Source organism: Eulemur rufifrons, chromosome 18, assembly GCF_041146395.1.
Source record: "Eulemur rufifrons isolate Redbay chromosome 18, OSU_ERuf_1, whole genome shotgun sequence".
NCBI lineage: Eukaryota > Metazoa > Chordata > Mammalia > Primates > Lemuridae > Eulemur > Eulemur rufifrons.
In genome coordinates, this window is record NC_091000.1 from 5710418 (window position 1) to 5771365 (window position 60948).

General features: G+C 37.3%; 1 protein-coding gene and 1 pseudogene across 4 annotated transcripts; both read right to left on the reverse strand.

Annotated features, from left to right (window-relative positions):
• Positions 1–25402: 25402 nt before the first annotated feature.
• On the reverse strand, positions 25403–54147 carry HPGD (15-hydroxyprostaglandin dehydrogenase). 4 transcript variants are annotated; one of them, XM_069492895.1, is made up of 7 exons: positions 53859–54147; positions 53447–53570; positions 50295–50401; positions 42896–42992; positions 31313–31389; positions 28361–28524; positions 25403–27126 (listed from the first exon to the last, which is right to left on the reverse strand). In XM_069492895.1, exons 1-7 carry the CDS (start codon positions 53949–53951, stop codon positions 26988–26990), a joined length of 801 nt encoding a protein of 266 aa, XP_069348996.1. In that variant the 5' UTR covers positions 53952–54147; the 3' UTR covers positions 25403–26987. The 4 variants fall into 4 exon arrangements, with proteins under 4 accessions (XP_069348996.1, XP_069348997.1, XP_069348998.1 ...); XM_069492897.1 differs by lacking the exon at positions 28361–28524 and having other exon boundaries at positions 27028–27126; XM_069492896.1 differs by lacking the exons at positions 42896–42992; positions 50295–50401.
• Positions 54148–59213: 5066 nt separating this feature from the next.
• Positions 59214–60256, reverse strand: LOC138398891 (periphilin-1 pseudogene; annotated as a pseudogene).
• Between the last annotated feature and the right edge of the window lie 692 nt (positions 60257–60948).

Below are 60948 nucleotides of genomic sequence, written 5' to 3' on the forward strand. Positions count from 1 at the left end.
TTATGATATACTTTAGTATTTTTAAAGACTATTTATTCCTTATTTCCTAAAAGATGTCTATTGTTTCTTCACCTGGCTTTTGGAGCCCTATTCCTTTACTTTTCCCCCTTTTACTTTTTTTAGAAAAGTTTCCCCCAAGTTGGGGAAAAGGGGAACTCCCTGGGCCTGCGTGGCTTATCGGGTGATGAAAGATTGAGTTGACCTTAGGGACCTTAGGGGGAAGGACAGAATTCTGGTTGTTCCATGGGAGGAAAAACCCTTGAGCCACTAGCTTTAGAGTGAGATGTCTGTTCCTCCAGGTCTAAAGATCTTATGTGCCCCTCCTGTGGGAGGGAAGCAATTTGGCCACCTTTTTCATAATCAATGATTATGGTATGTATTACTATTTGTGAAGAATTTGCCATTTAAAAGATGGCAACTTAACATTCCATCCTACCACTTAAGCAAGAGTCGAAGACTGGTCAAAAACTAAGCACTTAAATTGCCATTGCTCTTTCAAAATCCAGGCTATGTCATTGAATGCATGACTGTTAGGAAAGTATGTTGACCAAGTTCCATTCAGGATGTACACTGTTTGCCAGATTCTGACATCAGGGGAAATGCATGGCAGCAATGCTGGGCAAGGTGGCCACAGGCAAGAGAAGGAGGTTTGAGTTCAAGGAAGTGTGTTTCTATCATGATTGAGTAATTGGTCCTGATCTTGCCACCCTGCTGGCAAAATATATTAAACAATATCGGATGATAGGCAGCACAGGGCAGAGATTCTTGAGAGAAAGAGAACAGATAAGGTATACGATCCTCTTAGCTTTCCACCTTGCTTCACGGGAAGGGGAATTCAAGCAGGGGTGAGGCTTTCAGAGAGTGCACTGAGGAGCCAGATTCTGCATTCATGAGGTGCGAGGGGCTTCGATTTATGTGGCAAAGCACCAGCGAGGAAGTAGCTATGCAGACAAAAAAGAGCTACAGGAATTTGCATAATGCTCTCTTTAAGTCTGTGGCCGAATTCTAAGCTGCAGACTGGTAGGGTGAAACTACGTGGCCAGGGTAAGAACTACCAGGGGGCTGATGAATTTCCAGAACTCACACAAGGCTGAGAGGCTTTCAAGTTCCAAATGCCCAGAATAGAAAGACCTCATTAAAAAGATCAATAAAAAAAGAGAAAAGACACAAATTGCCAATATCTGAAATAAAAGAGAAGTCATCACTCTAGATCCTGTCAGTGTTTAAAGAATAGTAAAGGAATATGAACGACGCGATGCTAATACGTTTGGTAGCTTTGATTAATGGACAAATTCCTTGCATAACACAAACTACTAAAACTGACACAAGATGGATTAGAAAATCTGAAGAGTAGTCTGTGAAGTTGCCTCATCTTGAGGCAGTACTTCAGGCTCCGCCATCCTTCCTGCTTTGGCTAAGATAGCAGGGTTGCTTTCCCCAGCAAAGCTCAATGTAAAGGCCACAGCAGCTTATGCAGAGGAAGGGCATGAAACAGAGAGAGTGTTTAGATGTGAAGGCACCAAAGTAGAGAAGGTAAGAAGATAATAATGCGAGCGAACATCCCTGAGAAATTCCTCCTCGAAGAGGCAAAATGATAAAGCGAGACTTGTGAGAGAGATTGAGGAATACCATTCAGAGAGAACAAAGCTTGGAATCAAGCCATTAGGGAGGGATTCACTTGAGCGTCAGGAGATAATTCACAAAATACGGATGCAGGGGAGACAGGTAAAGTTAGGTTTCTTAGGACAGGTGAAAGGGTTGATTTTGAAAGAAGTGGATAGGAGGAAATAAGATAAACTTTTTGGATTAGAAAAGAAGGAAATCAACAAAGCTTACAGTTAATGGTTTAAATCTTTTCAACAACATCGCCTCTGAGTTTCGGTGTAGGAAACAATTAGGGATTTGAAGACTGTGGAAAGTATATGAACTAGTGTCTAGGGGATGTGATGGAAAAGATTGCCAAGTAGTTCCAAGCTGGTTGATTTCCCCACACGCACTTCGAGTAGGTGCCGTCAGCAGCGGTGGGTGTGGGAATGGTGGAGATGGTAGGCTTTAACCACGGTGGAGGCTCGCCGTTGCCCATATGACAAAATGTTAGGGGAACCAGAAACTCTAAGTTGGTTGTTTTTGGACATCACTGAAATGATTTACCATGAACTCTAGTCTGGGACAATAAAATTGTGGCTGAGATACCAAAAATCACGACAAGAGTCAAGAGGATGTTCTCTGAGATGTAGCACCCTCTCCCTCGGAGTGAGACGTTCTCGTTTGTCTTCTTGTGCTACCATTTAATGTATACTCCAAATATGTAACCTTATTTATTAATTAAAAATTCATATTCTTTTCTTTAAAATATTTTTTTGGTACATGTTCATGTATGCTAAAACTTCCACAAATGGTAGTCAATTGCAGTGAATAACGTCTCTCATGCTCAGAGAGAGATTCTTCATTGTAAACGCGCGTATTTTCTCTTCAAGGTTAAGCCCAGTTTTTTACTGAATATCCTCAAGAGAGAGGCCTGCCAGTTGTTCAATCACTAATCAGCTTTCCCTTTACCAAGATTAATTATATGGCTATAGTCACATTTTGTTTTTTAATACTCAACAATCCATTAGGTTGAACCATATGAAACTGTCATTTTTGTTTTTTCATGTTGGGTAAAAATGCCAGTTTGAGTTAAGCTGTATTTCATTGATAATCTTGCAAGATTAGCTTAGCTAACACATAGTCCCTTTCGAAAATGAAGATGTAAGTTAAATACTCCAGTTATAAAATTAATAGGGCTTACTAGTTTAACAAAATTTTACCTTATTTGCTTTTGCATTGATTGATAAAAAAGACATTATGTTAATTGTCCAATTTTCCATTTTTGTAGGTCATAAATGGTCATATATTCACAGTTTCATGTGGTTCAACCTAATACCTCAAATTTCATTTCTCTAAGTGTGAAGATATTAGAACTAGACCTAGAGTTGGTTGTTATTGAGTGAAGAATTACAGTTTACATATGCCACAAATTATTTTAAATACAAAACTTTTTTTTTTTTTTTTTCTGTAAGACAGAGTTGCTCTGTTGCCAGGCTAGAGTGCAGTGACATCATCATAGCTCACTGAAACCTCAAATTCCCCGGCTCAAGTGATTCTCCTGCCTCAGCCTCCCGAGTAGCTGGGACTACAGGTGTGCACCACCACATCCAGCTAATTTTTCTAATATTGTAGAGACAGGATCTCTCTCTTGCACAGTCTGGTCTCAAACTCCTGGCCTGAAGCCATCCTCCCAGCTTGTTCCCAGAGTGCTAGGATTACAGGCATGAGCCCCAGGCCTGGCCTAATTATCAAACTTTTAATAACAGTATAATGGAAGCAATACTGCCTTTGGAAGAATGTAGCACCACTGATCTTTCATGACTGTCAAAATGTAGTTCACTCTCAGGTCCTTCCAAGTCATGTTCACTCATAGCCTATTTCCTGTCTTTTATTTGTATTGTGTTTTTTCTTCTTAGCTCTGTTATGCAGCTCTTACTCCATTTTATTTCTTCCCCACCAACTTCAGTTTAATATTTGAAACACCAATTCAGCTTGCAAACTTCATGAAAATGTGTCAGTATTTTATTATCTATATAGATAAAACATTGTAAAGCCTCAGAGGCAGACGTTGACATACAAGGAGCCTCTGTAGCCCATGTTTGTGCATTGATGAGATGTTTTAATGAACAGTTAACTCCCCTGGGAATTAATGGAATAGAATGAACTAGAACCCCATTTAGCACAGTTGTATAGGTCAACAGTCTGATGTGGTGTAGGGAAGAAAATCTTTTCCTTTACTCTCTTAGGTTTTCTGGCTCAGCCTGAGAATTAAGCTGACATAAAATAGATTAACAGGAAAATACATGCTCACCTTCACAGGAAAAAAATGAAGAACCAAAGAGGTGGTTAGGATTGAGAACTTATTATGTACCTTTTTCAAACAAAGACTGATAAATTTGTGGAGAAGAGACAAGACAAAGAAAAAAGGGTTTAAACTTGGACGGGTGCTAAATTGTGGGAAAGTGACTATGAAGTATATGGGGGAAACTGATGGAAGATAAGGGTTATTTTAGTAGTTTTTGGGGGCACAGTTCCATTTTAGGGTCAACTCCCAATCTCTAGTGATAAAAATGTTCTTCCTTTCCTGTGTGGTCATCTTTCTCATGGGAAATTTTATGACATATTTTTAGGTAGAAACAGGGAGTTCAGAGACCCCTTCTTGTATCAGCGGTGTCTCAAGGACCCTCAGCTCAAAATGATCAATATGCCAAAGTGACATATTTTGGGCGGCATGTTCTGAACCCATTCAATGGTATGACTGTGTTCTCTGTTCAGGGTATCACACGACTAAAATCAAAATGTAGGCTGGGCTGATTTGTTGTCTGGGGATTCTGGGGGAAAATCCATTTACAAGTTCATTTTTTTTTTTTTTTTTTTGGGCAGAATTCAGTTCCTTATGGTTGTAGGACAGAGGTCTCTGATTCCTGGCTGTCCACCAGTCAAAGACCACTGTCAGCAACTCAAGGCTGCTCACATTCTTTGACATATGGCCCTTATATTGTCAAGCCAGAAACAGAACATCAAATTCTTCTCATGCTTCTAATCTCCAACTACTGCTGCCTACAGCCTTCTTTTTTAATATATGCAAAGTTTAATATGTTAATATTAACATATTAATATATAAATATAAACATATATATTAATACATGGGGCTGAAAGTCCTATAATATATTTCAAAGTCCAAAGTAAGTCATTTGAGATTATGTGTGCCCCTGCTTGCCCTGTTAACGTGTAAATTTGTAGCACCTATTCCAATGTGATGTTGTGGAAAGATTTAAGAAGAAAATCCTCTAAACTGGTGTCTTCTAAAGAAATAGATGATGTACATTCTCTAGAGTAACCTTTGGACAACTAAGATCAAATTCTTTGAAAAATTTGAACAACCATTTTCTTCCTTTTATCATAATGTATGTTTCTCTAACATCTATCACAGTAAGTCCTAGGTACATTATAGAATAAATACTGGTCTGTTTTATACTAACAATCACATGTGTTTTGACTTTGTACTTATGACTCATACTTTCAGGCAACATTTATGCCAACTATGTCAAGGAGCATTTGGATTTCTGTTTGCTTATTTGCTATCTACTGTTGACTTCTGAGTACACAATTGTATGTCCCCATTTCTGTTGACTTTTTAAAATGTGTTTCTTCAGAACAAAATTGTTTCACGTTGGGTAAAAATGCCAGTTTGAGTTAAGTTGGATTTCATTGATAATCTTGTGAGTGATTAGCTAATATATACTGTCCCTTTCTAAAATAAAGATGTAAGTTAAAAGCACCAATTATAAAATTAATAAGGCTTACTAACTTAACAACATTTTACCTTCCTCACTTTTGCATTGATTGATAAAAAAGTTGTGTTAATTTTCTGATTTTCCATTCTAATTTTAAAAAACAGATGAATTTCTAATTTTTAACTAAGAATGCCCCATAATTATATACTTTTAAGAATTTAATTTGTATAACTAATATTTTTCACTTTGACTTGCCATTGATTTGATCTGGTTCAATTATCTAGATATTGTGCAGATAGCTCCAAAACTTGGTGACAAAGCATTATTTTCCATATCCAGCATGTTAGCCAAGTCCTTGAATTAGTCTTGTTTAGAAATATCTGTCCTCCTGAAATGACTCTGACTAACATGAAATGTTTTCTGGTGAAAAACTCTGCAAGCTTGAAGGCATCTCTGCACTCTGTTTAGTTCCTCACCGTAATTCAAAGGATTTGGAATGAGAGAAATAATTGTAAAACCTCAAAATCATGTACTAAAACTTTTTTCAAGCAGCCACATTAATGGTAGTAGCTCTGCAAGTGAACATTTAGTTTATCCTGCCTGCCAGTTATATAAATGTTTATTTCTTTGAAAATGGAAGACTGTGTAGGTTAAATAAATTAAAAAATGTTATTTATCTTGTAGTATCACTGACCCAGCATTGGGAAGGGGTTTCTCTTCCAGGTAAAAGCTGTTCTTGTGCTATCTCTCATTACTTCATCGCTTAGCAGAATATCAATTTCTGCTCTTTCCTGGGCTTCCATTTTTCTGCACCATGACCTGGGTCATCTCACATCTCAGCTTCTTAGGGAGGTGGGATGTGTGTGGGTGTGGGGATATAGAGGGATATAGAGTTTAAAGCTCCAGAAGCAACCTCATTTTGCAAAATGTATGCAATGATCACATATATTAGGGTAAACATCTCTGAAATCTGTGACAAGTTTCTTTTTTTTTTGAGACAAAGTCTCGCTCTTTTGCCCTGGCTAGAGTGCCGTGGCATCAGCCTAGCTCACAGCAACCTCAAACTCCTGGGCTTAAGCAATCCTCCTGCCTCAGCCTCCTGAGAAGCTGGGACTACAGGCATGTGCCACCATGCCCAACTAATTTTTTTCTATATATATTTTTAGCTGTCCAGATCATTTCTTTCTATTTTTAGTGGAGACGGGGTCTTGCTCTTGCTCAGGCTGGTCTCGAATTCCTGACCTCGAGTGATCCTCCTGCCTCGGCCTCCCAGAGTGCTAGGATTACAGGTGTGAGCCACCATGCCCGGCCTGTGACAAGTTTCAATGTCCTAGGAAGCAAATTGATTTTATTCTACTGATTTTCTTAGGAAACAATTAACTCATCATCATTTTAGGTTATCATTCCCTGGAAAATCTTGCTTTCATTTTCTTGTTAAGAAACAAGAAACACTCTGCTCCACCGAAGTCAGATAATCATTGGAGAAGTGGAAATGACCATCTCCAGGAGGGAAGGGGGTGACCAGGAGAAGCTGAGCAGATCGCGAGCTATAATGACTCTCCAGCTTCTCTGAGTCACGTCTACTTTTACTGCCTCATCTGAACTACAAATTCCCAGAATGCCAGACACACCCATATTCCAATGTAAGTATAAAAACAAAATTGAAAGCCAACCACAGTTGAGTTTTTTATTGCATACCCCTTTGATTGATCTTGCCCCCTCTCCCATCCATCCTTCTTACCCCAAATACTTTGAATAATCAGAAGCTCTCTCTGTTTACTGGGAAAAACACAAGTGGTAAGGAGGTAATTTACACAAGGGGCTTTCCTATGTAGATAGGTATCCAATTGGCCAGAACCCCACCACCCACTTCTTCTTGCTAAATGCTCTGAACCCTACCAGGTATTACTGATGTGTTATTTCTCAGTGGTACAGCTGACCTTTACTGAGAGAAGAAAATGCAGAGACGGACTCTCATATGCAGCCCTTGCTGCTGTTGGGCCTGTTTTCTTTTCTCACACAAGATTAAAGGTAGGCTTACTTGAGATCCTATGTTCTGGCAAGCCTTGTTGCTGAACTTGGCAGGAACATTCAAATATCTTTATTAGAAGCCATGAATCAAGTTCCATTGCAGAATTCATAAGCTTCCAAATCTGACTGGCTTCTTTTGTCAACTTCACAAAAAGGTGTGGCTTAAAATAAAGTTTGTTTTGAAGTGCAAAGATCCTGTTGTAATCTTGTTCCATAGCATACGTAGGAAGTCTTCATTTAAATTAAAACAATCAATCCGTGATTTAAAAATCTGTCGACAAAAGTTCCAAACGTAATCCAGAGGATTTTGCCAAAGAAAAGAGTTGGGCTACAAAGGAACTGTAACAGATTTTGAAAATGCCAATATTTTCGTTGAGCCTGATGAAAATCCGTTGGCTTTTGTTCTTTAAAGATGCACATTGGGATAGTTTTAATGGGAAATTCTGTTTGTACTTTCTTAGAGCAAAGGTTTGAAATTGCCTTCAATTCTAGAAATCTAGCCCGAGGGAATCTAAAATCTCAGAGATCTACAAGACTTAGCCTGCCATTTAGGCATGAGCCCAGCCATCAAGAAAAGCTATAGACAATGAGAGAATGTTGTAAATACTGATGAGAAAAAGTTTAGCGTGTGTGCCGTGTAGACTCTGCTGAACCTTGAGGCCCCTTGCATGTGAAAGGTGACATTCAACAGACAAATCCGGAAGCCAGTTTCTCGATCAAGGTGAAAAGAGGGCAAATATTAACATTCTGTACAGGTGACAGAGGATAGACCAGAATAAAAATTCTGGTCCACCTCTGAGAATCATAAAATTGTCCAGATAAACCAGATTTAATGGCATTTTTAGAAGATCTGTAGGTAGTCAAATCATTGTCTAGGTATTGTGCATGTGAATGCATTATAGACCCATTGCTTTGCACAAAGCAAAACTATTCTGTGCACTGTTTCTGAAAATACATTTGGTGAGTTGAGGGCATTAGCTTTATATCAGAAATGCTGTGTTTTGGTGTTGTACATGATTATTTCATAGAAAATAATTCCACATTAGAATAAAGAAGGAAAGGCACTAGCTATTTCAGCTCCTATTTCTGTTTCTGTGAAACTTTGATAATTGACCTGTGGATTTAGTGGACTAAATGATGAACGTATATTATGTCACTTTAAGTCTCAGATTACCCAGGAATGCATTTTTTTTTTTCAGTTGTGTAATAGCAGCTGACTGAAAACACAGGTTTCCTATCACCTTCATAGTGTCTGTCTATTGCTCTTAATTGTTCAGGGGCACTGTGCCAGGGTACAACCCTGTTATTTTCAGAGGGTAAATTAGGAAATGGAACACCCTAGCTATATGTGAGTGCACTTACCACTCCGCCTATGTGCTCATGGCCACTGTGTGCTGGAAACACTCTGTTTATTAAGTTTTACAGCACAAACTTGACTGAGTTGCTGAGAAAACAACCCAACAACCCGCCATTGTTTTTCTCCAGTTGTCGTCCATTAAGAACATTTTGACTTGGAAGTTTATCCTCCCCTTCCTTTACATCTAAAGCCTCTGTCAAAAATCAAATGAGTTTGAGCTATCTTTTAAAGGTTTAGGAGGTATGTGATTACTTTATACTGAAACTCTGGCTTCTTGTGTTTTGTTTTTGTTTTTGTTTTTTGGTAATTGCCATGCACTTCCCCTCTGGTACAGACTCCCCTTCACAGAAATCCCCATAAACTAAACTTCTTTCCATGAGGCGGAGAGATAAAGAAGGAACACCTCTGTTTCAGTTTCCTCCATAGAATAAGCATATTTGTTTCATATCATGAGAGGCTGACAGGTTGGGGCTCTGCTTCCAGTTGGCCAGTTGGTTTAATAAAAAGAGGAAAATACATGACATATTTTCTTTTTCTGATCCAGAAAGGAACAGCTTCATGTCAAGTCAACTTGTAAGTAATAAGTTGAAGGAAACTGCTATGTAAATAAAAAAGACTGATAAAACAGAAGAAAACAGGGCAGGGAGAGGCACCCTGCCCAGAAAAAAAAAGGCATATAGTAAAAAATGACTTCTTTTAAACAAAGACTGAAATGTTTATGTGACTTACCGCAGTCTGAGTTTATATGTAGATGTAGCCCCTGAGGTGATCTTACATCCAATATTTTTGTGCAAACAGCTAGTGTTCTAAGGTCTTCACTATAATACATTAAAAAGACCATGTTGTGAGTTAAGACTGAAAGAAAAAAAGGAACAGTATGAATAAGCAAGTTAAGACTACAAAGGCTTACCCAAGGACAGATGTTCACCAACATTCAGACACACAATTTAGAGCAAATTTGATTTATACTTATTCAAAACTCCTTGACCCCTAAAAATTAAAACTTTCCTTGCTAATATAAAGTTCAGTACAGTACTTTTAGAGCCTCTTGATTTTATCTTTTAACATATATATATATATGTGTGTGTGTGTGTGTGTGTGTGTATTTTGTCCTTTTATTCTACATTATCCACCTTAAACAAGAGAGACTGAAAGAGTCCTTAGTTGAGGATTTTGCAATTTCATCTTGGTTATATCAACAATTTAACAATAACAAACTAGTTTTTTGAGAGAAAAAATGGAATGGAAAAATATTAAAAATATTAAAAATAGGAATGTTAGATGGAGACTTGAAATGTTCAGTAACACTGTATGTGAAAATGTATTTAAAACTAAAATATTGAAAGGAAATCCATTTAACTTGTGAAGAAATGCCTTTCCTTTTAATGCTAAATCTTTTATATATAGTAATGGAAGCACATTTATTACATTATTATTGCACATTCTCAGTACTTGATCTAATGCATGAAGATTCTCTTCACATTTTTCATCATATATTCACATCGTCTTTAAACATGAGGGTATATTCTGACAATTGAATTGAAAAGTTCATGAATGATTTTTATAACTTTTTACATCTATTTATATTAAGGAATAGCCAGCCTATTAAAATAATTTCACTTTGGGCAAATTTGCTGGTACAATCAGAGCAATTCCATTGAATTTCCCTGGCCCTGTTTCGGGAGGGGTCGGGTGGCGGCAGAGCCTGGCGGGCTGCGCTGGGGACCTGACTTGGGCTCATTGCCAGCTGGTGTTTCTGGGCTCAGCATTGGATCTGTTGGGTTAATTGCTAACAAGGTACAGATAAAAATAAAATAATACAAATAAAAAATAAGAATAAAATAAAATTGCTTGAGTACTCAACTCAGACATTATTCTAAATGCATTATATATTTTTTTCTCTTTAAAACACACAGTGATCCTATAGTAGTTACTATTTTTATTATCCCAATTCTCTTTTCTTTTTTAAAAAATTGAACCCATATGAATAATTGTTTTGCTGTGAAATTAAGAATACTCAATCAGAGTTTCCAAATTCTGGAGGGATCAGGCAGGAAGAAAAATATATCATTTGCAAGTGTTCGTGTTAGTTTACAAAAATGTCTACTAAATTGTTATGAGTTATAGATAGCTTAAGAGAAAGGTGCTCTTTATATATCCATATATCCAGAAAATAGAACACCAAAACATCAACATTATTTCAAGCAAAACCTACAACCTCCCCCTATCAGTTCATTCAGTCCTATGCAATTAATTCTTGTTCTGCCCAATCTTGGGTTAGCAGTCTCATGAATCTATCTGATCCTCGACCGGAATTCTGCAAATCCTGAATCAGTCCAATCTATTGTCTATATTTTAAAAGTGGAGGTAAAAAGAAGTTATTACTTATAGTAAACAGAACTCCAACTATTCATTGCCTACCAGGCGTGGCTTCCTCACCTGCGTTTTGGTAAGGCCCTCTTTCTTATCTTCATAACGAGAAGTAGATGAAGACTTGGCAGGCTCAAAGGCCATGTATGCAAGTGACTAGACCTAAAGGAAGACCCACAGGCAACAGCTCAGATAGTTTTCCTCGGGTAACAATTATGTAGAGCAAAGCAAGGAGCCAATTTTTAAAAATCAAAATTGGTTCTATCACAAAGAAACAGGGTTCACACCCAGAGGGGAAGTTTCTGTAACTGGTGTGACTTCTGCTTTTATTTAGAGGCCTTTGCACTCTGTCATTGAGGTGCGTACCTTATGAACTGGCCAATATATAACCTACTGGAATGAACTTTAGACTTATCTGTGGGAAGCTTAGGTCCTAGTCGTGGCTTTACTGGTGAGTCAAGTGGCTTAAAGTATGTCATGGGAACATTGGGTACTCTATTAACAATAAACCAAAAACGATATATTGAAATACTTTGAAAGAAAGACATTTTAAACTCAAGATACTGTCAGTATTATTGCTAGAATAAGAAAATAAAACCCATTGCTACGGTACGAAAATGTTTTCTCTGGAACCTAATTTTCCCAATGTTCAAAGAATTTGGTCCATTTCCTTGAAAGTGTGTAGGAGAGGCAGAGGGGAAGTGGAAGAATGTAGGCCCATGGGTCATCTAAGAGGAACTTCACAGCTACAAAGTAGAAAATGATAGATGTATATATTTCATGCCTCTTACATTTTGTACTCAAAATCTGGTGCTTGACATTGAGCTACATATACTATTTATATATATATATATTTTCATTTAGAAGTGGTCTGCTAAAGTTTGAGAGCTGGAAAGGTAAAATAATAAAATATGGTGTATCTTTCAGTATTAAAAAAGTTGATTTAAAAACGTAAATACATTCAGTATTTTTTCCATATACAACTTCATGGTATCTGTAGTTCTTTTTATTTTTTGCCCTCTTTGAAATATGCCAGGCCAGGCTCAGTGGCTCACACCTGTAATCCTAGCACTTTGTGAGGCAAAGGCAGGAGGATTGCTCGAGGTTAGGAGTTGGAGACCAGCCTGAGCAAGAGCGAGACCCCGTCTCTACTAAAAATAGGAAGAAATGATCTGGACAGCTAAAAATATATATAGAAAAAAATTAGTTGGGTATGGTGGCACGTGCCTGTAGTCCCAGCTACTCAGGAGGCTGAGGCAAAGTATTGCTTAAGCCCTGGAGTTTGAGGTTGCTGTGAGCTAGGCTGATGCCACGACACTCTAGCCAGGGCAACAGAGCAAGACTCTGTCTAAAAAAAAAAAAAAAAAAAAAGAAATATGCCAGTATACTGAAGGTCAGAAGTTATAATGAGGAATTTGTGCCTTTAAGATTTTAGCAAATGCCATACTCTAAGGCTGCCACTTAGACAATCATAGCTTCTGTCTTTGAAGTAGAGATTTTCAGAGGGAAGTAAAAAATAAGATCTGGACTTTGCCTCATGCCCTTTTTTAAAGTTCTCTCTGATAACTATTTCATATATTTTCTAGAAATTGGACTCAGATTCCTTGGCTGTAAGAATGGAATGTAATTATCAATTGGTCAGGGAACCATAGTGAGAACTGTGGCTTGTGTGTGTGTATAAGCTGACTTTCTAAATTTTAGCTTTTTAGCATGATACCGACGAATGTTTTGTTAGAGATCCATTAACAAATTTGAATTGGTCTTTCTTCTGAGTCTGTGATTCTCTGCTACACTCTGTTTGACTTAGTAACTCCAAGTTTCTTTTCTGGATTGTATTACCAATTTTAAGGGTGGGAGTAGGGATGTGGGATAGGGAGTAAGGAGGAAAATTTAGACTTTGTAGTTCCTGTGGCTTGATAAACTTTGATTTTCTACCAGGCTTCGTCAATTTCTGCCAGAACCCCAATGGGGAAAGACAGGCTGCGGGCAAATGAACTGATTTGAAACCTCGAAGCCTGAACAGTGTAATTTTAAATATTTGCCGATTAAACAGAATAAAAGTAAAAGGTCAGAATTCCAAACATAGGAGGATTTAACATTAATCTACTGGTAAATTGGTACCATGGTTCAAATGAAGCTTGAATGGTGTCCATTATTTTTCCTGAAATCAAACCATAAGGTAGAAACACAGAGCAGGATTTTTCATTTCTAAGAACTTTACATAGCATTTCTTTTTCTTAATATTGTAATTTTATACACCAAAGTGTTTTCTTAATATTATGTTTTTAAAATAAAATATTAGGCCAATACCAACTGGTAGTTTTACACCTTAATACTTTCTCTCTCTCTCTCTCTCAGAAAGAAATTAAAACATATTTTAAGACCTTTATTCTGTAGGGGAAAAATATCTTTCCCAAAGTGATTTTATAAAGATTTTCTTTCAAGCTACTCCATAAATATTTGGAATCATCCCCCACATCAAATAATCTTTATTTGATGTGTTAGAAAAAATGCAGCCAAAGACGTAGTAGATAGATAGCAGAATGGAAGGAAAAAGAAGGGCCCCATTGCTTTTGAAAAAGCAAAGTTTATTAAATAAGAGCTGAGCCAGCTTCAGTTATGTCTGGATGCAATTCTAGTACTTAATCATCGCTTTTTTTTTTCCCAGTGAGACAAGTACAAGTTTTTCACAAAGCTGGTTCATTTCCAGTTGGGATGGAAAGTGTGGCAGAGAAATCATGCACATATTTTGTAAGGACAGATTGCTGAGCAGATCACTGGCAGGGTGGGGTGGAGTGGGGGGCAGGGTGGAGGACGGGATGGGAGTGGCCAGGCAAGCTGTGAGGTTTGAAATGTGGCATTCATTCAGATTGTTTGTAGCAAGTTCCTGGCCAGATCCCTCTTCCAGTGCTAGGACATGTTCTGATTACTTTGCCAATTGTTGGTGTCAGGGTTCATACTCGCCTAAGTATGTGGTCCAAGCACTGGGATGGGATTTGTCAACATTCTCCATACCGCACTGGCACTGAGGGGGATTACAGTAAGTGAGGTTAGTTTGGGGGTCATTTTGTCACTCCCCTGTTCTTTGCTCACCTCTACCTGTCCTTAAGATCCGACCCCTGCTCCGACCTCCTTCTTCAACATGCTGTCCTGGGCAAGAACGCTTTCTTCCATGCTCTTCCTCCACTTGATAACATTTGGATTCCACTGCCTTGGGGTTCTTAGCTCTTTTGTGGCTAATCTGATAAACTAAGGACTGCTGAGCTGTTTAATAACGAATAATAACTTCTACATTGGTCATCTAATATTATAATTTTGAGTATTAAGATTTTTCAAAGCCTTATATCAAAAAATGACTAAGTTTGGGTATTTTATGTAAGAGAGCAGCTGGTTAGTACAAAGAAAATTTTAGACCAAGCAACCTCCACATGGCTCACTTCCCTTTCTGGGCATATTTTTCTAACAGGACTTTCAAAGTGGAAATCAAACACTCATAAAAGCATTTGGATTGACTACTATATATATACAATATCAAAAGAGTGCTTGGTCCTCATTAAATCTCAGTTTTTCCATCTGATTTTTAAAAATTTAAGTTATTTAATTGACCAATATAAGTTGTATATGTTAAAAGGATACGATGTGATGATTTAAAATACCTATACATTGTATAATGATTACCATAATCAATTCAATTAACACACCCATCACCACTCATTAGTTACCATTTGTGTGTGTGTTGAAGATGCTTAAAATCTGTTCTCTTACCAAATTTTAAGTAAATGATATGGTATCATTAACCATAGTGATCATGCTCTTCATTAGATTCCTAGAACTCATTCATGGTATACCTGAGAGTTTGTACTCTTTGATGAATATCTCTCCACTTCCCCACACCTCAGCCCGTGGCAACCACCATTCCACTCACTGCTTTTACAAGTTCAACTTTTTTGGATTCCACACATAAGTGAGATCATTCAGTATTTTCAGTATTTGCCTTTCTGTGCCTGGCTTATTTCACTTAGCATAATGTCCTCCCAGGTTCATTCATGTCTTCACAAATGGCAGGATTTCCTTCTTTTTTATAGTTGAATAATATTCCATTGTGTGTGTGTGTGTGTGTGTGTGTGTGTGTGTTTTGTTTCCATATCTTGGCTATTGTGAATAATCCTGCAATGAACATGGGGGTACTGATATGTCTTCAAGATACTGATTTCATTTCCTTTGGATGTATACCCAGAAGTAGGATTGCTGGATCATACAGTAGTTTTATTTTTAATTTTTTGAGGAACTTCTATATTGTTTTCTCTAGTGGCTGTACCAACTTACATTCCTATCCACAATATGCAAGGGCTGCCTTTCTTCATGCTCTTGCCAATACTTACCTCTTGCCTTTTTGATAATAGTTATCCTAACAGGTGTGAGGTGATATTTCACTGGGGTTTTGATTTATATTTCCCTGATGATTAGTGATGGTGAGTATGGTGAGTCCCTGTTCATATACCTGTTGGCCATTTGTATGTATGTCTTATTTGGAAAAATGTCTATTTGGGTCTTTGCCCATTTTTAATCACGTTAATCTTCTTTCTTGTTGTGTGAACTCCTTATACATTTTGGATATTAATCCCTTCCCGGATATATGGCTTATAAATATTTTCTCCCACTCTGGAGATTGCCTTTTTATTTTTTTTTTTTGATTGTTCCCTTTGTTGTGCAGAAGCTTTTTAGTTTGATGGGCTCCCACCTGTTTATTTTTGCTTTTGTTGCCTGCACTCTTACTATCATTTCCAAAATATCATTGCCAAGAACAACGTCAAGAAGGTTTCCCTCTTATATTTTCTTCTAGGAGTTTTATGGTTTTGGCTCTTACATTTAAAGCTTTAATTCATTTTGAGTTAATTTTTGTATATGTTATAAGACAAGGGTCCAACTTCATTCTTTCACATGTAGATATCCAATTTTCCCAACACCATTTATTGAACAGTATTTTTTCCCACTATGTATTCTTGGCACCCTTGTCAAATATTATTAGTAGTCAGCCATATATGCATGGATTTCCATCTGATATTCTTTTTTTTTTTTTTTTTTTTTTGAGACAGAGTCTCACTCTGTTGCCCAGGCTAGAGTGAGTGCCGTGGCGTTAGCCTAGCTCACAGCAACCTCAAACTCCTGAGCTCAAGCGATCCTCCTGTCTCAGCCTCCCGAGTAGCTGGGACTACAGGCATGCACCACCATGCCCGGCTAATTTTTTCTATATATATATTTTTAGCTGTCCATATAATTTCTTTCTATTTTTAGTAGAGATGGGGTCTCGCTCTTGCTCAGGCTGGTCTCGAACTCCTGAGCTCAAACGATCCGCCCACCTCGGCCTCCCAGAGTGCTAGGATTACAGGCGTGAGCCACCGCGCCCGGCCCCATCTGATATTCTTAAGTCTATGAAATGCCATAGTGAATGAAAATAAATGACAGCGAGTAATTTAACTTTCACTATATTCTAGTATTTATTCCCTTGAATAGGACCACCTTCCCAGGTACTTTACATATTAGTAGGTATGCTTTTGGTTGCAGATAATAGACTTCCAATTGAAATTAGCATAAATAATAAACCAAATTTATTGGCTCACATATCTGAAAAGTCCAGGTATGTTTTGATTAATACAGTCTCTCAGATTTATATGGTTCTCTTGGCTGTTCCCTCCTCCGTATTCTGGCTTCATCCTCAGGTTGGCTTCCATCATATTCACAAAGTGGTTGCCAATGGCAACCAACCAGGGCAACATGTTACTTGGCTCACAACCAAGGGGAGAGAGTATGTCACTTTCTCCGTAATCACTGAACAAGTGTCTTGAGATTTACTCTAATTGGGCCAATCACTGTGGCCAGGAAGGAACCAAATGCTGATTGATCTGGGTTTGAGTGAAAGCCCCTATTACACCAATCTTTGTTCTGAGTGGGGTAAAATAGTATAGGTCGGAGCCGTCATGGAGTCAGTTCTTCCAAAGTTCATGGCTACAGTACAATGGGAAAACGGTATTTCCAAAGGAAAATCTGCGTGCAGTTAGTAAAGGTAAAATAAATTCTGAGTTTATAACCAATATTATTCAATCATTATATGGAGTCTATTCTTTCAATCTCTGAAAAGTGTAAAGAAAAACAGAGGTATGGCGTTCATCATTTGCCAAACAGAAAAATTGTATGTGATTCATATGTAGTTTGGCAAAGAAATTTCCTTTCTTTTCTAAAGTAACCAAGTCTGTACTCATTTCTTAGAACTGGATATACATACTTAACCATGTGACAGATTGTAAGTACTATATAATTAAATGGCACTTCTTGTTCCCAGCCATATGGGGATGTTCTGAGATGCTTCATATAATTAATTCAAGAGGAAAAGGACCAAGATGATACCCAGCCAAAGTTATAAAATCCACGTGATTTTTGCCTAAGGTTTACAATGCCCATCTTGAGACTAAAGACAGGACATGAATGAATATATATTTAAGAAAATATAATTCTGAGGAAAGAACAAATTTTATTTGAAGAGTTATTATCTACAAATCAATTTACTTTATATCCTCACCTCTCCTCTAGATTCTATTCCTACTGTGTCATCTGTCAATAATTGTTACTGTAATTTTAATTTGATGCCCTTATTATATCTCCTTCTTCATTATAGTGGTTTTCTTTTAAATAAATGAAGGAAAGAAGCTAGGAGAAAATGTCTTTGATTTTCTCACTTTCAGATGATCATATTTAAATAAGAACAACTCAAGTGGCAAAAGCATCAACTAACTATTTTCTTGCCTGGTAGTGATACACAGGCCCACGGCTGTCATGCTCCAACCCCGACCTTGTTGCTACCAGAGGCTCTGCATCCTACCTTCCTTTGGTGCCTAAAATTCTTATCTGTACAATTTTCCATTATTTGCTTTAACTTTGTCCCAACAAGTTGCATTTTAGAGTCCTGAGACAGCTTACATGCAAAAACATTTCCAGTTACTTATATGCCAATTAAACTATCATGTCATGCTTAGGAGGTGAAGTGGCTGGCCCTTGTTTGGCCCTGGCTGTGGGTCTTTTTCCACCTACATGTTGCAAAGTTCAAGTTTTGAGAAGGGGGAATAGATCTGGAGCTGTACTTGCTGTCCCAAAAAGGGCAAACCTGGCTAAGTCCTTGCTGTGCAGAATACCTGGATATAAGAGCAGCCCTTGAGGAGAAGGCCAGCAAGGTTGGGAGTTGGAAAGAGTACAAAATAAAATTTTTATCTACTGTGAATTTTTTTTTTTTTACAGCTGAGAATTAAAATCTTTTTTGTTCATCCACTTAAAGCAATATAAATCTAACTCCATGAGTTTTAATGGCTACGTACTGGAAATCTATGGGATTGTCTGGCCAACACCTTTCTGCTCGTTCTCGTGGGTACTATAGAACTTTCCCTACAGTCCCTTCCTCCTAGCATTGTTGATTGGTCCAGAGACAGACACCACGCCTAAAATGTATCAACTGAAATCCTTATCCAGTTTTAGAAATGGAAACTGAGAAATGGAAGTCAGTATCTTTTTTATTTTTAAGAGATGTGGTCTCACTCTGTAAGCCAGGTTGGAGTGCAGGGACGCAATCATAACTCACTGCAGCCTGGAGCTCCCAGGCTTAAGCAACCTGCCTGCCTCAGCCTCTTGAGCAGCTGAGGTTACAGGCATGTGCCACCATGGCTGGCTTTTAATATGCCAGGAATGTAGATATGAAGGTGGAAATGTTAGGAGTGATCAGGACCATGTTTCCTACTCTGTGGTCAGGAGACGCTAAGCGGCATCAGTAGTCTAGTATTTGAGTCAAAATCAGTCATAAAAGATATGCAAGTTCCAATAGATATTATTTAAATCTAAAAAGAAACAACAAAAAAGAAGTATAACATACAATTAAGAGGTAAAATGTTAGCTAAAGCCTCAGATAGCAGAATTCCATTTATTCAAATTAAATGAAAATAGTAGGTAAAGGAATGTCTTGGGCCCTGTTGTCAGAGGCAGGAGAGGTATCAGTCTGTGTATCTCATCTTCCATGTCTCTCATCCTGGCCCCTAGTCACAGGTCAATAAGCATTTTTAACATACACTGAGGTGGCAATACTAGTTCTTTCTTTGAGTAACAAAATTGTCTTTTGAGGAAGTTTAGAATTAAATATAGGAATAGTTAAGTACATCACATCCATAGTATTAAGACTCAGATATTAAGATAAGAGCAATATATTCACATTTGGCGAGAAAATATTTAGAATGTTTAATGTATATATTAGTTATTTATTGATGTATAACAAATTACCCCAAAATTTATTGACTTAAAACAATAAAAATTTATTATCTCACAGTTTCTATGGATGAAGAATCAAGGAACAGGTGTACTGGATGCCTGTCTTAACACTCCTCCATGGCTGCATTCGAGGCATTAACTGGGGCTGCAATTTCATCTGAAGGCTCGACTGGGGAAGGCTCTATTGTCAAGCTCATTTGTGTGGCTGTTAGTAGGATTCAGTTTCTCATGGGTTGTTGGACTGACTGAGTGCTTCGGTCTTTAACTGGTTGTTTCCTGAAGGCTTCATTCAGTTCCTTGCCACCTGGGCCCTCATTGGGCCGCTCACTTCATTAGAGCAAGCAATCAAGAGAAGTGAGAGGTTGTCAAAGACAGAAGCTAGTTTCTTTGTAACCTTATCTTGGAAGTGACCTAACATCATTTCTCATACATTCTATTCACTGGGAGAGAGTCACAAAATCCAGCACACAGTCAAAGAAAAGGGATTACATAAGAATGTAAATACCAGGAGATGAGAGAGTTACTGAAGGCCATCTCAGGGACCTCCTACCATATTTGGCTTCTTACAGAACCTGACAATTGAGGCCCTTGATTCTAATTTAAAATAATAATTGAAAAATTTATTTGGACTTGTTATTTATAATTGAAAGAAATTAGAGAATTTTTCTAAGGTTGTAGAGAGTATTGGGATACTTCAGAGAACTTCAGATTTAACATAGTTATGAATTTCATTTGTTTGCTTTACTAGAGTGGTTTAAGTACCTAGGAAATTTTTGTTTATTAGGTCAGACACCTAAGAAGTAAATCGAATACTTTAATGTTATAAGTGATGTCTAAAATATTTAAGCCAGTTACGTTAATTAAATTGTAAAAATCCTGATTGCTTAGCAAATTCTGCAGAGTTCCCCAAACAGTAGTCAAAGGTGAATTTGAAAGTGATTGTCACATTTTACTGAATGTATAAATAGAATTATATGCAGTATATAAAATAAAATTAAGGGCTTAAAGGAAAACTAAACTTTAGAACTTTTCACTTTAATAAATGGAATATTAATTTAAGAATATCCCAATAGCTGTGATTCATCTTTACCATGCAAAAATATATCTATTATATATTAAAATATTTAGTATTTATTTTATTTACATACATATAAATGTGTGTATACATGTGTGTGTGTATATGTACCCTCAGGGAAATTAAAATTCTTACATTGACAAAATCTAGTCTGCAGAGACAAGAAGAAAGAGAAGATTCCAATAAACCAGACGAAAGTAGTGCTGGCAGTTTTGGAGATCCTGGTTCCAGTTGTTCCTGCCACCAGCTGCATTTCTGTTCTTGAGTTCTGTAAGGCACCTTGGTGTCCTTATCACAAATCAGTCATTTTACTTAAAGTTGAATTTTTTTTCACTGTGAGCTTCCTGAAGGCAGGCATGTGGCATATTCATTTTTGGCTTTTTGGATGTTTAGTACTGTGCTTGGAATTGGGTGGCTTTTCAATAAATGTGTGTAAAATTCAAGGCAGATCTATTGATATTCTTGGAATTCACAATATTCTGAGAAGATTATGTAACTTTCCTCACAAATTTCTCCTACATTGGGGGAAAAGACTGTTTTGGACTATAAAAATGCACTAAAATAAGGCGAAGCAGGCTTTTCCTGTTCTTTAGGTAGTGGGACAAGGAAGAATGGAAAAGTATTTTGTTTTGTTAGTTTTTCACATGCAGGTTAAAACATCAGTAAAGTAAGATTTGTTACAGATAAGCTGAAATACAGCAGATTTGATTGACCATAAGTTAAACAAAGGGAAGTTTAAGGAAGGGCTCCCTTGGCCATTCCTTTTTACTTTTTGTTTCTGTGTAAAGGGAAAGGACACCAGCAAGGACGGGTTCAAGGAAGCCTTTGATTGAGAATCACCGTTAGGATGACTCAAGCTCTTTTCTCTGCCATAAAATACTTAAGGAGCCAAGAGGAAGTAAATGAAAAAAGCCACCAGCATTTGTCTTAGAAACCTCTAAAAATGAGCAGTCTTTGAAAAGAATAAGTTTTATTGGAAAATGGCCATTTCTATCTGCTCTGGCTTTGTGCTCGCCAAGGTGTGGTTTCGTGTCTGTCTGTATGTGCGAGGAGCTCTCCAAATAGTCTGCTCAGTTTTGTTTTCCTCCAGTTTTGAATATTTTACAGCAATGACAGAAAACAGGATTGTTTGGCGTGTGGCATTCCCTATCAGTCACTGTCACGACCGTAGGGGGAGGGGTAGGACAATGGGAGCAGAGATCCGTGGCTGCTCTGTTGTGCTGTGTGTGAAATGACTTGGAGATACCGGAGTAACCCAGCGACACTGGCGCCTGACGTGGGACACTTTGGAACATAAGAAAGGGCAATTGTCCAGAGACGAAGTCCTGTGACAGAAAGGACGTTTGGATTACGACTGATAAACCCCCATCACTGCAGGGTTCAGATCCGCCACCCAGTAAAAAGCACTACTGCGTGCCAGGGGGTACTGGGGACCGGCAGGGGCCTGTCTCTCTGTCTTAGGTGCTGTGATTACAGTATGAAAAGCGTATTCATTATCCAGTGGACTCAGAATCAACAATGATTACAAACATCTGTATGCAGAAAATTAAATTCAGAAATCTATTACTTATGTTTTTATACTAGAGTAAATATGAAAAACATATTTCTCTGAGATGTATCCAAAGCTCTTCCTAGTATCTTTACCCTAAAACTCCTGATGCTCCCCACACAGCCCCTGTTAATTTTCTTCCATCTGTAGGAATTCCACTGTAACCTTCCCCCGGCACACTCCCCTAGCCCCTTCAGTGGGGGGAGAGTTGCAGATGAATACAAAAGGGGAACAGAGTAAGCAAAGCCAAGGTGGGATTTGGAGAAGCCCGCAGTTTGATCAGGAGTAGCCCAGATAAGGCCGGAATGGTGCACTATGGTCCGATTGTGAGAAGTCCTGACAGGCCTGGCTGGAGGTCTGGACTTTCTGCCTCTGGAAATCGGAGGCAGGAGGCTTGTAGCTGGGGAGTGACCCGATTAGAGACATATATTAGACAGATTACACCAACAATAACATGTAGGGTTAATGGTCTAGGACAGGTACTATAGGATTGAGAGTGGTCATGAAATAAATGAAAATATATTAACACTTGTAAGATGCTATGAGAACTTGACTTTGGGCAGTGGAAGTGGATCAGAGAAAAGGATTAAAAAATATCTTATGCTGGAAAGAGCCAACTTTCTCACTCAATCTCACAAACCTCAACACGTTCACCCCCATAAAACCCTCGGTATCTCTTTGCCTTGGTCCCATAAACTTACATCATTCCTTCACCGATAAGATAGAGGAAGAGGAAACAACAAAAAAGATAAGTGTTATCATAACAGTTTAGTGGTCATCAGATAAGGACAATAAAATTTACTTGAGAGACTATTTGATGCTCAAAACATCCTCTCTTCCCGGGAACCTCCCTACCCGACCCCAGCCCCGTGGACAGGAAGAATGGAGCAGGCCATTAATGAGCTAACATTTCACATGGCCTTTGTCACAAAATCTGGATAAAATCAGCATCGGATTTATTCAAAGTTAGGTGACCACTGTGACTCATTTAAAAAGGCCCTTGCCAGGGGCTGGGAGTACGCCCACCTGTAGGATGGGCAGCAGCAGCGGAAGTAGCAAGCTAGGGCCACGCAGTTCTGGAAACATTCCTACCCAAATACTTAAGGTATTAAATTAACGGGAGAAACTAGACGTTAAACAAAGTTAGACAGAGGCCAGGCATGGTGCCTCACACCTGTAATCCTGACACTTTGGAAGACTGAGGCAGGAGGATTGCTTGGGGTCAGGAGTTGGAGACCAGCCTGACAAGAGCGAGACCCTGTCTCTACAAAAAATAGAAAAATTAGCTGGGAGTGGTGGCGCATGCCTGTAGTGTCAGCTACTCAGGAAGCTGAGACAGGAGGATCGTTTGAGCCCAGGAGTTTGAGGTTACAATGAGCGTAATGATGCCATTGCACTCTAACCTGAGCAAGAGAACAAGAACCTGTCTCCAAAAAAAAAGAAAAAAAGAAAGAAAGATAGTGCAAGAATATAATAATGACCCTTTATGATTAAGGAAATATCACCATGAGTGGTATTTACTTTCTGCAATGGGATCATATCGTACTGTAGAATAGAAATGAAGTTAAAATAACTCTGAAGGTCATATGGTCCAACTTTTCACTTATGCAGAGATGAGGTGGTTAGCTGGCGTTGGCCACAGCATCTCAATGAACAGTAATTTTCTGTTCCCAGGGCAAATGTGTTTCATTGGAGCATCCTAATTCCAATGGTTCCTTACGCTGCATTTCTTTCACCTCCACTTGTTCATAATTCTGTTTCCAGGAGACAACTATGTCTATTCTATCTTCGTTATGACAACAATTCCAAGTATTTTGAAGTTTGTGTGTTTCTCCCATTGTACTTAAGATAAAATCCAAACTTCAGATTACCAAAGGCCTCTTAAAATTTGGTACTTAGACTAAAACACAATATCCCAGAAATCATCTGATAATACAAAGAATGGACATATTAACTCACCATGTTTTGGGAATTCATATTTCTTTTAAGACAGTCTAAGATGCTTTAAAAGATATTTTCATGATTCCAAGTTAGAGTTAGAGATTCTTATAAAATTTAATGTTAACTGACATTTATACACTGACAATGAGATTTTAGTGAGAGGAATTAGAAGTGCTGCTAGTAAGCTTGAATGTAACCGTAGAATTAAGATAGTAGCAGAGGCAGAAACTCAAAAATAAAGCAAGTTTCCAGGCAATGATTGAAGTCAATTTAAAGCAAGTAGCTTTTGAGCCTTTTTTCACTGATTTACAGTAAGAAATATATTGTATATTGAGAATGAGTGCAATTACATGCACATGAGATGCCTTCTGTGCTTTCTGTTCATTTTCTTCTCTTTTATCATACCCTATCCAGTGTGACACACACACTTTGAAAAACATGGCTCTGGGCATGTTATAGGAATCATGACAGTATGCAAGCTTGTCCAAAGGACTGAGACATAACTAATCTTTGTCTTCCTCTATAGTGGCTCTCTATTGTTTATGTCAGCTCAACATTCATTCACCCACTTTCTGGTAACGACAGCACGCTTTTCCTTTTGGAAATTTTCTGTTTCCTTGTTAGCTAGTCCACAGGGCTCAGGTAAACTTCCTGCCACCTCTCCTGTCCCCTTACCACTCCCGAATTCTCCCAACTCTGGGGGAGGCAGAGAAGCCATCTCTGACCACAAGGACTGTCTCAGTAGCGGGCACGTAACCAAAGCAAGGCCAGTGGACTCTTTTGCCAAAAACAAGTTCTTGTTTTGCTAGGCTGGAAGATGGTGGCAGTCAGGTCATTCCCAGGTGGGACGCTGACAAGAGAAACGGCGATGGGATCCTTAGGATGGAAACTGTGACCTCAGATCCAGACACCTTTTCCTGTGCACCAACAAATTTTCCTTTTGAAATTCTAGTGTAAGAAAAACTACTTTTCAGATGATCTTCAGTATGTGAAAAACTTGAACTTTATTAAAAATTTACATTTTCAGACTTCAGTATTCTAAATTTACACAGGAAAAATAAACAGAAATCATTATATACTCACTTGTAAATGATACCCAAGTATCTAAAATTATTTCTATATGAGAAAATTAAGTTTGTTGGACATTTAAATATCATTATCAAGTCTCTTCATCTTTTTTTCAATGTCCACATATTTCTAGTTTTGCTGTGCTGAGAGTCTCAACTCTATTTATTAAGAAAAATACATTTGAAAAAAGTACATATTATTTACATTAGGATTTTCACTAAAAAAGACAATTAAGGAAATCAAGGTGTCCCCCCCAATTATTTTTCTCAACCAGTATACAGAAATATCATACAACATTATAGATTTATGTAAAACTATTTATAGAAGAAATGTTTTAAAGTAAAATAAGTTTTTAATATTTTTTCAGTTCTATTCAGTATTTGAGTTCAAATGCCTACATAATTTATTGATTTAAACAAATTAATTCCAAGCACAAAGTATATTGAAGACTGCAGTCCAAAAAATTATCCATAAATGAAAAATTTAAGTTATAGCTTTACATTACAGTGGGAAAATATATAAGAAAAGTGAGACTGAACATATCTAAACCATTCACCAATTGGCCACTGCCAAGTTTGTGACTAATTACAATTTATCTCTGTCAGATGTTCACTGAAATTCATTTCTTGGTGTTTGTCAAATACATTATGTGCAACTCTAGACTACAGTTGTTCATATTCAAATTACTCCTTAGAAGGGAAGGCAATAGTTCTTTATGGCAGACTTAAAACACAGTGAGTTTGCTAACCCTCCAGTATCTCTAGGGAAGCCTTATCAACCTCACATGGACGGATTTTGCTCCAAGCTGGGAGGTCTGGATTTAACAGAGTGAGTCACTTAATACAGTATTTCCTTGAGAAAATGATTGATTTGGAAATCTTGTGCTTTCATTGTTATTAGCACTAATTACTCCTTGCAGCTGTGTTATCTAAAACAAGTTCTCTTAACGAGCCTATCTTAGAATATCTAATGACAAAAAGGGCAAAACATTACAGCTATTTTTACCTGTTTTATTATGAATTTCAGCATATTTACAAAAACATTTACAGTTTCAGCTGTGGCAAAATTGGTTTCATCTCCTCGATAGCTATACACAGAAGACTAAGTAACTTATGGGGAGATTAGAGTAAAAGAGTTTTATTGAAGGGTGGGCACTTTTGAAATTGGTACAAATCAACAAAGTAGCAATCTGAAAAAAAATTACATCTGCACATGTCTTCTAAATGAGTGTACCTTAAATACAAAATTTTTGAAGCACTGTCCTTTATTCCTATAACTATTGAAGGTTTAATTCCTGAGGTTTTTGAAGTCAATTAAAGTTCTTGAAGAAAGCAAAGAGGAAAGAAATGTGTTTCCCAGATGGGAGGCTGAACTGTGCATCAACAATTTCAACCAAGTACTTTCTGTCATTTTTGTGTACATCAGATTTTCATTTGGGATATATTCACACCGTAATTTATTTATCTACTGGCCTCCAAATGTGTCACTTAAAGAGCTAAAATGTTCAACTGAATGATGGTATAAAAGTAACAATTATTATCACTAAACATCTGACATTGTTAAGTAGCTTCCCTCTTTTAAAGTGTGAAAATATAAAATGAGTTTTTTACATCTGGTTGATTTACATAACAATTCAAGTATCTCCTTTGAAATGATGTTCTGGAAAACATTAATATTTACGAACCACAGATTTAAATACATTTTCTGAAAGGCAGAATATTCTTTGAATATCCTTTGTTTTGATCGTTTTTTAAACTGTAGAGATCACAACCTAGCTTTGGCCCACACAATATTTTTGATAGTTCATAATGTTTATTCATATACTTAAATAAAAACTTAGAAAATCAACATCAAATGCATTAAGGAAAGCTTCAAACTATAGTATTTCATTTAAAAAGCTATGTCCAAATGAAGAGATGGTCTGTGTCATTTGTGCTTATTTTCAGTTATGGGTGATATATAGGCTGATCATTGAGTGTTTGCAAGATGTGAAGTTGTATCATAGTCTTGAAAATGAATTCCCTTAGAAGTTGTGATCTTCATAACAGCGCCATTTAAATCATCATCTTCAATGAGTGTTATTAATCCACTGGCAATCATTGATGGGCTAAAAATAAAGGAAATATTAGTATTTTTGAAATGAAAGAATGAGGCATATTATCACTTCATCTTATTTTCTAAAGAATCTACTACCTTGAATATGAAATAGGGAAATATATATCATTAAGCTATTGCTACCTCCAATTTTTATTCAATTAGAAGTTAACTAAATTATATGATAAATTTAGTGGTAGATTTTCATGTCTAACCTATCATTTTGGCAGGAATGATTTATATTCATTATTTACATGGAGAAAGTGATCACTTTCTCACCTTTATCATATCAGCAGATCTTAGATTTACCAGATAGAAATGTTATCAGGGTAGAAATATGATGAATTATAGCTAGCATTTATTGAACATCTTATTTTTTACCAGTTGCTGTTTTAAGAAACTTACATGTACCATTTTATTTAAGTCTTTCAGAAGTCCCTAAGTTTGTTTTGATATTCTGTACTGTGAAACCCCCAGCTACCCTAATTCAGACTTAATCCATTGTGTGTGTGTGTGTGTGTGTGTGTGTGTGTGCTGGGCATGGTGGCTCACGCCTGTAATCCTAGCACTCTGGGAGGCCGAGGCGGGTGGATCGCTCGAGGTCAGGAGTTGGAGACCAGCCTGAGCAAGAGCAAGACCCTGTCTCTACTAAAAATAGAAACAAATTAGCCGGGCATGGTGGCGCATGCCCGTAGTCCCAGCTACTTGGGAGGCTGAGGCAGGAGGATCATTTGAGCCTAAGAGTTTGAGGTTGCTGTGAGCTAGGCTGACACCACGGCACTTGTAGCCCAGGCAACAAAGTAAGACTCTGTCTCCAAAAAAAAAAAAAAAAAATCATTGTGTGTGTGTGGGGGAGGGGGGCGGTTGATCAGTTGTGTCTTATGAAAATGGTTGAAGTTATGGAGCCATACAATATTTCACAAAGGGCATATGTGAATAGTGCTTGGAATTTAGGCAGATAAGATATCATTGCCTTCAAAAGTGACTAAAGATCACCTTTTAAAACATATGATTATGGCTGAAGGTATTAATGAGGCATTGTCTATATTTCAAAGCTAAATTTATAACATATAAACACATTCTATTTAGAAACTCAGGAAAAAAACTTTCTTCCAGAGAGTTCACCAAACCAAAACTTTGAAGCTTGTATTACTTTCTCACATTTAAAGCTTATTTTTTTCACTTTTTATTGCTTGTCTAAAGAGTACCTTGATCCATCATATAAGGGAAGGTATAGTTTTACTTACTCCAAAATTCCATAGTATTTCATCATAGCCTTGATAGGACCCATATATTCTATATATTGTCCCATGTTTTCTTCTTTTTCAATGGATTCAAGGATGGGCGTATTAACAAAGCCTGGACAAATGGCATTCATTCTCACACCACTGTTCATAAGATTAGCAGCCATCTGCCAATCAAAAGCAAAAGGTTGGAGGTGTTAGCAGTTTTGTAAACATTTAGCATAGGACAAACTGATTATTAAAGCTATTTAAACGACTCTGATGTAAAAAATACTGGTGAGCTGTCCCCTCCCAACTGTGTAACAATGACTGATAAGCAGAAGGATAGTAAAAGAGCACATACCTAAAGAGACTCTCAGGAATTAATACATTAATATATCTCATCTAGTTAATTTTTTAAAAAACTATTACTGGACAACTCCTGGAAATACTTGATTACCTAAGCTGCTCTTATCTACTGAACTCTGCAGGAACCTGAAGCTAAGCAGCTGAGGCTTAGAATTGATATCCTAAATTTCCTTTCAAAGACTGTGCTTGTAAAACAGGATATTTGCTTAAAAAATACTTTCAGTGAAAATTTTTAGGACTTTGATGGATTCTAAAGAACTCTTCATCTGCACTATCTGGAAAACCATTGAAGTATTTTCAGACTAACATTCTTTGGCTTAATTTTCAACCTATTCATTTTATTTGAACTGTTTGTAAAAAAAAAAAAAAATACAGTAAATCCTCCTTATTCATGGATTACATGTTTGCGAATCTGTTTACTTAACTAAAATTTATTTGTAAGCCCAGAAACCCCTGTGGAGCTTTTGTGGTCATTTGTGGACATAGGCGGAGCAGTGAGAGATCTGGTGCTGAGGTTAAACAAGACTACACTCTGCCTTGCCATGTTTTTCTAATTTTTGTGCTTTTTGTTGGAGGTTTTGCTGTTGAAAGTGGCTCCCGAACACAGTGCGGAAGTGCTGGGTAGTGTTTCTAAGCGTGAGAAGGCTGTGATGTGCCTTAGAGAAAATACACATGTTAGATCAACTTCATTCAGGCCCGAGTTATAAGTGCCTTAGCCGTGAGTTCAATCTTCATATAATACATAATAAACAAGTTATCTTTAAATAGAAATACTCATAAAACAAGATTATGTGTTGATCGGTTGATCAAAATGTTGTGACCAGAGGCATTCAGGAGCTTAACCCCTTATTTCCCCTAAAAGCCACAGTTCAGTGTTTGCAAGTGACTTCATAGAACACAACTACTGTGGATGAGAATTGACCGTAGAAGTTTCCAGTCGTATAATTTTAAATACAAAATTTCTGGTCTTTCAGATTTACTTTTCTTTGTAATATATTTATGTGTTTATAAAAAGTTGACTTGAAGATTAGGTCTTTGTAAATTAAATAATAATTTCCAATCAATTTAAATTGAGTATGAGAACGACTTATCATTTTTTTATTGAACATTTACAAATTGTTTTTTCTGTCCCCTAGTGTTTCTTCTTTTAATATTTTCCTCTTCATCTCTCTGCCCCTCTCTTGTCTCACCTGGATGAACCACTCAGATACCCCTCAACTGTTCTTTCCTCTTCTCTATTTGCCCTTTGTACGCATTTTCCAAATATCGGGCAGCATGTACTTCTTAAAATGGAAATCTGATCTTATCGCTCGCTCCTGTGTGCAAAAGACCCTTCGATGGGTACATTTAGAATCAAACCCAAGCTCAGAATCCTGGCCCATGAGCCCCTTTTGGTTTGCCTCTCGCTGGTATCTCCAGTCATACCTCAGCCTACTTTCCTTGCTTGCCAGGCTTCAGCCAGGCTGCTTGGTTATTACAGCACAAAAAGGCGAGCATATAGGAAGGCAAGCACGCTCATCTCGTGCTGTCAATGCATGTGGTCAATTAGTTCTAAAATATTTTTTAAGCTCTGTGCACCTTGCACCCTAGGCCGCCATGGGAGATGCTATCCTTGCCCACTCTAGCAAGGAAATGCCTGGGCCCACCCCTCCTTCCAGCTCCATGCTCTCACTCACTTCCATCCTACTGAAACCGCCCTTCAATAGCAGGTGCAAGGCGAGAACTGTGGTGAGGGCCTAGCTAAAAATAATGATAATAGTTAGTAACTGTGCCCCTGCAATCGCCACTCCGGAGCCTTGCAGCTGGTGGTCATGTAGATTCTTAACTTCTCCCCATAGCTGTGTCCATAAAGATTCTTAACTTCCTCCATAGATAACATCACCTTTTCAAAACCTAAAGGTAGTTTTTAAGATATCTTCCAGGCTCTGGATTCCAGTGGATCGATTGGCCCCTATCACGCAACCGAAATTGTGACCCCAGGGACTAGAGCAACCCAAGATGATGATTTCTACATCCCTATAATTTTGCCCCAATTAACAAAAGTAATTGCCTAATCCCTTGCCTGCCAAACTGTCCTTAGAAACCCTATCTCCTGAATTCTCAGAGAGGTGAATTTGAGAAATTTCTCCCGTCTCCCTGCTTAGTGCCGAGCAAAAGACTCTTTCTCGGCCATAAAACCTGCTGACTCAGCATATTGGCTGCGGCTTGGGCCGCCGGCAAATGAATCTGGTTGGGTGGCAACAGTATTTCCAGTGGCAAGTAATGTCTGGAACCTATCACATGTTCTATCTAAGAAAGCCTGAAGTTAATAATGTTTAAATTTGGAGTCAATTTTAAAAATAAATAGTATCTCCCCATTATTTGTCCTTAGTATATTTTTCAATAACACATCTGTATTTAGAATTTACTTCATTTTAAAATGATCCATTCTTTATTTGGTCCTTTATGTGATCTGAAAACTATTTTTTATAATAAAGATAAGTATAATATTATTTTTCTATCTTTTATCCAGATATATTGAATTCTCAATTTATTTCCCTCTAAAGAATTTGTGTTTCATATAAGTATACAAAGAGAAAAGAGATACTACGGTTGTTGTAGCCTCACCGCTGCTGAGCGTGTGAATCCAATTATGCCATGCTTTGATGCACAATAAACAGGCTGTTGTGCAACAGGCATGAGTCCTGAAACAAACAAATAAGACATTTAAATAATTTGATTAAAAAATAAGCAGACTACATCCAATAATGACTATGCAAATGAGTATTTTGTGGCTACTTCAATTTAAGATTAATCTGGGTAATACACTAAAATAAAAGCAGTAACTTACTAAAACTCAATAGCCTTAGCATAGTTTGTTCCTTCCATGATCTACACTGTTCAGCGTTTATAGTGGGTAAGTTACACCTAGGAACATAGCCAAGAGCGATATGTAAGCTTTTGTGTCTCCCTGGCTTTCTGGAAAGTCAAGGAAAATCAATGTTATCTAAAATACAAAGATAATCATCTTTAAAGCTAGTAAATTACCACCTAATTTTCAGTTTTTACGTCTGAATTTTAAAAAGTATATATTCTACATTTTTAAGGCTTCCAAAATGACTGAAAAAATTTGTATTGCATAAGAGGTCTTGGAGATTATTGTCTTCACACTAAATTGGTATGCAGTTTCCTGTCAGCAATCTGTCTTGAATGATGTCTCTAAGAGTTTCAGAAAATTAAAAGTTAACTTCTTTTGATTGTAATCTTCAGTAGATACCTAGATCTTCTTGCCCTATGACTTAGGAAGACAGAAATAAAAATTATGGGCCTATTTTATTTCCTTTCATAAGTATGTAGTCAACAATGAAATTTAATCAATTATAGAATATTTCAATTTTTAATTTTCCACATATATACAGTAGTAACTGATTAAATTCTGGAAGAATAAAGCAGTATTATAGCTTATATGTATAGCATCTTTTCCCCTCAACTCCTGCCTAGATCAACCCCCCCCAAAAAGAAACAAAACAATGAGAAAAACCTATTTTACTGTAGTAAATATTATCTATCTTATTTCCTATAATTGTTAATTCTCTAATCAACAGTCAAATTTAACTAGTCATTTTTATATTCAGTTTTAACTAATTTCTTGGATTAACTTGTTTCAGTGCTTTTTAAATCTGTGATTTCCCTGGGTCAAGAAACAGTGATCCCTGATTACTATAATGCTATATTTAATATCAAATGTCATGCTAATAATACCAAATTATTCTGCTGAGACATGTCATCTCCACCTGGCTGACTATTTCCAGAACACCACCAATCAGTTGAGGGTGTTGTGCCAAAGTCCAGCAATAAATGCAGACCTCAACCACTCCCTGGGTGCCTGCCAAGTCTCATTTATAAAGTATGTTTGCTCAAGAGCAGTTTAAATCCCTGAGGATGGTAGATCACAGGTAGTACGTCTACCCAGTGATCTCAAAGTATTATAACATGTTGGTTCTCTTGTTGTTGTGGCTGTTTTGGGTTAGGTAAAATGTGTAAGTTAATTAAGTTCATCAGTGTCAGTCAACAAGAATTTGTGTTTCCGCAAGGTACACAGGTATATTAGGAGTATGAAATAAAGGGAATAAATAAGTGTAGACAGGCATTGTTGCTTTTTGTTCTTTTTAGTTCCTGCTTTATCCATTCCTTAAATGTTTATGAGTCAAAGGCAGTGGTTGTGGGATGATGTTCACCTATTGCAGGAAATGCAGTGTGGACCTTAGTCAGAGATAAGCTAGTTGACACAGCCACAAAAAGTACAAAGGCATTGTTCATAAATGTTTTCAAAGAGGAGTTTGGAATGCATTTTATTACATAGGTAGAGGTGATGAACTTCTGAACCCCAGCTATAACAGCTAGCTCAAGGTGTGTCACAGAGGCGAGATAAATCAAATCCTGTTTTGTTGGTCTAGTAAGAAACAAGCATCAAATACATACTTTCCTTTAAAGGTTGAATTGTAATGCAACCAGAATGTGAAAGAACTTATTTGCATTTTTAAAATGGCATTTGGTTTTATGAATCTAATGTTCTAATGACATTTTCACTGCTATCCTGAGAAATGTTTACTCTTGCATTGCTTTCACTTTCTAATATTGGATCAAAGTCTACATAAATCAATTTCAGACATTCAGGAACCAAGATTACTTTTTTCTTTTTTTTTTACAGTTTTATTGAGGTATAAATGACATATAATAAAACTGCATATATTTAAAGTATACAATTTGATAAGTTTTGACATATGTATATACCCACGAAACCATGACCACAGTCAAGATAATGAACATATCAATCACCCTAAAAGTTCCCTTGTGCCCCTTGGGGATCCCTTCATTCTGCCCTTCTCCTCACCTCCGGCAACCGCTGATCTGCTTTGTGTCACTACAGTTTGCATTTTCTAAAATTTTACATAAATGTCATCATATATTATCAATTCTTTTTTGTCTGATTTTTTCCATCAGGATAATTGTTTTGAGATTCATCCATGTTATAGCTCATTCCCTCCCTTTTTTTTTAATGCTGAAAAGTATTCCAAAGGAATGAATTGCATATACTATACATTCCCCTATTTAATGGACATTGGAGCTGTTTCCAGTTTTGGTGTACTAAAAATTAAGAGAATTCTATTTTTCAATTATCGCATTCGTCCAGTTGTAGTTAGTTTAGTTAAACAGAAATTTTTTCTTTATCTTAATAATACATATGGATTTTAAGTGTTGCTTCTTATGTTTTGAACAGGTAGAGTGGGTTAGTGATTTGCAGTGCTTTCTCTCCAACTTGCCAATTGACTGTGGATGTAGAAATTGACTATGTAAGTTTGCTACTTTGAAAATGGAGGCTAAATGGAGGGAGAAAAGCTATTTTGTTTTGGCTTTTTTTTTCTTTTTGACAATGATTTTAGTTTGAGATGGATATTTTTCAGAAATCCAACATTTTCTATTGCATCTCAAGATCCATTTTTCCTTTGCAAATACAGTATTATTGCTATTGTGGTTTAGCCTCAGTGTTGGTTAACCGTACTTCTATTGCTTGCTACAGACTCACACCACCAAGATAAAATGTTGTTTCTATGTGTTTCAAATAAAAATTGTGTTCTGAGGCTGGTAATCAGAGTTAAAACATAGGATAGGGCTGAGTGTACATAGTATGACTCTGGAGATACCACTCATATGGTAGTTGTTGCAAACTATGCCCTCCAAGGTTTCTACAGTCTACAACCTACACAAAACTGTACATGACAGCCATCTCTGGTTCAGGAGACAACTGAGCAAAGTGACTGAGAAGAAGGAACCAGCAGAAGTAGAAAGAGAACAAGCCAAGTGTTGTGTCGTAAATATTAATGATGAAGTATTTTAAAGTAGTCACTGGTATCAAGTGAAGAATCAAATGATAATCATTCTTTGAGATATGAATGAGTCTCAATATCATCTGTCTAAAAATAATACCTTTTTGGCTTCACTCCTTTCTCCAGCTACCACCTCATTTTTCTTTAAGATAAAAAGTCCACAAAAGAGTCATTATATTCATTGACTCCACTGTTCTTACCTCCCATTTCCTCCAGAACTCATTCTGATTAGGCTTTCCCCTGACCACTCCAGGCACACCTCTCATGGCGCTGGCCAGGGAGCAGCATCTTGCTAAGGATAAGTCTCTGTCCTTCATCTGGCTCCATCCCTTCCTCAGCAGCAACTGACACAGTCAGACATGCTCTCCCGGAAACACTTCCTTCTTTAGGCTGCTCTCCTTCTACCTCATACTGGCTGACAGCTGCTTTTCTGGGTTCCCTGCTGGATCCTCCTTCTTGACCCGACCCATAAACCTGCTGGAAAACTCCAGAGCTGTCCCTGGCCCTCTTTGTTTTTTTATGTACGCTTTTTCCCTAGGAAATTTTATCCACTCCCATGGGTGAAAATTCATTCTCTCAATTTCTCCCTCTTTGTGTCACACACATAGATACACACACACACACACACACATACGTGCATGCATGCACACACATATACACTCTCTCTCTCTTTCTTCTCAAATTTAAACTCTGGATCTCCATCAAAGACCTGTCCCCTGCCTTGAACTCTAGAGAGGGTGCTTTGAGCTATGTTTTGTCATATTTCCTAATAGTTTTTTTTCTTTAAATACAGAATGTGCTAATTCCAAAGATTTTATAGGAGTGAATTCATTTCAGAAATGTGTGTTTAGTACCATTAAATGTAAAGTATAATGAAAACATCTTTTAAATATAGTAAATTGAAATGCATATAACCAGTGGGAGGACCGCCATTTTGCTAAAAAGTTACTTCTCATACCATTTAACCACATAAAAATGTGGTTTTCCCTTTTATCAAGAGACTAGGAAGACATGCCAAAGACTGAGAAGAAAATACTTGCAAAAGAAATATCCAGTAAAGGACTGTAATTCAAAATATAAAAAAACCTTAACACCCAACAAAAAGTAAATAAACAACTCAATTAAAAAATGGGCAAAAGTCACCTTAGCAAAGAAGATATACATATGGCACATAAGCACATGAAAATATGTTCAACATTATATGTCATTAGAGAATTGCAAATTAGGACAACAATGAGATTCCACTACACAACAATTAGAATGGCCAAAATCTAAGCACTGAAGATACCGAATGCTGGTGAAGATGTAGAGCAACAGGAACTCTCATTCATTGTTGGTGAGAGTGCAAAATGGTACAGCCATCTTGGAAGACACGTTGGCAGTTTCTTAAAAAAGTAAATACACTCTTATGATACAATCCAGTTCCTTGGCATTTACCCAAAGGAACTGAAAACTTGTCTACACAAAAACTTGCACATGGATGTTTATAGCAGCTTTCTTCATTGGAAGCAACCAAGATGTGCTTCAGTAGGTGAATGGATAAATGAACTGTGGTACTTTCAGACAATGGAGTATTACTCAGCATTTTAAAAATGTGAACTATCAAACCATGAAAATACATGGGGGAAACATAAATGCATATTACCAAGTGAATGAGCCAATATGAAAAGCCTCATACTTTATGACCATATGATTCCAACTTTATAACACTGAGGAAAAGGCAAAACTATGGAGACAGTAGAAAGATCAGTGGTTGCCATGGGCTAGTGGGAGGGACGGATGAACAGGTGAGCACAGAAGACTCTTAGGGCAGTGAAACTATTCTGTATGATATGGTGGTAGATATATATCATTCTACATTTGTCCAAACCTATAGAATGTACACCACCAAGAGTGAACCCTCATGCAAGCCTTGAACTTTGGGTGACAATGATGTGCCAGTGTGGGCTCATCAGTTGTAACAAATGTGCCACTCCTGTGAGGGTGCTGACAGTGAGGAGACTATTCATGTGTGGGGCAGTGATATACGGGAATTCTCTATACTTTTCCCTTCATTTTTCTGTGCACCTAAAACTTCTGTATAAAATGAAGTCTATTTGAAACAATGTTCTTTTAATCCTTTTAAACCAATTTACTTAGAGGGATTACAGCATAGTGATTTGGACTTTCGGTGTGACGCTAGCTGAGCTCAAATCCTAAATCCTGCCCTGTGAGCTACGTTCCCTTTAGAGAGGAACTGCTGTGTGCTGCAGTGTTTTCTTCTGTGAACTAGGGTAGTAATAGTAGCTACCATGTCTTAAATGAACTAATGTATGTCAATGACTTAAAATGGTGCCTTGCACATAATAAACACTACTATTTGCTATTATTTTTATGTAAATATAAAGTTAAACATTTTCCCTTCAGATGAAACATCTCAAATTATTATTTTATTGATTTATGTACCTGTTCATCCACATTATATTTTTTAACGAAAATGTATCAGTTGCACTAAAATGCCACAAATCTGGTACAGTGTCCTAACTTGGTTTGATTTCTGAAGCTTGGCAAACTCTGAACAAACCTTGGCAAACTCTGGACTACTGCTAATCCTAAATCAAAAGGATTTACAGAAGTGTATTCATGTAAGAACTATGTGCTTAGTGCCTTTTAAGTGCAAAATATAATTAAGGAATATTTTACACATACTCAATTGAAATGTATAAAACCAATGGGAGGCCCCCTGGTGTCAGGGAGGGTGGAACTTCACTGGTTGAATAGTCGTCACACCACTTCATTCCAATTCACAGGGCGTTTTGCCAGTATAATAACTATAGGACCAGTTGCTGGAATGAATATGAGTTTTTAAAAACATCTTGCAAATTAATTCCTTAAAGTACAAGGTTATTATTTCATCACAATGTTAAGGGATTTAAGAACAATGACGATAAAACAAAGCATTGTGACCTTGAGAACAGTCTCTAAAGAAATGCTGTTTTGTTTGACATTGTGAGAAATGTCTTATTTGTGCTTAAAAATGGACACCTTATATGAAAAAAGCAAAGAATAGTATTTTTTAATACTTATTGTAGGCCCACCATTATGCAAATTTACTTAAAGAGATGCAAAATAGCTCTTTTCAAAATATGGCAAATCTGATTAGTAGAGTTTGTCCTTACTGTAAATTTGGGAAAAAAAAAAAAAAATCAGTAGGAGAGAAATTTTACCCACAAAACAAAGAAATATTTTCTAAAACCACTCAGGATAATAACACTTAACAGCCACCAACTGATTACATATATATTTATAAAACATTTAAAATACCTAAAAATTACATATATCCTCATAGAACAAATAAAGTCATTTAGAAAAATAAAATATAAATTCCACTTCCATATTAGTTCTTCTATCCTTAATTATTCTTTTTACCCATATTTACAAGAGCCAGTTTTAATCCCTACATCACGTAGAAGGTAAAAACTCAAAAAAGATCTTGTGCAAAATGGAGATCTTCTCAGACATGGCAAGTGTACTGAATCCACAAACATATTTGCTTCTAAAAAGATAGAAACCATATAAAATGGACTATATAAAAATGCTAAAAAAAAATTCAACTTTGGAAAATGAATTGTGAATCTAAAGATGCTGATTCTCGTAGGGTAACCTGGAACTCAACAGCTGCACTAAAATGCAGGAATCCAAATCTTTTCTTTAGCATTTTCTTTACAACCAAAAAAGACACTGCCTACCCGTCTGTCTGTCCCTAACCACCACTTCTCTAATATGAGGAAAAAGGAGGAACTAGTGAGAATCTATTTATCTGTGTTCGTGTATGAAGCTGCCCGATGTGACTCGTGCACTTCCTCATGACATGGTGTTCCACATAAGGGAACACCTTATCTGATGCTACTTTTTCCCTCTTTCTTATGTCTGTCATTAAGTTATGCTTTAAAGTGTGACACAACATTAAAAAGAGACATAAGCTTTCAGAAAACCACCACATCTTCTACAGTAAAAGTCTTTCCAGAGAGCTAAACCCAACAGCACTTTCCAGTGATTAATTCTCAGAAAGTTGCTCCTAGTGTTCCGCCAAAGTCACCCTTTCTGGAAGTTCCCTCACTGCCCACGCTGTGGTCCGAGGAACCTGCGATGAGCTTCATGGCCCACGCAAAGAGTGTCTGCACACTAGAGGCTGGCTTCTTACAGCGCGGTCCCAGGGCCAGCGTGACCTGGGAGCAGAGTTTCAGGACCCACTCACTGAATCAGATTCTACATCTGATGAAGTCCCCAGGCACATTAAGACTTCAGAAGCATTATCCTAGAAGACTATTCATTTCCTACTAGCCCTCTCATTCCCACGCTAAGAAACCCTTGATCTTTGATCTATTCCTCAAAAAGGCTCATTTATAAATATTTAACCATTCCTACTGATTACTTCTCATATGTGTCTTCCTGATTATTTTAAGCCAAAAGACAACAAAATGGACACCTGTCTCCATGGACTGGCAGAGAGAACTTTGCCAGGACTAAGCAGGAAGGGTGGCTCACGTACTCATGACAGTGAGCATCTGAACAATTAAGATCCAAGCGACTTAGGAACGGTTCCTCCATTTCATGACATAGGCTAAAATAGAACAAAATAAAATAGCTTTCATTACCATTGCTAATGCCCACATTTTTTAAGTAGCCTGTATGTGATTAGTTGTTCAACTATAAATTGGAGACAATTAAATCGACCTCTATTGCAGGGACTTGTAAAAGTTAAATGGGGAGATCAGACAGCCAATAGTTTACCACAATGCCTGGAACTTGGCAGTTGCTGAATATGTGGTAGGCCCCCTTCCTTATCTCAAGAGCAGCTGTAGAGGGTGGTAACATGTGATTTTACTACTCGTGGCCTGGAGAAGAAAGAAAGTTTATCTCATTTGAAATTTCCAGATGTTCTAGTCCATTCTTCAGGCTGTTGGAGTCCCAAGCAAGGCCTTGCAACTTAAATGTTATGCTTATGTTTAAATGGTCCACACCATGGTAATTATTTGGTTCTGCCCTCTTGATAAGAGACACTGATGTATCTCTTAAGGTAGAAAGTTTGCCCAGTTATTTTTATATCTCCATTTTATTTCTGCAAATGCTCAACGTATGTTTAACTTGAATTTGTTATTTAAAGTGGTAATTTTAGCACTTCTACTTTAACAAACTACAAGCTAATTATATTATTTTATATAAAACTGACAGCACAAGTAGATATGTCATTAGGCTGTTATTTAAGACATGCTAAAAATATTCTACAATTTTCAAGTATTTTCTTGAGACTTTAATGTTACATTCTGAGTAAATAAGACTCTCATGGTATCTTTCACAAAGTGCCACTGAGTGACTTGCTTCTGAGGCACAGAAAATCCTGAGTGAACACTGAGACCTGCGAGCAGGATCAGTAGGCAGATTCCTTTTCCTGTGACGATTCCTTTTCCTTTCCCACAGCTGGAAGTAACTAAATATGTAAGCAGTGCATTTGACTCTCAGGAGATGTCTTATGGGAGCACATCTGTGTAATTATCTGCTTTAAACCAGACTTCGTTCTTCTGTTGTTCCTCTCCAACTTTTTTTTAATAGTTAAGGATAGAGGTGATGAAATGAGTACGTTTGTACATTATGTTTATAAACAAAAGCTTGTACAGATGAGTCCATGTGTTTAAAAATGATCAGAACAACTTCTGGAGCTCCAGACTGGAGCACACCCATCCCTCAATACACAGGGGAATCATTCTCCACTTTACTCCTCTGTTTGTTAAACCTATTAATTGCATTTGATACTCTGTCTGCATCAGTGGTCACTATTCATTAACTTCTCTGCCCAAACCAGTGTGCCAACTTGAGCTTTTGCTATGACGGTGAAGGACTCCACTTAATCCATGCAAGAGATCATGAGGACGGACCCTAGATGAGTTGAATATTAATATTTGAATATTACTCACAGCTATTCCTTCAATAGAGTGAGAATTAGGGGGAAAAATAGAGCAAAAAAGTCTGTGAGGAAGGAAGGTTTGGAAAACACAGGGGAAACAAACATCACACGTACTTCAACTTTGATAAATCCTCAAAGATTTTTAGGTCCTCTGACCTTTTCCTACATGCTGTGACTCAAGGGCATACAGTTTATGACTGAGGGGTCCTCTTTTACCTTCTACCATTATTACAATAGATTGAATTTTTTTTTATCAAACTAATTTTATGGGAAGAATGGAAGTTCTTGGTCGGTGGATAAAATACGAGGCAATTCATTTTAAGACTTTTTGTGAGATGAAGGCATATTAATGAGAGTCCCGGGTGGGAGGGGAGGTAGCAGGGACTGTCCATATTGGCCAGCGGCAACAAGGAAGCAGGATGAACGTACGAGGTGTGAGGCTGGCATTATGAAGTCAGGGTGCCGAGAACAACCTCCGAAAATAGAGAAGGTGGCAAACCAAGCAGAGTGGACAAAGACACACGTAAGCTACTTAACCATTTAAAATGGGGCTGCTTTGTATGTTGGGAGGAAAATCAGAGGGAGAAGCACTTTTGGAATGATGGGATGATAGTTTTTACATTGTAACAGTGCCAGAAAAGTCATTTAAAACCAAAACAATCTTATTACTGAATTGATATCAATTCATTGTTTTATCTGCATGAAGAGAGGACACCCCACGCGTGATTCCTAATGCTGTATCTGAAATAGGTAAGAAGAGAATTAATACCCAGGGGCCAGTAGTGTGACAAAGCAAGCTCTTAGTCAAGGAAGTGAAGTGGACATTACATTATAAGCCTTAAATTGCTCTTCTCAATGGCCTGTTTTGATTTCTGACTCTCCCCAGATGTTTTCAGGACTTCATAATAAAGGTCAAATGGGGGCAAAAGCTCAACATTTCACTGAAGGTTTAGTAACGTAGCCTTGAGATTAAAGTGGTGCCCATGAGGCCTGAAGAGAATAGCAAACTGCAACGTTTATTCAAGTCACAGGAGTTCAGATTCTTTTACTTTCCTGTTAGGCTGAGGTCAACGTGGATAGAGAGGGAGATTTACAGATAAGTTCAGAGACAGAAAAGGTAGATAATCTAGTGGTAAAACTTAAGTGGACTTGTACCCGGGGATTTGCGTGTGAATGCCAGCTCTGCTGCTCATTGGGTGTGCAAAAGCTCGGGCAAAATGCTTCTACTCTCCTGCCTTAGTTTCCTCTTCTTCAAAATGGATATTATAGAATCCACCTCACACGGTTGTTGTCAGGATTAAATGAGATAATGCATACACCATGTTTAAAATTGTATCAGGCAAACAGTAAGTGCTCAATAAAATGCTGTTATTATGTATTTAAATATTTTAATTGGCTAAAAGGCAGTAGTGCTACATTGTATTTCTTTAATTGTTCTCTTTGGGACAAGCAAGCCCCCCCACCTTGTGGTACAGAATCTCTCCCAGAGCCCTAAATTGATCCAACCCTGAGGCTGTCCGGCCTTCCAAAGCCTGAAATCAGCGCCCCCGGGATACCAAGGCCAAGGGCTCCCTGCATAGCGTTCTCAGTTCTCCAAGCTTTCTTGGCCCTCTTAGCTTTAGCGAGAACCCACAGAATTATCTCATGATCACAGCCCAGGTTTTTTATTTATATTTAAACTTTTAGGTAAATATTCAATGTTTCTTGTTAATTCCCCACCATTTACATATTTTTTCTTAAGATTTTATTATATTTAACTTCGCCGATTTGCCTTTAGGCTTTCAGCCTCTCAGAACCTAAAATTTGGCCCTCTTTGGAGCCCACATCTCCTTCAAGCATAGCCCATGCTCTCATTTTTCATTGTATCCTTAGAACTGAAGTGGCACCAGTGAGGAAGAAGCTTATGCTCTATGGAAGCCATGACATGTTTGGGCTTATTGATTAGTTTAGCATATCCCAATTACTATATATGCCATATTTTAAAATTACACACTCTTACTAAAATCATATGCGAGTAGAGATATCTTCACTTCACTTTAGTACTTTTTACCTTGTCAAAGGGGCTTTCACATGCATGATTGCCTAGGAGTTTCATAACAAATCTCCAAAAAAACGGTAACTTTGGGAAAATATATATAAATTTTTAAAGAAGTAGTACTGCAGTAAGATAACTTAAAAAGCCTTAATTTAAAATAATAGAAATAAATATACACTTCAAACTTTTGATATTATGCAATTGAAAATTCCAGAAAAGTATTAAAAAAAATCAAAGTTTCGATTTCAAACCTGAGTTGATGATAAATATACTTTGAAGATTTATTTTTGTGGTCCAAATTACCAGTAAGAAAATGCTACTATTAACATAATAATTGCCCTTACCTGCTAAAGATGACATATTGATAATGATGCCGCCTTCGCCTCCATTTTGCTTGCTCATGTAATCCAAACCAAGATAGGTTCCGCTGATAACAGAAACCTAATCCAGAGGCAGAAATAAGAAAAGCAACATAGCTATTACACTTCACATACCAAAGTTTTTATTATTATTCCAGACACATAGGGAGATTTCTGCAAATATTATCAATGAAAAGTTTTCAAAGGGCTTTTTCTTTTTTTTAAAAGCTGGTCATTGACCCTGGATTCTCTTTTGCTTGCCTAACAGTTGCGGAGCTTAACATATCTCTGCAACACTTCACTTCACTTTGCTTAGTTGTCCAATATGGGATTTTACAATATAGTTTGTATTCCAATGGTGTTTTGGCATTTTAACTCAATTCTCACCATCTTCAATAATTCTATATGTGCTTTTTGTTTTCTAAATATTGGATACAAAATTTATTTAACCTTCTTCTTAGCACATGGTTCTCATGTCTAAGTATTTCAGTCATCTGCTGCATTTAATTCGCTTAGACCTTGGAATATATAATAGTGGGTGTTCCTAACTTTCCTAATAAAAATCCTATTTTACTTTGTATCTACCACTTTCTGTGTAATACAGAGGAAGGTGATCTCTCCAGATGTAGACTAGACACTGATTGATCTAATTACAGCATGGAAATCCCATTCTCTTTGAGAGGGGCTGGTTTAGGAGCCAGCATGTGACCCAGTTCTGGTCAGTGAGACTTGAGGGGCATTAAGCTGGAGGTGGGGGTGGGATACTGCTGAGAAACTTTTACTTGCTCTTAAGAAAGCCAGGGAGAAATGGTTACATTTCCCCCTTTTCGTTGTGCATACGGGTGCCATGACTGGAACGGACAACTCACGTTTGCTAGCATCCTGAAGGTGAAGTCAACGTAAAGGATGCAGGTGGGAGAGACAAAGAGATCCTGAGCCCGTATGATATCACTGATCTGCAGTATCAGGTGATCCTGAGCTCTGTGTTGCGTGAAATCACGTAACTGTTTCATCCAGTTTGAGTGGGGATTTTCAGTGACTTGGACACAATGGTCTATCACTTAATTTTATTCATCACTGCTTACAGCTATCCTTTCCAGAGTTTACTCTTTTGATACTTACCTCCATTTATAGGTACTTTTCCTGTTTTTACTCTAACATTTAAGAATCCACCACAACCAAAAACAACCTGTGAGATGAAGTTGGTATTTGAAGCCTTACTTTTTCCTTTTAGATTTAGGAACTCCTTCTTTCCAACTCAGACTTATAAAAAGTGAAGATTCCCTTTTGACATCTTAATTCCTACTTTTTTCATGCTTTCCAATGCTGCACAGAAAATGCTACAATAAGTAATGAGTCTGAAACTGAGGGCACACACTGGCATTTACCTTTGTTTTATCTTAAAAAGCCCTTCTGGAGTTTTCTTGACAAGCATTCAGAGATGCGTCTCCTACCTAATAGTAGTTCTAGAAGAAAAAAGTAAATTGAAGATTGTATTCACTTAAGCCATGTGTCAGTTTGATATTAAGTAGGCTTAGGGAGAATGAATAAAATCTCCCATGATCCCCCTTAAAAACAAAAAACAAAACATTAATTGTTTATATAAGAAGGAAAAAATGTAGATGGCTGAAATTACTGAAGTCAATTAGGTTCTGTTAGTTTCTGCCCAAGTCTCCAGCATGTCTGAACAGAATTTCTGTGTATGTGTATTGGCGCTATGCTTTTATTCTCAGGTATTTACAGCTTTGCTGACACTCTGCTTTTGTGTTTTCAACATTTATAAGATGTAGCCAGATAGAAAACTTGGGAATGTTTAAGCTTTATTTTTAATTTTTTTTAAAAAGCAAGATTTATTTCTAGGTCTTTGGTGGACAAGGGCAAAGGATTATTATTAGGTTAAGAACTGAGTAGCTTTTCAAATGAAAGGGTTCATAGACTCAATATACAAGACAAGGTCTTTGCTTTGGCTGTGCAGAGATGATATTTTTCACCGCTTCTACTTTACTATAACAATCTCTTCCTTATCCTAGATCATAGACATATTTATTTGTTCTATGTCTAATTTCATATAGAGAACTAAAAAATTCAATTATTGGCAAAATATCTAATTAACATGCTTACTCCACATTTTTGGTTATAAAGAGATGACTTTTATATTTAATACTGAAATTGTAATTGAGTTGTATTCTAAGTCTTAATTTTTTTCACTAATTAAAGCATTCAATAACTTAAAACAACTGTCCAAAATTCCCCTTCACTGGGAAAAATTCTCTTGTCATTATAACAAATGGACAAATGGTAATAGCCTACTTGTTTCATTCTTTTTTTTAATCAGGAATCATGTCCTCCTATAACATACATACACACACACACACACACACACACTCATTTTCACTACTGAAATTTCCAATCCGTCATTTTTCCATTTCCTCTATCTCATCTTCCTCCATGCTAGGGTTCCTTTTAGTTTATTTATGGTTCTTGCACTCCACTGTAATTTTTTTTTTTAAGTTCTGGTATATAAATCATGCCACCTTGCTTTTCAAGTTCTTTGTGTTTTCTCCAGCCCAGTCCTCAAGAAATACTAATAGAGCTGACCATTTTTTTTTTAAATCCCTTTTCATCCTTTATTTCTTCATCATGTTCAAAATGTTTCCATTTTTTGCTTGTTTTGGGGATAAATATTATTGTCTTCCCCCTTGCTGGAGCTACTTACAATTAAGCAAACTCTGCCAAACAATGTGTAGTTCAGTTGGATTTTCAGTATTATAGAGTAGCAATGGCAGCAAATAGTTTCTAATTTAGTTTGTAATCAACATCCTTGGGAGCCAAGAAAAGGGAGCACATTTGAGAACAATGTCTCTGTCCATGTCCTCAGCTTCTTTAGAGATAGAGGAAGGCAGAGGAACTCACCACATATAAAAATAAGATAGTGAGAAAACGTAGGTTTTGATACTCTGGAAAGGAAATGCAATTTATTGAATGAATGAATACTCTTCAGTAGCAATGTGCTGAATGCTTCACATAAACTATGGCTTATTTAAGCTTAAGGTCCTTAGAGGTAGGGAGTTTACCTTCCTCCTTTCACAAACTGTGAAATTCAATATCAGAGAAATTAAAAAACAGTTCATAAACTGTAGATTTAAGACTAAATTCTAATTTGGACTAATTCAAAATGCATATATACTTCTTCCAGTGCAAATCTTTAGGCAACAAATGTATTTCTGAAAAAAAAATCACCAGCAATAGCCATCTATTTTGTTTAATTTTTATTTGAATATGCTAAGGGATTCAGTACATGTTAGTTATATATCCAAATTAGATTATGAGTCCCACCTCAGTGGGGATGAATTATTTAGGTTTATTAAAGCTTCAAAAAGTTAAAGAAGTACACTGCAGAATTACCCAAAAAGTTAAAGTGGACTTAACTTGGAATAATATTCAAAGTCAAGTCAACATTTGCCCAATTGCCAGAGTGACCTTTGATAGTTTTGCAAAAACTCATTCTTTCCTGAACATTCCTTTGACCTCTGAGCATATATAAATAACGCTGCTGCTGCTGTTGGCTTCAGACTAAGGAGGAAGCCTGGAAGAGCCTAATGGAAACAAAAGGCTGGGAAGGGGTTTAGTGTATCTCTTGTGTGGGAAGAATGATGAGCTCAGCAGAGTGAAGAATAAGGAAGGGGTGAGTTTGGTAAGGAGGAAAAGCAGAAGGGAAGTTACCAAACTTACCTCTTCCTTATTCTGGTAAGGATGATACTGTTTGGCAGCATGGATGTATTACAAGTCATCTAAACATTGTACTAAAACACAGAAATGAATACCTACGTATGCAAAAATCATGTATTGGCAGTTTATCCAATAAATATTAATTAACATCTATTCTGTAAGAACACAATATTTTTGCCTTAAAAGAATGTATAGTTTACTAACATAAATTACATATGTATAAAAATAATTCTAATAAAATTGAAAAACTGGTAAGTTCTTTGAGAATGGCATGGATATGTTGTATAAGATTTCAGAAGGAGAGATATGTGGTGAAGTCCTCTAACTAAGTAGTTACTCTCTCACCTGGGCAGCAAAATGGAGAAACATATGAAAGAACAAACATATAATTGTGTAAGATCCGAGGAGCCAACTTACAGTCAGAGCAGAGTCTAAAAAAAAAGTTATATAGACTACCTACAAATATTTGTACTATGCTAACAGAGATAATCAAGTTGGAAGGGACAATGATTGGTCAGACTCTAATCTACCCTTGCAATGGGTGTAGGTAGGAGGGAAAGTAACACACTTTAAAGTTATAGATGAGTAACAAAGGTTATGTATCATTCTATAAAAAAATTAAACAAATGTCATTAATCCCTGAAGTTAACCTAAGAAGTAGCTTATGTCATCAGAGTCCCAAGGGGGTGGGGGGAGGGGAAAGACTGGCTAAATTTCAATGGAGAAGGATCCAGGAGAGCTAGTTGTAACCAAAGGGGTCACAGTAAAATTCCCCTGGTCTTCCAGAATTTCCTATTTGCATATGATGTAGGTACTTTCCAGCTTGGAGCAGGTGTTTATTCACACAAAGCAAATATGCTCTCTCAGCTAGATGAAGACAGATAATTCGAATCCTGTACCTTTGTAATAACTGCTTCGCTACTTTCGTCTTTCTTTATATTCACTCTAATCAGTGCATACTGATTCTAACAGCTAATTTCTCAAAGAATAGATACAGGAAGTGTCTGTTATGAATGCATTGAATATAGGAATTATATCCTAGTAACCTTTACTTATAAAAATATCTGTAGATAGTACTAATAAAACAATTAAAATATCAGTAGCAATGCCAAAGGCAGAAGGCTGCTATGCAATTTGTGCCTTTTCACTGGGATAGCCTGATTCAAATAAATTCTTATGACTTTATGTGCTTTTGGAAAGTGGCATAAGTCTATAAAAACGTATTCTTAAAAATTCCTGCAGTTTTCTGTTGGCTATATACTCAAAATTACTGTGTTATCAGGTGGCCAAAGGATGTAATGACGTATGGTTCTTAATAAGTCAGAGGTAATCACCAAAGATTAAATATAAAATGTACAGTTTTCTTACCAGCAGAAGAACATTAAAGCTTTCCAATGCATTTCGGTAAGGAATGGAAAAAGAATCAAAACAAAAAGAAAACATCAAATATTAAAGTATAAAATAGAAGAGTAAAAATAAATATAAATGGCTTAATTTCACAAATATAAAAGTCACATCCCAGATGTGATTTTAAAAATAAATTCTCACAATATACCATCATGAAAAGACAAATTTAACATAAAAGGTTACTTACATTTTCAAAATAAGTAAATGGAAAAAGATATACCTAGGTAAATGTGAAGCAAAAGAAAATGATGGGGTACCAGTTTTATATATGGAAATATAAAATAGGTCAAACACATCACAGGTGGTAAGCAGGAGCATAACTTTTCAAAAATCAAATCAAAAGATCAATAAATTATAATCACTAGCAATTTATGCTCTGAATATTAAAAAGGTTTGTAATATATAGATTCCAAAGCTACAGAATTACTGAAAGAGGTAGGCAAACTGCTATTTGTCATTTGAGATATGAACCTCTTCTGTTCAGAAACTGACAGATCAGGGAGATAAAAGTAAGCTAAGGTATAATTGACATCCAAACCAAACAGGAACATTAAAAGAAAAGAAAATTATAAGCTAATTATCATGTTTAAGCACAGAGACACAAATATTCAATTAGGTATTAAGAAAATTCAATGGTACCTTAAGCATTCATATACCATAATAAAGATTTAGCCAAGAGATGTAAGTATTATTTACAGAAAATATTTCATTTATTTTACTACATACTGTATACATACTGTATATACTGTCTATATGTATACATAAATTAGAAGCTCAGAAAGATTTTAAGGAAAACTTGCCAGTTTCAAGTTATTTTAAATATAATGGCCAGTTTCAAATATGATGCCAGTTTCAAGTTATTTTCAAATATAATGGACCTGGAATATTGGAAGTAAATTTTTAGAAGAAAATTTTAAAAGAAAATTTAAGGAGGGGTATTTGTACTCTAATATAGCACTGTCGTTGATTAAAGGATTTTAGGCATCTGTCAAGTTTAGGGAGCAATTCTGTGCCCTTATCAAGGTGAGGCTTACAGATTAAGCTCTTTTATGAGGTAGCATAATTTTTATTACCTCTACCAAGTTATTATTGCAGTTAAGTAATTACTCATGGGAATTTCAATTTATGCCAATAACTTATGGACTAAGCACTATCTTTAAGATATTGTGTTGATTAGTGAGAGGAATGAAGGAAAAAAAACAACACTGTTTCTGTTTTTCAGGAGTTTATAATCTCCTTGGAGGAAATCTTGAAGTAGGAGGCCACTCCCTACACTTTTATACACACACAAGTGGCCCCATTATACTCCACACTCGCCTGCTTTGCAAGGCTAGTAATGGCCTGAACAAGGTCAGGGTGACCCCATCACAGCCCATCTGACATTTTGCTTTAGCTAAGGTTTGAGTTTTACTGAACCCCAATATCTTACATCAAGAGCCTTTATAAAATGATAAAATCAACAAACTCATGGTATAATGGATAAAACAGAAAATTTTATTTCTTAAGTCTACCTTTTTAAGCAAGAGCTAAATAGTCATCAAACAGCGTGGAAATTACATATACACACACACCTTGACATTCAGGATAAAAATCTTACTGATTGCAAAGTTCCATTTTCCCTTTAACCTTGTTTTCTGTTATATTCCTGGAATTTAATTAAGATTTATTTTTTAAATAAATAAATCAGGGGTTTGCAAGCTTTTTCTGTAAAGGGCCAGATTGTAAATATTTTAGTCACTGTGTGACATAGAGTCTCTGTCACAACTACTGAGTTCCACTGTTGGAGCATGAAAACAGCCATTGACGATATATAAATAAATGACTGTGGCTCTGTTCCAGTAAAGCTTTATAGATACTGGAAGTTGAATTCCATATGTTCATACTTTTCATATTATTCTTCTTTTGCATTTCTCAACCATTTAAATATGTAAAAGCCATTTTTAGCTTTTGGGTCATACAGAAACAGGTGGTAGGCCATGGGGCCGGCGGGTTACAGCTGGCCAGCCTCTGAGGCAAGCAACCAGTTGTGTCTTTTTCGTATTTCCTTTTAATATTTTAAGACATATACTTTCATAATTAAATGTCTTCCTATTTGTAAAAGGAAATGTTTTTTTCTAGTGTTCTGTAACTGTACTTTTTCTGTATTGTAGGTCATTGTTTTGTTTCTGTGAATGTAAGAATCTTTTTTCTTTATAAACATTATGTTATTAAATAATTTTAGCCAATAAACAGGACTATGATAGCTTACCAAATTAATCTGCAGAGTTTTTTCCCAATTTTTCTCATTATTCACTCCAGCATTATTGACCAAAATGTCCAATCTTCCAAAGTGATCTACAACTTTTCTGAAAGTATCTAATTAAAAAAAAAAGATATTATAGATACATTCTTATTTTCCATGTAAACATTTTAAATCACATCCTATGCCATGACATGAATTTTTATTTATCTGCCCTCACGTGAAAATTACACCCATGGGCTGTGACTTAATTCCTTACTTCTCAATGTGTGGTTTCTGGATGAGCAGCATCAATCAGCATTACCTTGGAGCTTGTTGGAAATGCAGAATCCTGCAGACACCCTAGACCTACTGAATTAGAATCTTAACTTTCATATAGTCTTAAATGGTTTGTATGCACATTTAAGTTCTATAATCAGTAATTTTAGGGGATAAATTTTAGAGAACTGAGCATCCCAACCTAAGAGCTCTTTGAAGTCAGTGTGGGTAGCCAGCATCTCTCTGACCCTAAGAAGTTATTGGAGCTCTGTAGCTTAGACTATGACAAACAGCCTTTTGTAATAAGCCATATTATGTTCATAAAGTGTTACATTAACACAAGTTTTCTTGTATATTCAGATCCATTATGAGCATTTCAGAGAGTTTCTATATCCTACTAAGTAAAGGCCTACTTTTCATTCAGTTGATTTTATTTGATGATTTTTTTCCTCCATCTAACTATTCGTAGTACTTTGTATTGCTAATTTGTGTAAAACTATGTTCAACCAGGACAAAGTCTGCATGGATTTTGAGGCCTGAATGTCCAACCACATACCCAGTCCCTGCAAACTCTCCTTAGCCAGTGTGAACTAGGTTTTACCACCTTAATATTAACAGACTCATTTTTAAAAGCAGTCCTTTACATTGTTCTATTGATTTAAAATGTTTCCTTGGTCCTTTGACCATTCATTCTATTTCTATTACTTCAGATTATAGATAACAATTGTGGTTCTTTTTCCATAAGACAGAAATGTATTCTCAGATCTCCAGGTCAACATATGAGATCCTTGAAAAAATATAGATCAACATAAACTTTATTTTGATTGAAATAAACCCATAGAATTATTAACAACCACTAAACATATTAGGGAAGACATGGATTAATCAGTTCCCAAATGGATAAATTACTATACAAGTTAATCACGAAAAACATTATCAAGACTTTCTAATATGCATCCTTTACACTTACTATACTAGAATAGGAAACAACAGTATAAAAACTGTTTACTTTTTCATGGAATTTTTAAATTGTTTCTTAAGATCTAAAATTGTTTCCAGAAAAGGTCTTCCAGGAAACCAATTTTTTGTTTTTTTTCCTTCCATTCTAAGTATGTTCTACTCTTCATAACTCCACAGAAACAGTCCCCACCTCATGGGAAATTAGGTTGTTAAATATGTATGTCTAATTGCTTCTTTAATTTTCTTTCCTCATGCTGGTCTCCACTGCCTTCCTGCATACTCTGTCCTTACCAATATATAATACACCATGTTCTTGCTGACAGCCCACTGAGTTCTGGGTTCAGGTGATTTACAATCTAGCTCTTGCTGATATTTATATGCTGTAGTACTCTTTATAATTTATCTAAACTCTCTGGGCTGCAATTTGTTCATTTGTAAAATGAGTTATGTCTAGATCATCTCCAAGAACCTTTTCACCTCTGTATTTTTATTATTTCAATGTGTCTAAACAGTTTATAAAGTCATAGACAACATTAAATCCTGAAATTGGAAGAATCAGTGCCACATTTTCCTTAGATGCAAATAAATGCTGATGTCCAGACAACATGTGGATTTCTCATGACCAACGTGCCTTCCCCTGGTCACTCATTATGTGTCTGAGTTTCCTCCTCCACAATCACTTATCCTTAAGGAATGTGTTTACATCCAAGGTACTAATTTTAAATACTGGAAGCAAAACAATTGAGGTTAAATGTCACATGTGAAACTACATAAATTAAGAGAGAAATGGCTTTCAGATTATCTATACTTTTCCTTATTCCATCAGCATGGATGTTGAGAGTTGACCTGACTCTATCCTTGATCCAAAATATCACATGCAATCAACAAAATTATCCTCTGGCAAAATACGTTCCATTAGCACTGTGTTTACACATTGGCTCTACTCATGCTTATAATCTATGTTACAGGTTTTTATTAGCCTTTTCAGATTTAATTATATAATTTTCTTTAAAACAATTTCTCTTAACTGTAGGTATGTTCCCTTCTAACACACCAGTCCATTTTCATTCTCTTACAGACTATTTTTATATTTTAAAAGAAATTTACACCTCAGTGTCCCTTTAAGAACAGGAGCACTAGAGTGAACTTCATGAAAGTTATCTGACCCCTTGATTAAAAATGTCCCTAACAATTTACTCAGTCTCTTTAAACAAAACTTTGTGAAATACAAACATTTTACATTTCTATTTTTTTCCCTGAAATTAGTTGTTCATGCAAATCTCTTGGGCCTCTATACAATCAAAGCTGTTTATTGTCTATGTCTATATTGTTCTTGATATTTCACAAGTAAATTGGACTGTTTTAAGTAAGTAGGCAGAAACAGGAAAGCATTGAGGAAAGGCTCATTGAGACGTTTCTTCTGCAACTCTAACATTGCACAGTTATTATTATTATTAAAGTACCATCTCTAGGGAAAAAGCCAGAGAAAACATGTTAAAAACATAGAGCTTCAGTGATGAGATCCTTAAACTTGTATTCCAAAAAGTTTAAAAGGAAAACACTGCCACATTTGATTGTCACTAGACTCCAGCTTTCCGAGAGAGGTGTTTGCTGAGTCCCTTAGCCTACTTTAACTTTCCCAGTTCCGTCTGAAATTTCAGTCACTTAATGATTAGTGTAGCAGCACTGTCTTTGAATACACAAAGGAATTTTGATTACATTATGTGCTGCCAAATGACTGAAATAAAAGGATTTCTCAAGCAGTCTTGCCTTTCCTTAGCTTTTGTGGCTCTCGGGCTGTCAGTAGGAAACGTAACAGTTCAAACTATCTTTTGCAGCTTAAAGGTAGCTGCTCTCCAGGAGGCAGCCGAGCTGGCAAGGGCTGCCCCCAGGTTGCTGCTTGCTCAGGACGCGCTCCGAGTCCACAGATCCCCTTCTCTTACCTCTCAGCTGTTCCTGGTCAGCCACATCGCACTGGATGAACAGTGTCTTCTGAGGTTCAAACTGTTCATCCAGGGCAGCTTTACACTTTACACCTGCTTCCAGATTCCAATCCACCAGCGCTACCTATAGACAAGAGAGGAGGAATGAAGGCTGAGACTCACGCAACAGACAGACGGACAAACCATAAACAAACAAGAGGCTCCCCTCTTGGACCTGACAGGCAGCAATTAAAGTTCGGGTTCTCTCCCAGCCGCTTTCGAGGTCTGCTCAGGAGCCACGGCCTCCGCAGGTTCTGGAGGTGGCGAGGTGGGCACGCGGGGCGCGGCCCCCGGGCTCCCCGAGAGCCCCTCGCGCGCCGGGCGAGTCTCCGGGCGGGTGGGCAGAAGTCTCCGCGCCTGGCGCCGCGCTTACCTTGGCGCCCTTGTGCAGCAGCGCCTCCGCAAAGGCTCTGCCTATGCCCTGCGCCGCGCCGGTCACCAGCGCCACTTTGCCGTTGACATGCATGGTGGCTGCGGCTGCCGCGGGCCGGGCGGTGGGCGAGCTCCGCGTCTCCGCGCGGCCGCAGCTTTTATGTCCCCCTGAGCGCGCGTGCACCCCGGCCCGGCGCTCTCCTGCCAGTGGGCGGGGATGAAACTGTCAAGCCAGCGCCAGGGAACCCACGACTGTGTCACCTGCCCCTGAGCGCTCTGGGGCGCCAAGCTTCGCGATCTTTGCCTCGGAGGCTCGCAGCCCAGCCTGGGTCGGAGCCTCTCCTCAGCCTCCGGCTGCGGCTGGCAGTGAGCCGACAGAAGCAAAGCAGACAGTTGATTTCCAAAAAGAGTTTCCTTCAGTGTCCTAAAGACAAAGCCCACAGAAGGAAAGCAGAGCAGAGGCTTGGGAGCTTGGATACCTCCCCCTGCACGCCCCCCACCCTCCACAAGAAGAGAAAAAAATTTAGGGATGTTGCTCTTTTGTCTCAAAAGTTTCGTGTGAGTTCCCATCTGGCGACCACTGGAGTGGGGGTGGGGAGCAGAGGTAGTTAACACTATTGTTTTTTACTCAGTTGTGTTTCTGACCAACTTGTACCGATATTGGAGATGAAGAGTGGACTGTGCTCTGACTCGAAAACCCTGAATCGTATCATTTCAAGGCTGGGACTTTAAGAATCCCTTTGGCACTGGTGTTTCTGATCAGTGTCAATTGTGTGTCATCTTGAGAGTGCCCCCGCGAGAACTGTCATCATCTACTTGCACAGGACTTCGAGAGTCGCTGGTAGCTTGGCAAATTGTTGATTCAACAGAATGCTTACTCGTTGAGTCATACTCTCTCTGGAGGCTTGGAGTTAAGTTTGGTACAGAGGTTCCTCGCCCTCCAGGAACTGGATACTGGCTGTGTGCTGAGATGTATTTAGCTAGGGTTCTTCCTCTGACCTAGTCTCTTTTTCTCATTGTATCAGCTGCAGGCTTCAATTTTAATTCTGTAGGCTTAATTGGTTGGCATTTATTTTCTTGAACAAAGAAATCTAAGCACTTGGGGGAAATGGGAGTTGGGCAAAAGACCTAGACTAACAGCAGAATGAATCCTTTGCATTATCTTCTCCACCTGCTTGCAGAAGGAGACACTGGGGCAGGTGACTGGCCCAGCAAAGAAAGGGTGTTTGGGGAGACTGTGTAAAATCTATGTTGTTGGTAAGCCACTCAGCAAAGACTTTAAAGTTTATTTGAAATTAGGTCTTGAAAAAAAAATGTTGAGAAATTGAGCTAGGAAGGTAGGCATTTATATTCTGTCATAATAATTAAAATTGTCTTGTGAAGAGTAAATTGAGGTATCATATTGAAAGAGAACATCAGAGGACACACACACACACACAGACAAAAAAAGAAAGAAAGAAAGAAAGAAAAAAGGAACAAACAAAACCCCAGCTCCTCTAATGGCATGCACAAAAGGAACAGTTCCTTCATCAGGAAGGAACTGGCAAAAAAGACAGAAAAGAACTGCTGGCAGGACAAGGGAGTGTGTCGGGAGAGCAGTGTTGTAGCTCTTATGCGGAGAAATAGTTTCAAGAAGAAAGGAGTGGTTAACAATGCGTAGTGCTCTGATGAGTACAAGGGAAATAAGGGTGGAGAAACACTTTGAATTTAGCAGGACAGTAATTAGGATGGGTAAATTTGGAAGGCACAGAAACCAAATGGCTGACATGTAAGGAGAAAACGGCTGGTGAGAAGATAGATATTGCCGTGGACTCCAGACCAACATTACATGGAAAGAAACAGACTGGATAGTAGTTGGAAAAATTAGAGGGCAAATAAATTTTTCTTTTAAGATAGGGCAGGAGGATTGACTCAAATTAAAAGGCCAGTCAAGGAGAGTGAGAACTAGAAGAACGGGAAGCAGTTTGGGGGGGGGTGCGGCACGAGAGCATCAGCGTGACTTTGGATCTGGTCTCTGCTACTGACCAGCTGTGTGACCTTGGCCAAGTGGCTTTAACTCTCTATGCCACAGATTTCTTACATAAAATAATAGTTTCTATAAAAATTTGGTGAAAATTAAATTAGGTAAAGCATATAAAGCACTACTACAGTGCCTGGCACAGAGTATTAACACAATAAATATTAGTTACAGCTTATTGCTGCTGAAATATTAATAAATAATGCATATCAAATATAGAAAAATGTAAGGAACAGTTTTTTTAGAACATAGGAAGGACTGGGGTCTAGAGCCTGGCCAGTACTCTTTGATCCTTTTCCTTCCTCTCAATTTCCACTGTCACTGGCTTTGTTCAGACCTTTATATTTTCCTGTCATAGCAACAGCTGTTAGCCTCCTGAATTATTTCTTTGCTCCCAAATTTATTTTTTCTTTTTTTGTAAGGAGGGTTTTTTTGTTCCCTTTTAGTTGACATATAATACTTATGCGTATTTATGGGATACGAAGTGATATATCAATACATGTATACAATGTATAATGATCAAATCAAGGTAATTATCATATCTGTCACCCCAAACATTTATTTCTTTGTGTTGAGGGTTAAGGATAGGGTTTATCCTCTTTTCTAGGCTGGATATGGTGGCTCACACCTGTAATCCCAGCACTTTGGGAGGCCAAGGTGGGAGGATCACCTGAGCCCAGGAGTTTGAGGCTGCAGTGAACTATGATCCTGCCACTGTACTCCAGCCTGGGCAACAGAGTGAGACCCTATCTCTTAAAAAAAAAAATCCTCTCTTCTATGAGCTCTATTTTTTGGCTCCAACATGTAAGTAAGAACATGTGATATTTATCTTTCCGTGCCTGACTTATTTCACTTAACTACCCCCAAATTTCTTAAATCCAATTCAGTTTCTACACTTCTCCCAGGAAAAGGTCTAAAATACAGATTTGATCATGTTTACATATTCTCATGTTTAAAATCCTAAATCTAAACTGCAGGGCATTGCTTATGAGGCATTCCATGCCCCATGCCCATGTCTTTCTTGTAGCCCCTCTTTACACACTAGGAAGCTGTGTCAGGTACAGATTGAGGATCCCTACTTCAAAAATCTGAAATCTGAAAATGCTCCAAGATCCAAAACTTTTTGAGCATCAACACAAAAAGTGGAAAATTCCACACATAAATAGTTAATACAAACTTTGTTTGTTGCTCAGAATCATTAAAAATATTGCATAAAATTATCTTTAGGCTATGTGCATAAAGTATGTAATAAAGCATAAGTAAATTTTGTGTTCAGAGTTGGGTCCCATCCCAAAGATATCTCCTTATGTATATGCAAATATTCCAAAGTCCAAAAATATTCTTAAATCCAAAACACTTCTGGTCTCAAGCATTTGGATAAGGGACACTCAACCTGTATGAACTATGAATAAGAATGTTTTCACAAAATTATGTAAAAACGATTTGTTTCAGATTTCATTTAGTTTTAGCTAAGAATTATGTTTTAATAACAAAAATCATTGTTATGATAGAAATATATAGCTAATTTAAATGAAATTGAATGATTCTATGAACACAGAAGCTGAGAAATGCGTATCAAAAATCACAAGAGGAGTGGGATGTGTTTCCTGGGTAAAGAGTGTCTTTTCGGCTTTAGAACATATTACATATAATGTCCTGCAGATATTTTTAAGTCAAAATGTACTTCTAATATAAAATATCAGAGCATTCTTACTAAAAAATACTATATCATGTATTTCTTCTGATCTCACTGTTGCATAAAAAGATAATAACAGTATACTGGAAATCTCACCATCTTGTTAAGATTTTCCATCTCTTCTTGAACACATATCTCATATTTATCTGTACTTTTCTTCATTCTATATGTATTGAGCACACACTTTGGGTGGTTCCGCACCAGATGCTGGAAGATAACCAGAGAGAAAGACAGCCCTCTTTGAAGACACTCACAAGTAGTGAGCTGTGTCACTGTGAGTGGTGTTTCCATGGTAGATTTGACAGCTGAGCAGGAAAACAGGTGAAGAAAGTGGGAGGACAAGGATGCTTAGGGGAGCAGATATCACATGGCCAAATCCTGAAGGCTTGGAGAGTGGGGTATATTGTTACTGACTCGCGGCTTCCTGGCATGTAAAGACCTGTATTTGATTTAGCTTTTTGAACAAAGTTCTCTTAAAATGGAAACAAATAAAGTGATGTAAAATTAAAAGGGATGATTATTCACTTAATGCAACTACAAGTATTGGGTACTGAACATTTACTCAGGGGCAGATATCCCTTAATGGCTACAAGTGCAGCCCCTGGAATCAGACTGCATGGGTCTGAATCCAGCTCTATCACCTTCTAGCTGTGTGACCTTGGGCAAGTTACTTAGTTTCTCTGAATCTGAGCTTCCTCATCAGTAAAATGACGATAATAACAGTATCTATTTCATAAAGTTGTTGTAAAGACTATACTAAGTTAAATAAATACAAGTCAAGTGCTTAGACTAGTAACTGGCACATTGCAAATGTTATATAAATGCTATTACCATTAAGCATCATACATATATAATTGCATTTATTATTTATAACCAAATTGTGAGGTAGTTATTACTGTGGTCATTTTACAGATGAGGAAAACAGGCTTGGGGAGTTTGGGGAATTTGGCCAAGGTCACTTATTTACAAAATTGAAGGAGGAGGCTTTTTTTTTTTTTTTTACTTAGGAAAAAGGATTTTATTCTGAGGTGTCTTTCAGAGATTTAAGCACTCTATGTTATCATTGAATGAAACTTATTCTCAAAGCAAATATTCTCTATGATACCAAAGTATTCAGTTTATTATGACAGTACACTTTAACATATTAAAAGTCACAAAGCCTAAGAAAAGCAAGCAACAAGTTAATAAAATCACAACTCAGAGTCCTAACATTTTCACATGGTACCATTCACTATGAAATGCAAAAAGACTACTAATGTTTAAGTGGAATGATCTGTGGCCTGTAAATTACACTCCTGTGACCAAACAAATGATTATATACTTGGAAGACTACAGAACATGAGTAGGCACAGAAAGCTGTTCTTCAGGACTGCTTTTTCAAAGCTTGAAAAATTAATTGACCCATCATTTTAGGGGGCGAAGCAGGGGGCAAAGATGCATATGAATTAGGAGGCTTTACATGTAGAAAAAAATCTAATTAAAATATTTTAAACGGATTATTTTAAATGTTTATTTGATATTGGAAGTGCGGTCAACTATCATAAACTATTTCTCTTCATCACAAAAATTCCATATATTAAGGATATATGCAATCCAGGAGGGAAAAAAATCTAGAAACTTTTCTTTTTGCCTGAGCAAGAAATCTAAAAAGGCTCTCCAAAATCTTGAGTAGAAATATCATACTCTGCAATAAAATGCTTGAGTTCCTCAACACGCCCCTCACCTATTTCATGTAAATTCTGCCTCAATGCAAACTGTATAGACTTTTCTAATGAAGGATCTTTTTCAATCAGCATTTTCATCACCATCCCGAAAGTTTCACAGTCTTGTCGGTAAACCTGTTCAATCTCTTTGGCTTTTGATGCTATTGCTTTAGAGCGACTGGTTAGCTGACTGTCTTCAAATAACTCTATGTCATCTGTTGCATTTGACTCAGGTTCTTCTGGCTGGTCAATGTACAATGGTGCCGTGGATCCCGCCTCATGCTCAGAAATTTCAGGCAAGTTACTTTCATCTGCTTTCTCTAGCTTTTCGGCAGCCCACTTGCTTGCAGCCTCAGCAAGCTCCTTTCCAGTTAGCCTACTGGGTTTGTCTAACACCTTTGCTGATGGAACTGCTGAAGAACTTGAGGGTGAAGTATCTCTTGGTGTTTTCAAAGACTGTACAGGCCTCTCTTTATTTCCATATTGCTACTGATGGAAAGAGTACGGTTTGCTTCCTTCTGGAGAGTAGCTTCTACTACTGACACTGGAGCCAGATCTGCTGTGTGGAGAATCCTTTCGGCCTACAGGTGATTCTCTGAAAAGTGGATTATCCCTTTTATGAGGAGACTGGTCTCTCACATAATGGGAGTCGAAGCTTTTGCTTCTAAAGCCATCTTTCACGTCCCTGTATTCAGGCTGTCGGCTTGCAGAATGATCATCTCTTGCCCATCTATAACCAGATTCATCTCCTCTGTGAGGTGGACCACTTCTTCGATCATGAGAAAAACTGCGGCCCTTGTCACATTCTCGGTAATCAACACGACTGTCTATCTATTGAAGCTTCCTTCACCAGGTCTGTCCAGCAGTGGTGGTTTCTTTGGCACAATATTAACTACTCTATGGTAGCCATCACTGGGGTGACTTTGAGCAGGGACTCGTTCTCTTGGAAGTCTTTCATAGTCATATCGTCCCTCAGACCACATTTCATCTCTTCTATAAGCCACAGAAATCCTCCCTGTAGGGTGCTGGGGAAAAATGCTTTCCAGGAGGGATCTCACTTGAGGCATTCTGGCCACTGTGCACTGCGAGAACCTGGTGCCGGAAAAGGAAGCAGGAGGCTTTGACTCAAGGTGTGGAGGACTCCTGAGTAGTACTTCTTTTTTTAAATTAGACTTTTTATTTTTAGATAATTGTAGCTGAGCAGCACGTTAGCCATATCTGAATAGTAATTTCTTTAAGAAATACAAGTCAAAAATAGACTTGAATTGAAATCAGTATTCTTTGCTCAAATAAACATTTTCACACACACCAGTGTCTGTTGGCTCAGTTCTGACCTGTTACAACAGCCCAGTCTTAACTTGATTTCTCCTCTATCTCATGCCCAGTGGTGAGCACAGACTGTCCAAGTTGCACTTGCTCACAGGCCCAGGCTCAGAGAGAGGCAGATCACTCATCTGACAGATATGTTTACTTAATTTTTAAATGATTACATATAAATAGATACAAAAATAGGCTTTTGCATTTTTGAAGATGAAAATACTGCTGAAGGCAGTTTCTGTCATTATTGAAGTTTTTGTATTCTTGTCTTGTCTTTGCTAGAAGGAGCTGACTATTTTTGAGTATCTACTATGTTCTTATTTGGTATGTTATTTAATCCTTTTACCAACCCTATAAG

What these genes read in the sequence shown, in the direction of transcription:
- HPGD (XM_069492895.1), bottom strand. Translation starts at nt 53,951, where the DNA reads ATGCATGTCAACGGCAAAGTGGCGCTGGTGACCGGCGCGGCGCAGGGC. An exon ending in GATTCACACGCTCAGCAGCG is followed by an intron (nt 28,525 to 31,312) that starts GTGAGGCTACAA and finishes TTTGATTGGCAG; the next exon opens with ATGGCTGCTAATCTTATGAA. An exon ending in AAATACTATGGAATTTTGGA is followed by an intron (nt 27,127 to 28,360) that starts GTAAGTAAAACT and finishes CTTTATTTTTAG; the next exon opens with CCCATCAATGATTGCCAGTG.